General features: G+C 42.7%; 4 protein-coding genes across 6 annotated transcripts; 3 read left to right on the top strand and 1 right to left on the bottom strand.

The window, feature by feature from the left end:
• Positions 1-32,012: 32,012 nt before the first annotated feature.
• Positions 32,013-33,782, bottom strand: mzt1 (mitotic spindle organizing protein 1). Its single transcript, XM_018743612.2, has 3 exons — positions 33,551-33,782; positions 32,651-32,796; positions 32,013-32,445 (listed from the first exon to the last, which is right to left on the bottom strand). The coding sequence occupies exons 1-3, from the start codon at positions 33,594-33,596 to the stop codon at positions 32,422-32,424; spliced, it is 216 nt and encodes a 71-aa protein (XP_018599128.1). The 5' UTR covers positions 33,597-33,782; the 3' UTR covers positions 32,013-32,421.
• A 79-nt stretch (positions 33,783-33,861) lies between these two features.
• Positions 33,862-39,606, top strand: bora (bora aurora kinase A activator). 2 transcript variants are annotated; one of them, XM_018743547.2, is made up of 12 exons: positions 33,862-33,924; positions 34,171-34,412; positions 35,649-35,755; positions 36,021-36,066; positions 36,182-36,263; positions 36,410-36,463; positions 36,684-36,740; positions 37,056-37,282; positions 37,532-37,685; positions 37,965-38,539; positions 38,942-39,085; positions 39,196-39,606. In XM_018743547.2, exons 2-12 carry the CDS (start codon positions 34,248-34,250, stop codon positions 39,214-39,216), a joined length of 1,632 nt encoding a protein of 543 aa, XP_018599063.1. In that variant the 5' UTR covers positions 33,862-33,924; positions 34,171-34,247; the 3' UTR covers positions 39,217-39,606. The 2 variants fall into 2 exon arrangements, with proteins under 2 accessions (XP_018599063.1, XP_029112802.1); XM_029256969.1 differs by lacking the exon at positions 33,862-33,924 and having other exon boundaries at positions 34,037-34,412.
• A 730-nt stretch (positions 39,607-40,336) lies between these two features.
• pibf1 (progesterone immunomodulatory binding factor 1) lies at positions 40,337-56,213 on the top strand. 2 transcript variants are annotated; one of them, XM_029256985.1, is made up of 18 exons: positions 40,337-40,393; positions 41,058-41,362; positions 42,023-42,123; positions 42,365-42,563; positions 42,895-43,014; positions 43,122-43,255; positions 43,452-43,560; positions 44,032-44,213; positions 44,421-44,546; positions 44,669-44,767; positions 46,966-47,131; positions 47,452-47,602; positions 47,858-47,948; positions 48,042-48,144; positions 50,110-50,240; positions 50,475-50,559; positions 54,719-54,889; positions 55,489-56,213. In XM_029256985.1, exons 2-18 carry the CDS (start codon positions 41,114-41,116, stop codon positions 55,540-55,542), a joined length of 2,271 nt encoding a protein of 756 aa, XP_029112818.1. In that variant the 5' UTR covers positions 40,337-40,393; positions 41,058-41,113; the 3' UTR covers positions 55,543-56,213. The 2 variants fall into 2 exon arrangements, with proteins under 2 accessions (XP_029112818.1, XP_029112819.1); XM_029256986.1 differs by lacking the exon at positions 55,489-56,213 and adding an exon at positions 55,214-55,281.
• A 37-nt stretch (positions 56,214-56,250) lies between these two features.
• Positions 56,251-63,293, top strand: LOC108928943 (Krueppel-like factor 5). Its single transcript, XM_018743160.2, has 4 exons — positions 56,251-56,866; positions 58,539-59,376; positions 59,841-59,900; positions 62,711-63,293. Exons 1-4 carry the CDS (start codon positions 56,534-56,536, stop codon positions 62,887-62,889), a joined length of 1,410 nt encoding a protein of 469 aa, XP_018598676.2. The 5' UTR covers positions 56,251-56,533; the 3' UTR covers positions 62,890-63,293.
• The last annotated feature ends 7,386 nt before the right edge of the window (positions 63,294-70,679 follow it).

Below are 70,679 nucleotides of genomic sequence, written 5' to 3'. Positions count from 1 at the left end.
CATGACTCCATAGACTGCAAAGTGCCTACAGTTCACAGCCCATGTCAACGTCCTGCCCTGTCCCGTGTTTGTTTACTGTCTTCTACTCTGTTCTGAGCTGCACCATGATTTCAGGAGAAACCACATTTCATTCCATTGTATACAAGCTATATAGAAGAATGACAATAAAAACAACTTGAACTTGATATCGTGGAAAACCACAGTTAACGGCGCTGCCCGATCGCGATTCTTCCCTAATTTCTCTGCTCTTGTGTACAAAGTCGAAATAGGTACAATTTCGACTCACCTTTAGGCGTCATAGCGTACTAAGCGGCGGCGAAAGACTTCACGAGTCAACTGGCGGCGGTGATTTTCCGCTAGATTTGAATTCACAGGGTTTGCTTGGGTCCCTATGCTAATGATCAAAGTTTGAGGGCAAAAAAAAAAAAAAAAAAAAACTAAAAAATCTCCCGAGTGCCTGTTATGAAGATGAGATGTGGAGGGAAAAAAAAAGCTTTCCTCCTCTACTTTGAACACTTTTACACTTTCCAATAAGCTTTGTTTTTTAATTGGCTGAAATTAATCTTAGGGATGTAGATGCCTGATTTGCATTAATTAAAACTCAACCAAAGAAGTCATGCTTAATTCCAATCAAATTTGCTTAATTATGCATGGTAAGAGATTCCCAAAAGAGCGGAGGATTTTTGTTGCATTTTTTGTTTCCTATAGCAAATAAAATGTAATGAAGCTGTCTTTTTGTGTTTTACTGAATGTTGAAAGGAATAAGGAGAGCACCTTGAGCTTTTGTCGAGAAACAATGTTATTGCTAAAGTAATTACGGTAATCTGCATTTTTCATTGTTAATTGTGGATGTCAGCATCATTAATTTTAATTTTCGGCAGGCAATAAAATTAAGAATGCTTTGTGCTGATGTTTTAAATCATTCCTGTGAAGGATATGCATGGCGCAACTGAAATTTCAAGAAGATATTGATTGGAGTAGATAGAGCCTTCTGTGAATTTTAAACAGCTCAGCGCTGCAACGCTGCATGAGGCGTCCACCTACCCTCGCACATTCTCAACTTCTCTAACGATAACTGAGTGCTAATGCAAAATTAATCCGTTGTTTTGAAGATTTATTAAGTGGAAACTGATCCGAGAGCGATTACAAAGGAGTGCATTGAAAAGCGTGTGATAAATCGCACGAGGGCCATGGCCACCAAGTCCATCGCAAAGCCGGAGAGGGAGAGAGATGAAAGGTAGCGGTCGACAAGATCACAGCGGCATTGGCGAGAACCTCGGAGGAGTTAACGATGGACAGCTGTCCTGACTTTTTGAGCACTTTCTGAAATACAAAATTTGTGGGGCGGCACAGCGAGTAGCCCTGCTGTCTCGTGGTGCGAGCGGACATGGGTTCGATCCTCGCTCGGTCTGTGTGGAGTTTGCATGTTCTCTCCATGTCTGTGTGGGTTTCCTCTGGATGCTCTGGTTTCCTCCCACCCTCCAAAGATATGCTGTTCAAGTGGACTGATGACTCTAAGCCACCCCTAGTGTGTGTGAGTGACAGAGAGAGTGTCTGTGTTCCACTGATGTACGGATGAGTGACCTAATGTATCTAGCAGTGTAAGTCACCATGGTGAATGAGGTGTGTAGGCTGATAACACTCCACAGAGTTCATTGGAAGTTAGTTTGGTGAGACGTGTCCGCAAAATAAATAAATGTAAAATGGATCTTATGAAAGCAAAGGTCAGCCTTTTACCTCCCGTTACACATGTGCGCTCTCTTGCAGACGGAAGAACTTCTTATTTTTGTCCGCTAAGAGACATCCTGCTTCTGGCAAGCTAAGACGCATTGTAGTCTGAAACAAATGAGAGGCAAAATTGATCTACCACAGGAAGAGAGGGGGGAAAAAAAATCAATGAATAGTCATTTCCTGCTCCATGCATGTTAAATCAGCTACCTTGTTCGGGGCGCAAACTTTTCTTCTTTTGCTTTTAATTCACAATTAAACCATCTTGGGACTTTACTTCCAGCTTGACCTTCTGGAAAGCTGTTGTTTGCCACTCTTAATAGACACATGTGCTAAACAACACTCGCAGCAACACAAATCCATTTACTCTCAGGAGCAGAAATAATTGTGTGCAGTTCTGATTAAACTCAGGTGAAAAATAAAGGATGGAGAAGAGCCTCGGTTTCTGGTTGGAAGCCAAATAGGTAGCAGACGACCAAAATGTGGGAAACAGCCGCATTCACGATTAAATTAACCAAAGAGATTTATTAAGAGCTGATGCTTTTCACCAAAGCAGCAGACAAATACTTACCCCTTTATAGAACAGGGTAATTTTACTGCAGTCACTTTTAGGGTAAGACAACCACAGCTAGAAAGGGGATTCAAACATACAACCCTCAGAGCTGAAGGTGGAAGCACTAACCACTATACTCCCCCTTATTCTTGAGCTTCTCCTCTAAATAACTGTTTTATTAAGTAATATTCCACCATCTCTTATCCATCTAGTGGGTGCCTACTGGGTTATATTTTGAAACACCACGACTCGTTTCCAGAAAACCATTCTCAAGGCCCAGTTAAAAATAAACGCTGTGATGATAGTGTGAAAAAAAATTGAAAAATAATCTCGGAACCCCTCTAAATGGAATGGCGACTTTGACAGGAAATCATTAAGAAACGTACAGTCAGGAAATAAAGTGCCACCCAGGGTGTGAAAATGTAAAAATTCCAGAGGCATAAAGAAATGATTTCACACCATACATATGAGCGATAAAACCGCGATCCTTCCTCTAACCTATATTTGGAGAATAAAAATATGTACTTAAATAATTGCTAGGGAGATTGAATCTCGAAGCGGAAGCGGATCCGTCCGACGTGCTCTGCCAGATCTGCTTTGCTGGCTGAATACGTCGCCTCGACTTAATGCTCATCTGAACATTTCCATGGTTCCTCTGAAAAAAAAAAAAACACTCCATCCAAAGTTATGCTGAAACTGGTGCCGCAACCATGTCCAGTTCAAATGGGCACAAGCATGACGATCTGTTTCCTGCGTGTCAGAAATCCCTTGTGATTTTTACCCCCCAAATACACACATCATACGTTGAACTACACACACACTTTATTGTCTGTCTTTGATTTATTTGTAAGTCTTTTATTGTCTGTCCTACTGCCTTACTGGGCTACTGTATTAATCTGCGTAAATTGTTTAATTTTCTATTTTCATACCTAAGTGTTTGTGTTTTATATTGTTGTCTCCTCCTACTGTCTTACTGGTCTACTGTATTATCTGTTTAAACTCTTTAATTTTCTGTGTTTGTGTTATAGATTGTTGTCTAAAGAACTCAGGGAATACCAGTGATTTTGTTGTATCGCACAGCAGTACAATGACAATAAAGTCTTCAATTCAATTCAGTTCAATTCAGTTCAATTCAATTCAATTCAGTTCAATTCAGTTCAATTCAATTCAGTTCAATTCAAACGGGGCGCAAAATAAATTTCCTTTTTGTCCAAAACCGTGCGTTTTACACAAATCGAGAAGAATTAACATCCAAACATAAATTCTCCTCCCTCTAATAACTGCATGTTCTGCTCCACATCCGGCTGTAATTTCCCAGCCTGCAAATCTGGGACAGAAATTCATACCTCCATGCAGTAATTCTGCCCATAAAACGTAAAGGAGAAGTGATGACGAATGTTCTACAATAACCTTAAAATATACACCGTAAAATCTACGGAGGGGATCCAGTAACTCGGAGTAACAATGTTTTGCGGTTGTTTTACACGCATGAAGATCAAAGCGGCGAAGTTCATTTGTCTTTATTTATTATCAATCCTAGGTTAGCGGTAATGCAGGGACGCTACGGAAATGTGCAGCTCTCGCTCCCTCCAGAACTGAACATACTTGACATGTAATCAGAAGAACACGACTATTAAACCTGGCTTGTGCGCTGTGTTCAAGTGGACACTGAAGTACCTGCTGTTCTTCAGGGCAATTTTTAGCAGATGATTTCGTTACCATGACAATAGCTTCTCTTTCCCAATTGTTCATTTACGAGTTGGATCGGAGCCCCAAGGTTTTTCATTACACATACCTTGCTATCAGCGGCACTTTCCTCTTCCTGCCCGTTTCCCGTGGGTCTCCGAAACGGGTCGCCCAGAACAACAATAACACGAGCTATGATTTCATTGACCTTATCTCCGAGCCTGGCCTGAGCACTTGAGCAGCTGCTGTGGCTGCCGTCCCATTAATTTCCTGAAAATGTACTTCCAAATTCGCGGTAAACAGTCTTAAGTATGAGGCCATTAGTTGAGATAAGAGAAATATGTCAGCTGACTTAATTGTCGGTCATTCCCTGGACCTCAAGGCCCTGTGTGCCGGAGCTCGTGTGGTTAAGGCTTCCTCCTCTCCTCCCTCCTTGCGGCTCCCCAGTGTTGCGCTCTCCAAGAAGGAGAACTCACTCACACACTTTCCTGCTCAACCAAAAGCCTTTTTCATGCTATAAAACATTGTTAACATGGTAGTTTGTGGTAAGCAGCCCGAGATCAACTTTAAATCGTTGTTGATAAAGGTGATTTTTCCATTCGTTGCCTTACCTTACAGCAGGTATGGCTACTGCCGTATTATTATTATTATTATTATTATTATTATTAGTAGTATTATTATTATTATTTTTAAGCTGACATGTTGGTCCAAGATGATTCACAGTATTAGGTTTGTAGAACAACGTACTCACAACCTGGGTCCTTTGACTGGAAGAACGATTTTTCTTGTTGTGAAATGGGACAGTGGCGCAATAAACTACTGAGACTTTTAAGCTGAAGGTTGCTTGTTCAAGGCCTGCTCCCAACAGCTAATTTAGTGCTCTTGAACAAAGTACTAACCCTGAACTGATACACTAAAGATGTACAGCGGTATAACTGAGTCAGAAATTGTAAGTAATTCTGGATAAAAGCAGAAGTGTCTCACAGCACCTGGGTGGTGCGAAAGGACATGGGTTCAATCCCCACTCAGTCTGTGTGGAGTTGACATCTTCTCCCCGTGTCTGCGTGGGTTTCTTCCAGGTGCTCTGGTTTCCTCCCACAGTCCAAAGACATGCTGTTCAGGTTCCCCCATAGTGTGTGAGTGACAGAGAGTAACAGAGAGAGTGTGTTCCACTGATGTATGGACGAGTGACCCAGTAGTGTATCTAGCAGTGTAAGCCACCGTGGTGAATAAGGTGTGTGGGCTGATAACACTCCACAGAGTTCACTGGAAGTCGCTTTGGAGAAAAGTGTCTGCTAAATAAATAAATGTAAATGTAAGCTAACAGTAGTAGAGAGTAATAATGTCTCTCAGTAAAAGTTGGAATACAGATGTGAACTAAATACATGAATAAACAACCAAATTACACCCGTGTGTCACAGTCTGTGAACATCATCTGATCATCACTAATACTCTTGTGTGAAAATAGCAGCTCTTCATTATGCAGCATCGTGGAAAACATCTACACGTCCCTTACGCTTTCTCCAAAGCAACGTGCATGAAATCCATGTTGGAAACAGGAGTGCATCTTATTAACGGACGGAGAGATACAGACACAGACACGTGATTCTCAAATTCCAGTTAGTCTGATGCCATTGTTTAAACCAGCATACATTATACAGGTAGCAGCATATAGAATTTATCGGAAATACAAGAGTATTAGTGACAACTGATGTAAAATTATGGAGTAGATAGATCAAGTGAGAAATGATCTGAAAGAGATGTGTTTTGAGACCCTTTTTGAATGTTGAGAGGGATTCAGCAGCTCTGAGGGACAGAGGGAGCTTATTCCACCAGCCGAGAACCTTTTTGCTTTTGATGTTGGACTTCTGTTGTGTGGGACCATCAGGTGGCCAGAGGGAGTGCAGCAGTGTGGTTAGGAAGTAACGGGCAATCGGGTCTTCTAGGTACGGGGGAGCAGAGCCATCGATGGTCTCGTAGGCCGTTACCGGAGTTTTGAACTTGATACGAACAGCTACAGGAAGCCAAAGGAAGGAGACGCTTCGACAGGTCAAACACAACCGGTGCAGCGACATTGTGCATCAGACCAGCTCCCGGAGCCGGGGCTTCCAGCAGGACCCTGAAAGGAGACGTCTTCGGGAAAAGGAGAATAAAGACTCCCCGCTGTGCCCCCAAGAGGACGCGGCTCCTTGTCAGGGAGCGCAACCCAGCTGTTAGGAGTCACCAAGTGAAACACAAGCACAGAGCACGAAGCAGAGGACATTAAGTAAAATTAAGGAGTGCAGAGATTTCGAAATGAGCGGTACTGCTGGGGCCCTATTTGTCTCTCTGTTTATTTCGGCTCTAATGCAATACATCACTGATAGCAAAACCACTCCGATTGTTTTGTTTGTATTTCAAAGAACAAACGCATCTTCGTCCCTGGGGCACTTTTATCTTTTCGTGTATTAAATTATGCTTGTTTGTATGCTAATAACCGCCGATTTGCTTAATTGTACATATGCAAAAGGAAGAGAGAAGGGAAGCGGGAGTGTTTTTCACGGGCTTTTTGCGGGGCGCTCCGTGAGTGCTTTCTGTCGGCTGGAGAAGCGAGGGAATCGCGGATGATTCATTTGGGCGAACGCGGTCGTTGAATTTGATGGATCATTCCTAAAAGCGTGCCGCTAATCTCTGTGTCTTCCCTTTCAGGTTATTCATAGATCAGTGAGTTTTCCAGTCCTTCCCGGTCCTCGTGCTCCTCTCCTGTCTATGTACATGGTATTCATCATAGCTTGACAAGGAAAGTCCTTCAAGTGGACACGTAACCTTCACCCGGGGAAGGCGGAGCGGTCGGATTGCCGAGTGTTTCGGCCCGATTTCACGGCGGAAAGCGGCCCGCGGCGTGCGTCGTCCTTGCCGAGGGAGGGATCGAGGCCCGCCGGCTCAGCGTCTCCGCGTAATCACTCTGAACACCGGCCATGCCTTAAACAACTCAATCAGCCTGTTCTGTGCCTGTAAAGTGGCTAGGTTGATTTAATTGCCATTTTTATTGGATCACCGTCATATAAATCAAACCAATGGGGATGGCTTTACAGATGCGATCACTCATCATCGGCCCGTAGCCTTGGAAACATTGTTGCAGGAGCTTTGTGACTGTCAAAGGAGGTAAATCGGAGTATTGGATTTTTTTTTCCTCCTTTACCAGAGGGGCACATAGTTAAATCATCCAGAAAATTGATGTTACTAAACCTCGCATATCCCACCTATTCCGTGATACTGTACTATCATCTTGTGCCAAAGTCAGCACTTTGGGCTCCAGCTTTTGAGAGAAGCGAGAAAAGGTGTCTCACTACAAAAGATTTATGCGAAGCGGATTCTCTTAAGCCCTCCCTGGCTATCTTGCGCCTTGTCTTATCTTAACGGAATGAATTTAAACACTAGTTATCTTCATATATGCTAAATGCCAGATTAATTAGAGACAAGATCATTTCTGTGTCACTTTGTTCTTTTACGGTTAAGAGCTCGGAAGGATGAGCAGAAAGTAGTCATTTTTGAGGGAAACGGTGTAATTTGCTGTTGAAAATGTTCTTGATGTTAAAAATGAATTTTGTTGTGTTTGTTTCTTTGCTTGTCCGGCTGGTATCTCTGCCCAAGGTGATGAGTATAGGATTAGGGTTAATACAAGTGTTTACAATACAATACAATGTTGATACAATGTAACAGTGTTTATTACAATAAAATACAATACAATGTTTATACAATGTAACAGTGTTTATTACAATACAATACAAATATAATGTTTATATATATCACAAAAAAATTATTGCTTGTTAATCGTGGAAACTGCTGAAAAAATTTATTTTGGATAAAGTTTTATGTAGTTACTTGTGTGATGAACATTGGTTCATATGGTGGACAGTAACTAACTGTACTTAAGAATCATACATCTGCAGCTGTCTCTCTTCCTGCTAATGTAATGTACACATCGTATTTCTATGAGATGTACGTTGTTTTGGAGAAAAGTATCTGCTAAATGAATAAATGTAAATGTACAAGGCAAAAAAAATGCTTATAAGGTCACAAGATAACAATCAGATGATGGTGACACGAGATGAAATATTTTATTACAGCAAAGACATGGTGAACATTGGACGGGATTAGACTCAACCATATAACAAAGCAAAGCAGCAGGTGGTGCAGTGGTCAGAGCTACTGCATTGTGACTAAAGGACCTCGGTTCAAATTCTACCTCCTGCTGTCATACCCTTGATCAAGGCACTTATCCTGAATTGGTACAGTAAAAGTTACCATACTTGATTAATGGATAAACATTAAGAAGCTGAGAGCTGTATGTATTGCTTTGGAGAGAGGTGTGAATAAATACATGCAAAAGAAAATTATGCAGCGGAGTGGCAGTCAAACTGTAACAAACAAGGAAGAACTAAGAAGACAATAGAAAAATTATGATAAAAACAATGACTGAAAGAAGAGATGTTTGTTCCAAGATATCTGAAGAAACGGATCTTCAGAAATCCGGTAGCACAACGACACAGCCGGGGTTCAACATTTCAAAACATTTCAACATTTACATACCTCTGTAGTGCATTATGGGTAAGTCTACTGAGACAGCAGGTGCACCTCTCAGATACCAAACCTGCCCTCTTTATTTGCCAGCGCTCCTATGTTCAGACTTGAGCATCAACACAACATTCATGAATTTTGACTGAAACAAACTATAATGGGACAGCTGGTTACACAGGGCTTAGAACTGCTGCCTTTGGACCAAAAAGTTACAGGTTTGAATCTCACCTCTGGTTGCAGTACTCTTGAGCAAGGTACTTACGCACGCAATCATTGCAATGTTTCTCTTTCGCGCTGGAACCCTACAGTGACAGAGCCAAAGCCCTAAAAGTGCTGTAAACATCACTAAAAACCTGCGTGCATCTTTAGCCACGAGGCAGGTAGACGCAAGGTGCGCTTCGCACACATACAAGCCATGTTAATTTGCTGAACTACACGTTTTGGCCACGTTCCATTTTGCTGTGCTAAGCTGATCACGTTGCCTTTCTGCGTGAGGATGAAGGCAAGCTGACGGTTGGAATCAATACTGCCCGTGGTATGAATTTGCATACTGATACTGTACGCCGGCCATCTAAATATGTACACTGCTGCAGTTGTTCATCGATTCAGGTGAATTTAGAGAGCCATTCAGTGCATTTCACATGTATGCAGCCCTATATGTCCTGTTGTATCCTGTGATCGAATGGTACCCTCTCCAGGGGTATCCCTTGCAAGGGGTTTTGGAGACAAGAGGTTGGACCCAAGTGTGCTTTTTATTTCCAGGAGTGGGTTGGGGTTTGGTGCGGAACTCAGTTCGTGGTCCAAGAGTGTAGGTCCAAAATCGGGGAGCAGACATCATCTGCGGGGCAGATCCAGCGTCGGAGTTGGAGGGTCAGCTGGAGGTCAGACTGAAGGAGGTGAGCTTCTGGGACTGGGGCGGGAACGAGGGAGCAGGAAATCAGAGCGAAGGGAGCGGGATTCAGCAGCCAACAGTAGTAAGGCAGTTGCCTCTGTGAGATTCCACAGCTCGAGAGAGGTGGAGTTGTGTCCTATATACTTACTCCTTATTCCTGACAGGTGCGCCAACCTCGGGTGTGGTCTTGGGTGTGACGGTGGGAGGAGCACCTCATGGCCACACCTTCCTGGACTGGCTGTGAAATATTGTGTTACCTCATAGCGTGTGGATAGGTGGTTACCTGACAATGGATGGATGGATGTTTAAGTTGTAGTGTAAGTGAGTGATGAAAATGGACAGATGGATATTACCAGGGTGAAAGATGAGGGAAAAAAAAAACAAGCAAATGCTTACACCGTTTTCAGTTTCATGATTTTATTTATTAATTTATTAACTGTTATTTATCTGATACTTTTGTCCAGGGTGGCTTACAAAGTCAGGTCTGTGCCCTAAGATACTTGCCAAGACTGCTGGGGAATTTTTACTAGAGTAAATGAGGGGAGAGTGTATTCAAACCCAAGTCTTCGAACTGGAAGGCTATAGTCCTCACCACTACACCACCTGCTGCCCCCTTTAAGGCTTGTTCTCCACATTCTTGTTCTTTCCGCTAGGGGCATCTTCAGCCCACTCCCCTTCCTCAGGCCTTGCACTAGATGTATGTCAAACACCAAGAGAAAACTCACCTAAATCACTGAACGGAAGCACAACGGGTCAGATGAACCGGCCTCCGGATACCCATTTTTGATGCGGTTAAGGTCACTCTGCACTCTGACAGCACTGACAGAAGCGTTTAGAAAAAACAACACACACACACACACACACACACTGGAAGACTTCTCAGCCCTCAACCTGAGTCTTTTTGACAGATTGTTGAAATACACACATCACCGTTGTGTGTGTACGTGTCTAAATGATTAATGGCCTTAAAGACTTCATGCAAATGGCATTAAAATCGCCAGTTTTTTTTTGTGTTTAAAGCCTCTAATGCGTTCGCTCTGCAGAGCACCACGACTGAAAACACAAAATCATCCTGCCGCTCTTTGCGATTCCTATATACATCCACGTGGACAATAATTCGTGCTGAGGAGCAGCGAAATAAAAGCTTCGCGCGGTCAATCCGACAAGCCCGGAGCACACACTTAGGAAAAGCACGTTATTCTAGAACCGAGTCGGACATCTGACCGTTTTTTCATCGCTGATTTTAACTCGTGACACGATGACATCATCATCATGTTTGCCTGTTTATCCCGCAGGGATTTCAGGCTCAGTAACACCAAATTAGGCATAAATATCAGTATCTGTAAAGCAAATTGGAAATAATAAGAACCATCCAGTGAACGCGAGGCCTCCACCGAGATGTCCTTTAAAGCAACGTGTCAAGCCAAAGCTATTTATGGCACTCGGCAGAATGAAAATGATCGTTTCGGATACGTCCGGACCAGTAAACTGGTAAACAGGGCCTCTGTTAGAAGTGCGGATGATTTGAATCAACAAGGGTGAAAAGATGGGGATACTCTCTGCATTAGCGCTAATAGGAATAGATTATGGAGGGATATTTGTGATGTGACCTTCAGTGCACTAATTGAAATAGTATTCAGAGTCAGCAGTGGAGTAATCAAGTTAAACACAGAATCATAAATCATCATGAATAGCGCTGTCACGACGCAGCCATTAGCGTCCTGTTTTCCTCCGGACAGCCTCATGAAAATATCTGCCACGGCGATCCGTAGGTTAATAGGAACAGAAATGGCATTTAAAGTCTATTTGGATCAAATGTACTGTGAGGTTTAGAGTGTTACTTTGTTAATTTGCAGGTAATATGAATTGATGTAGTTAGCGTGAGATACTGCGGGCGAGCTAAACGCCCGCTACCGCGCGGCATATGGCTTTTATATCTCGCGGTGATATTTCCGACACCTCGCTCTTTTTTAAAGCACAGGTAGCCGCTGAGACGGTTCAAGTGGTTGAGGGGCTGAGCAATTATCCTGTCATGGAAATGATCCCAGGTGCCTGGAGTTAATTATGGTGTTAAGGGACCATGAAATGCGGGCGTATTGGAGAAGGAGGGGACGCTGGGAGACAAACACGGAGGCCTGCCTGCGATTCGCGCTCATCGCATCCGCGCTTTAGGACTCCATCGATGCTCGTTAACGAGCGCTAACGCGGTAAAACCCGAACGCGACGAGGTCACGTGCGCAATGGCGGCGTTGCTGCCCGGCATGGCATCCTTTCCAGCGGTTTGTCCGTCAGAGACTTTGTGATCTGCCGTCGATCGCAGAGCGACCACAGAAATGGCGAAGCTGGATGTTCCGGTTCTGTTGCCATGGATACTAGAAGACAACACTTGACGTTTTAAGTGTAAGCAATAAGAAGATGGCAGGTGTTGATTTTAACCGACGTCGCCCAATACACCTCGCGTTAGGAATATTTTAAAGGACTAAAATTTTTCCTTAAGTTGCTTCATTTCATTGCATTTTATTAATTTATGTACTTTCTAAGATTTCTGCTTGTAGTGGAGGGAACGCAAGCGGCGCTTCCGCATCCAGGCCGCAGATGGAGCACCCAGAATAAATACCATCATGAAAACGTGGCCTGGATTATTTCAACTCGCTTCCACAGCGCTTACAGCTTCAGCAACAAGATGATGAACGTTGCATATGTTCCTGGGATGAATCGACCAGCAATCGGCACTGAACAGGAGTTTGCGAGGGCGGCGCACTTTTATTTTCAGTGCGTTTTTATGTCCTTTAAAGATAAGAAAAATGTTTAAAAAGTCGTATAAAGTATTTTTTTGTTTTGTTTTCTTACATCCAAGGTTTCTACAGAACCTGACCTGTAAACAAACCGACGGCTGTTGTGTCTACATTGCAAACTCTAACTGATGGTGATTTAGGGTTAATAAAAGGGACTTTGGATTAATGAACACAACAAATGGCAAACTTTCAGTCCTGTTTATGTTTGTATGTTGAGGAACTAATGCACTCTGAGCTTAAAAGTAATAAGCAACCCTTCCCCATCTCTGTCGTCTAGTAATTACATCGTGGGTGAGTGTATTGTTTGCTCTCCATTCTACTCCGTCACCATCCTCCTGGATTCTCAAGCGCATTGTCTCCCTTTCCTGAGAGGTGATGAATTTCACCTTTTCGAGATGCGTCTCAGGAATTCCCAAAGCAAGAAGCACTTTAAAAAATGAAGTCGCCGAAACATGCCTTCTCACATGACTTACCATGATTACAGCAGCAGGCTTATAAGACTATATAGCATTTAAGGCTGAAATTCTGCAGGATCTACCCTGCGTTCATTTAGCTTCAGGATTTTACCACTGACTGTAATTAACTAATGAGTTTAACACACAGCATTTGCATATTGTAGGTGCAACAGTGAAGTACGAAATTAATTGTTACATCCATGGAAACGCAAAGTTATAATTTAACAACAAATATTTAATTATCATTTCATTATTATTGTCATATTACTTCCCAGCACTGGGGACTTAATGCAAATACAGTCATTGCATTCAGTGTCTGTAATTAGCTATATACAATAGTTCTAATTTGATCGAATTATTAATTCAACCAACTAATCGAATTGTTTAAAAGACATATAATAGCTGAATAACAAAGTATTTTACTCTTGATGCTCTCGCTAACCATAGAAAATGTAAGAAAATATATTTTTCATTTGTCATCTTAAGGTATGGCTTTAACATAGCCACAGCTGTGAGTGCTGTCCTGCGTTTGTTTTATTTCATTTTCTGCAGAGGATCCAACATATTATAATATTTTTCAGCAGTTGCAGTGAGCACCTGTTATATGCTTAATTCTACCTAAAGGTGTACAATTTCTTGCAGAGACCATTTTTAAATTCTCTCAATACGTGTTAGATATTCTAAAATCATTTTGGGACAAAAATCCCCTTCTTCCTTTCTTCATTACCGTGTAATGAAAATTAACTAATAAAACTCAGGCATCGGTGCAAATCAAGGGCTTTCGTTCGCTGCGAGGGCATTAAAACTTTCAACAGGAAAGGCATTTAACACCATAATACCATCGCACACCCAAATATGATGCTATTACATCAAACTGTTATACATTAAAGGGATTTTACATTGTGAAAATCACATGCAATTCATTACTGCCTGGGGTGTTATTTAAAATAGCAGGGAATACGACCTCACGGAATGACCGGTCTGCAGCGGCAGTAGGGACAGTGAACAGTTATGTGAATTATAAGCTTTCTGTGGGAAGCCGACAAAGAGGTCATTTGCGACTGGTTTGGTTTTATTGACCATTATTGAACTGACACCTTTGTCCAACACCTTATAGTGTTTAGTTTGTATATTAAGCTACTTGCAGTGATTTACCCATTTGTACAGCTGGGTAGTTTTTACCGTATAGGTTCAGGGTAAGTACCTGGAGCAAGGGTACTAGAGCAGGAGCAGGGATTTACACCCGGGTCCTTCAATAACAAGGCGATGGCTCTGACCGCTATGCCACCTGATGGTTCCTGTGTGCATGTGCCACCCGGATATGGGAACCAGCAGGTGTCGAGTGGTCAACATTTCATGGATATCGGAGTAAAGCGGAAAAATCGGGTACCGAAAGGCTCCTGGTCGACTGTCTTTCACACGACGACGTGTCGAAACGCCGTTGTGCGAGCGCTGATGAACGACCGTCCCCGAGCGGCCGCACAGCCATAATCAAATACCAGCCCTAATTAAAATACCTTTAAACAAAGCTCACTCCTAATGTTACTCAGGTATTGCAGTAATTTTTGATCACCCAAGCCTGGAAGACAAATAATTAGAAGTGCCACAGCATTCTGACGGGGGATCTCGCCATCGCCGGCTGACCTTCCCTCCAGTAATTAATTTTCATCCCAAGGAAAAAGACCTGTTGTTGCACATTATTAATTGGGTTCATGAAAAGATGCGGCTGATTAATTTTTGTTGATAATACTTGTCATTCTGGCGAGCGTGTGCAATCATTTTGTGGGCCACTGTTTTTAGTCTTTTTCAAAGTTGATCTTTTTCGAAGTCACCTCTGTTGTGATTAATTTGTTCACAGAGGAAGATCTAATCGTGGGGGAAACGGGTTCCCTCTTGACGGCCATCGTGCTCATTTCTTTATTAGATCTTTGGTGCTTTCCTTTAAAACCATGACGACGATGCGCTTGTGTGAGTCAATCCATTTATTATCAGTAACCTCTTGTTTTAATCCAGGGTCTTGATGGTCCAGAGTCTATCCTGGAAGCATAGGGTGTGATGTTGGATACAGCCTGGATGGGACACCACTCCACACACACACACACACGCGCGCACACACACATACACACACTAGGAGCAATTCGGAGTCACCAGTTCACCTGAAGAACATCTCTTTGGACTGTGGGAGGAAACCCACAAGAACATGGAGAGAACAGGTAAACTGCACACACATTCAACTGAAGCCACACCAAACCCCTCAGCCTAGGAGCTTTGAGGCACCAGCGCTACCTGCTGTGCCGCTGTGCCATCCTCTGTTAGTCTGACTTGGTATCTGAAGCCCTGTAGTCCACATTTTCTCGATGAGAAGGAAACATCCAGAATGTTTCCTTTGCATGTGGAGCACAGACAAAGTTACACAATATACAAGTCACAGGGAAATAATCGCTTGGTCAAGCCACAAAATTAATGCATAACAGGATGTCACCTCTCAAGCATTATATTTTTTAATAATTGTAATGGTGAAATGGCAGCACATTTGTGCGCCTGTGATTAACTAGGCTTCCCCCCCTTCAAACGTTGCCATTATTTTGACAAGAGAATTCTTTCCGCCGTATGTGTGTGTCTTCCGCCTTGAGCGTTAATGATACCAACAATGGTGTGTGAGTGAGGAAGCAGTAATTTCTCTGAAGAGATCCATAGTCATCTCCGAAATGCAAGATCTCATTTAACCAGTACAAATGCAGCACTTAATGAATACGCTGACAATCCCCAGCACAGCCCGTGACACTTTAAAATTATGTGAATAGAGCGGCTTGTCATTGTTGTGAGCCAATATTAATTTAACCATAATTATGTTGAACAAACTGTTGATTTTTTTTAATACATCACATGCTGATTTGACACGCTTGCCATAATAAAATGCTGCTTAAAATACTAATAAATAGGACTCAAGGCTCTGAATGCAATTGCAGATCATGAGATCTTTTCAGGGGGACAGGTCCCGCAGCGAAGCACTTTCTGAGGAGCGTCGGGGTTCGGGAAAGTTGTGTGCATTTGTTGAGTGTGTGCAGCGTGTGCAGCGTGTGCAGCGTGTGTGTGTTCTGAGGAGAAGCGGCCCAGGTGAAAGCTCACAGGTGCGCCGAGAACAGCTGCCTGCGCTGACAGGAAGCCGTAGGTGGTCTGCAGAAGGACACGTCTACAAGGTTGGCACAACACGTTTGATATTTTACAACACCTTTTTCCCCCGGAAAAAAAGCGACAATTACTGTCTTTTATTTCAGTGTTCATGTGCAATGGCGCACATGAATAATCTGTGGAAATAATTAATTAACTCTCAGTCTTGGCACTGGAACACGTTTCCTTAGTAGGAGGGAATTTTATGCAGTGTTTTCTTTGCACTCAGAAAATTGTTACTTGGTCGAGATGCTGAATTAAAGAATAAATCCCTATTTCCCTCAGAGCTGCTGAATCCTTCCCAGCATTCAGGAAGAGTCTCAAATCCATCGCTTTCAGAGCCTCTTCCCAACACTATCTGCTATGATTATCTAGGTATTTGCTATTTCAGTGCCATTTTTTATAGGCAACTACCTGAGGGATGTGAACTAGCAACATGGAGTGTTGCATCCAGCTGTGCATCCGGAATCCTGTGTCCGTTTCTTCAGCTCTTTGTCTGTGAAAAAGCACTTTTTGTACATCTATTTGGACCAACTTAGGAAAAAAAAATCAGAATATAAACAAACACACCGCCAGGTCTCGACAGGCTCAAGTGGCTTTTCTCGGTCCAACGGGGACTGGGACTTGAACCAACAGCCCTCAGGTTAGAAGTGCATGTGGTGCTACGTTTCCTGTTCCAAATGTTGTGGGTGCGGTGGCGCAGAGGGAAAACAACTTCTGACAGCCACGTATCTCACTAAAAGGAACTGTACTCTAGTTCTGCAGTTTTCTGCTCTCTCAGTTTACAGAGGAAATGTCCAGCCAAAAGGGGGAGGTGATGATGGCGGATGACGGCGGATGATGGTGGATGATGATGATGATCATCAGTTCGATCAGGAGGCAACATCCTCTGCACCTTTTTTCTTCTGTTAAATACCATATTACAGGTGCTCTGCCTTTTATGTGTGTTACCCAAAAAGGTATATGCTGTGTTTACTACAAAGATGGGAAAATGTGCAGTGAAATATCAATACGTGCACTTCCGAGCTGCGGATGGTGGTTAAGCAGCGCGGCGTGAAAAGCCGCAGCGTTCTCCGCAAAGTTCGTCACTCGGAGTCATTTCGGCTGTTATGGCAGGAAGGGAAATATGTGCTTACGCGGAGAATCCCTGTAAATCTCCTGGTAGCTTTTAAGGCGTTCAGCTGAGCTTAGGGGGCAGGAGCGCGGAGAATCCAGGCACTATGACTTTGGGCTTTTCTGAGTAAGGATATTTCATGTAAATGATGCATCAGAGGGGAGGAACATTCTGTACCTTGTCGCTCATTTTCCCCTTACACCTTCTGTAATTTTTATTTATTTATTTTCAGTGAGGTCCATGCAATTTTGACAGTATGTTAGGAAACCGTGATTTATTTTTTTCCACTACATTTGTGTTGTCATGTCAGATAATGAATGCCGGTATCGATAGGGTTAGAATAAAACACACCATATTCCACACTGGACACTCCCTTTTTTTTTTTTTACACTGACTCCTCATTTCACAAGCGGTTGAGTCATAATTTTCAAAAATACAGGTGGGTTTTATTTAGTTGACACTTTTCTCCAAAGCTACTTACAGTGCCGATTTATTCAGATGGGTAATTTTTACTGGAACAATTTAGGGTAAGTACCTTGCTTAAGAGTACTACAGCTGGAGGTAGGGATCAAACCTACAACCTCTAGACATAAAGACAGTCACACTAACCACCACTCTACCAGCTGTCCCTAGTTCCTTACTAGTTATATATAAACCCCAGTTATATTAAAAAAAAAAATCTATTTTTATTATCTTTTTCCCCCACTTATCTAGTTCCTAAAATTTATGCTTGTTTTGACCTTTTTTATATAGCACACTGACAGGTGTCAGCAAAATGCACCCAAAAAGAACAGGACTGTGAGATTTACTAGTTAAATTCACATATTTAACTGATGCTTTTCTTCAAAGCAACATACAATGTTAATCTACCTACAATTATTTACCCATTTGAGTAACTTTTACTGGAACAATTTATGCTAAGTATCTTGCTCAAGGGTGCTACAACCAGGAGTGAGATTCAAACCCGTAGCCTTTGGGTTCAATTGCAGCTGCTCTAACCACTAATGAAACTTGTTTCCATGGTGTTTACAGCTTCTTCGTGAAAAGATTAAAAAAGCTGCACATGTTAATGGGGCAAATCAAAGTCTGAGATTTTTATTTTCAGTCATTTTCAATTCGTTCATTTTTGTGCAGCTCGAAGTTTATAAAAATATTTTAATTTGAAGTTTTACAAAGTACACACACACATTTTCAGAACCGCTTGTCCCATGCGGGGTCGCGGAGCCTACCCGGCAACACAGGGCGTAAGGCCGGAGGGGGAGGGGACACACCCAGGACGGGACGCCGGTCCGTCGCAAGGCACCCCAAGCGGGACTCGAACCCCTGACCCACCGGAGAGCAGGACTGTGGTCCAACCCACTGCACCTCCCTTTTATGAAGTATATTTTGTTTTATATTTATAGCCCACATTCTCAGGGACATAACCAGCAAATGAATATATATTGTTAATGAATATGTATTGTAAACTGTAGTACCCATGAGTAAGTTACTGAATCTAAATTGCTCCAGTACAATTACCCAGCTATATAAATGGGTAAATAATGGTAAAATAGTTCAAGACTATAAGTTGCGTTGGAGAAAAGCATCAGGTACATGGAACATTAAGCTTTTTTTTAATGATGCTTTTTGGGGTAAATCGTCCTCCGGAGTTACAAACACAGCGAGTTATGAACAGACTCAGACTCCCAGTTGTGTTTGTAAGTTGAGGAGTCCGTGTACATCCCAGAGGGAAGTTCCTCGGCACGATCTGAACATCGCGAACTCGGGGAATGTGTGTTTGTGCTGTGGCATTAAAACAATACTGTCTGCTGCTACTGTATATGGTTTGTAAAGTGATAATTGAACGTGTGGCAAAACCCAATCGCATAAACGAACGCTGCATTTTCCACATCAAAGTAAAACTTATCTCATACCACATAATTGAAGATAATTGCATTGTCACATTACCATGCAATATCAGCGTCCAAGTTTGCGAAAGCAGCTCCTCGTGGAAAAAACAGTAAAACAAAAACAGTTATAATTATATTTGATCTTATCTCCGCACACTGATGCCAAAATGTGAAATGATAAATTTTGACGTGTCTTTCGGGGTTAAGCCATTGATATTCCAGATCAAAAAGATAAAAACCAAACTGTCCAAGTCAAACATTACCTCAGGTTAAAAGCATAATGTGCTGACATCAGAAACTTACCTTCATGAATCCGAGAGCGAGCATCTAATTAAGAGCCGCAGAACCTTAAGCATCCTTAGGGTGTTTAACATTTATTTGAGTTCAGCACTTTTTTCCCCTAAAAAAATTCAGAGAATTGACAAATTGTTATCGAAAGCTCTCATTGCCATTAATTCCTCGCTGTCAGAATCAAGGGCTGCAGTCCTGGCATCAAGGCACTGGCTGCTGTGCACGTGCTCCGCGAGCCCAGGGATGCTGATGCTGATACTGATGCTCGTTTCTACCATACTTTGCTGCAAAGAGCTTCACCAACAAGGACAAACGTAGACGCAAAAGCCCTGAGAGAATTGAGTAGCACACTTGGGTGCTGCTTTTTACCCCTTTCTTTCTCTCTCTCTCAATTGTCACACTACAATTTACTCTGCTCATTCGATTATTATTATTAATTAGTATTTATACTATCATTAATTAGTATTTATATATAACATTTATATTATTGTTTTATTATTCCACCCTGCCTTACCCTGCAGTGGACTGCGATCCCATCCAGGGTGTGACTCTCCCCCAAGCCTTGTGCCCAGCGATTCCGGGGGAGACTGGACTGCCGTGACCCTGACCAGCACAAATGCTTAGTAAACATGAATGAATGAGTGTATGACTTAGAAGTAGATCTAGAATTAATGAATATTGTACCTTATAGTTTTCTTTTTACATTGTAACACTTTGAGAAGATGCAGTAGAGGCAATACAGTATAGAGTGTGTGTGTGTGTGTGTGTTCCACTGATTTATGGATGAGTGACCCAGTGTAAGTAGTGTATCCAGCAGTGTAAGTCACCGCGGTAAATAAGGTGAGTGGGCTGGTAACACTACATAAGTTCATTGGAAGTCGCTGTGGAGAAAAGTGTCTGCTAAATAAATAAATGTCATATACAAAAATAGTTTATTATTGCTGTTACTATTCCACAATGGACTGGCGGACCCTCCAAGGTGTACAGCACCTGTCCAGCATCCTGTGTTTCTGGGATAGGCTCCAGACCGATATGACCCTGCGATGGACAAGCGGTTACTGTTGAGTTAGTGAGTGACAATGATTATTATTAACAACATTTATAGTTACGTTTACAGTATATATTTAGCTTAATCTTGTGTCCAAACATTCTAAGGTATTTAGAATGATTTACCCAGCTGTACAGCTGGAGAATTTTTACTGAAGTAACTATGATCATCATATAAGTAACCATTGACTGGTAAAGAACATTTCCATCAAGTTAAAAATGATTCCTCTTGTTGGTTGAAGCCACGTTAAGACCGTTGGCCTTGACAAGAGGGAAGGAGGGTGCAGCACGCCAGAGACTCGTGGAGGTTCTGCTTTTACCAATTAAGTCTGAGACGGAGTCAGAAGTAACAGTCTCAAAGTGAGTAAACTGGGGGTCAGATAAGGCCGCCCGTGTCTCCGAGTCCAACTCTGGCAGAGAGATGAATGCCCTGCAACTGATGATTAATGTTCTTCGAGCTGCTCTGAAGGTGCCTGAAGAGATAATTACTGCCGGTGAGGGATGCTGGCCAATGGGGGACCGCTGATGGGCTGTATCACTTTGTTAATGGCGTGAGAGACAGAGCACATGGCTGTGCAAATCACGTCTGACACAAACGCCGTTCGCTCCACACTGCTGCAGTCTTGCAAAAAGTCGGAGGTTCGGGAAACTTTGCATCGAGCGGCGTTTCTCCTCCAGGGGGTCGAACCACCAGCCTTTGGGTCCCATTCAATGCAGATGCCAGCAATAGCTGTGAGACACAAAAGGCACCATGCAAAGCAATAGGACCAAATTGTTTTGTTGGTTTCATTCATTCATTCATTCATTCATTCATTCATTCAGCACTTTTCTCAAAAGGCAATTCCTAATATGTTATAAGCTGCTCACGCTGTTTTACCCAGTTATGCAGCTGGGTAATTTTTACTGCATCGGTTTAGGGTAACTATCTTAATCAAGGGCACTACGGGAAAACAGAGCAGATGCGAATATACAAATTCACCATAGTAAAAATGATTGCATAGATGGCAGTTCATTCATGTTTAAGAACAGTCCAGTCCTGCAGAGTGTCTGAGGCAGGGTACACCATCACAGGTGAAACACACACTACAGGAAATGGAGTCACCAGTTCACCTGAAACACAGGTCTCTGGATTATGGGATGAAACTCACACAAACATTCACTTATTTATTTAGCAGATGCTTTTCTCCAAAGCGACTTCCAATGAACTTTATGTAGTGTTATCAGCCCACACACCTTATTTACCAGGGTAACATACACTGCTAGATACACTACTTACACTGGGTCACTCATCCATACATCAGTGGAACACACACACACTCTTTGTCACTCACACACTATGGGGGAACCTGAACAGCATGTCTTTGGACTGTGGGAGGAAACCAGAGCACCCGGAGGAAACCCACGCAGACACGGGGAGAACATGCAAACTCCACACACACACCCACACCCTAGCGGCGATCAAAACCCATGTCTTCTCGCAGCACGCAGGCACTGTGAGACAGCAGCGCTACTCGCTATGCCACCCAAACTCAGGGAGAGCATGCAAATTCCCCAAACAGGGAGTTGGACTAAAATCCACACCCAACCTACACAAGCATGAGGCACCAGTGCTACCTCCTGAGCCACTATGCTACCTGTAAACAGCAGGATTTAGCTCTAGATAAATTAATTTTTTGAAAACAAACAGCCATGTGCACTCTTTTCGCACACGAAGCATTTGTATGAGTCACACATATAGCGGTGTGTGTTGCCCACCACCTGTGCTCTTCCTCAGCGGGCTGTACGTATGAGTCGGCTTTGCCGCGTGGCTCGGCGGAGCGACTGAACACCGCAACGAGAACAAGGAAACGTCACCGTCACGGCGACGAAAGCACTCGTCGCTCTCCACGTGCGAGACCGCACAAAGAGAAAGATCAGAACCGCACCTTTAGTTGGATTTTCCTCTGCCAGAGCATCTGGTTGTGGCAAATGGGCCGTAATTGGCTGCAAACAACATTCTTGGGATCAGATCCAAAACCCTGCGAGATCTGTGCCTTCTCTGACAGCACATATACATGGAGCGACATGATGGTGCAGTGCCTGGGCTGTTTGGATGTGGGTTCGAACCCCAATCAGCTGCTAGGGAGTTCCCACGCATACATTGTGACCGGTTCTGAGGCAGGTGCAGGATTACGAACAAAAATCTCTTTATTTTAGACCCTTTTAAAGGCAAAAAAGCAGCCACAAAACAAACAAACCTAAAAGGCACCCTCCTTATTTTCAAAAAGCCCTTCCCAAACACCATCCTCAAGTCCTCAGGCCAACTGCCTTTACACTCCTTCTCCTGAGCTAACTGTCGACAGCTGGCCCTCATTACTCAGATAACGGGCAGCATGGTGGCACAGCGAGTAGCGCTGCTGTCTCACAGCGCTTGGGTGGTGTGAGAGGACATGGGTTCGATCCCCGTTCAGTCTGTGTGGAGTTTGCATGCTCTCCCCGTGTCTGTGTGGGTTTCCTCTGGGTGCTCTGGTTTCCTCCCACAGTCCAAAGACATGCTGTTCAGGTTCCCCCATAGTGTGTGAGTGACAGAGAGTAACAGAGAGAGTGTTCCACTGATGTATGGATGAGTGACCCAGTGAAAGTAGTGTATCTAGCAGTGTAAATCACTGTGGTGTGTGGGCTGATAACACTACATAGAGTTCATTGAAAGTCACTTTGGAGAAAAGTGTCTACCAAATAAATAAATGTAGGTTGGACATGGGTGGGTCCTGAAGAGCTATTCATGTTGCAGCTTCTGCCTCCTGCCCTTGGATGGACCACCCACCAGCTCACAGTGTCACACACATACATTCAAATATATGTATGAAACTGTTTGTTGATGCAGGTTCATATGCAAACAATGGTAACCCTTATGATAACGTCTGAACAGGCATACCAGGTTTACTGAACAACATGTACAGCTGTACTTCAGTCCTTACTCACCCCAAAGACAGAGTAACCCTCATGCCACAGAGGAGCTGGAGTTGATCAGGTGTTCTTCAGAGCTGAACCACGGATTCATACCCTTGCTGATCTTCCCGGGGTCCATCAGTCAGTCCAGGGCTCATTGCGCGAGGCTCGCGGCAGCTTGAGTCGAGCGAGAGGAGAACGTGCGAACGCGGTAGTCGAGACGGGCCTAATACGCTATGAGAAAAGTGCTCTCCTCATAATGTCAAGACCATTAATCACAGCAAAGAGCCGCTCACATCTGGTCAAGTCGACTCTGCCTTGGCGGAACGTGAGCTCTTCCTCTGCGCCCAACCCGCTCGTGATAAACGTGCCAAGACTAATACGCGTTTCATCGAGCGTAACGTCTTTGTCAACAGGCCCGTTAACTAGGTTTGCATTACGGTGGCTTTTGTGTCGCCCCCGTCCTGCTGCTTCCGACTTCCGGCGTATTCTTCATTCTTCTCACGAGACTCGACCTTGTCACGTCTTTGCTTCAAAGCAAACCATAGTTGTTATTATGACTATTATTACTATTATTATCATTGATTCATTTAGCTCATGATTTTCTCCAAAGCAATTTATATTAGACTTGCTGTTAATACATCTGGGTCATTTTTTAACTGCATCATTTCAAGGTAAGAAGCTCGCTCGTGGGGTCCGAACCCAAGTTCTTGGATCACAAAGTGACAACTCTCACCACTACGCCCCCTGCTGCCCCCGTGAAGAATGACCCTCATTCGAGACGCATCCCTCTCTTCTCCGCGCGCGAGAGCTCGGCGAACACTCAGACCGAGGGAGACGGCAAAGCGCGAAAACGGGCGACACGAAAACATAAATTCTGGGAACCCTTGAACGCGATAGAGAATCTGCAGCATTAGCCCTATCAGCAAACTCCATCCTGGCTTTCGAAATGAGCATTAAAAGAGTGGCGCTCCCAAAATAGCCTCTCGCAGGCCTTTTTTTTTTTTTTTCCTTAAACCAGCAACACAATCAAAGGCATCCCGCTTTCATCATTGTTTCATTTTCTTGTCCATATCGGAGGTATCTCTGTACACATTCTTATCGGTGACCTTCACGCGCAGCTTTGTTCCTTTCTTCCTCTCGGCTGCTGCCCGACCTTCAGGGAGACACCATTAAAACCCTGACCCATTTGACGATGCCCTCATGTGGAATGCGCTCGGCGAATTGCAGCAGTTTCGCGCAGTAGGGGTGAAGTGGAGTACTTAGAAAAATATGAGTTGACGTGCTTTATCAAATGGGGGAAAGATGAAGACAAAACAGCTGCTGTTGCTGTCGTAAGCAATCTGCCCGTGATTGAATAAAAGTGTCAGGAAGGGGGGGGGGGGATGCTCTTTTGTTCTCTCCCATCCGGCTTGATGTTAGCGTGAGCCGTCGGGGAGGGGTTGGGGGGGGGGGATTGGCATCGCAGCTGTGTGATTTATCAATATGCCGACTGACCTTGCGGCGCCGCCGAGGCCCCGCGTCAGCGCACAGCGCCCCCCGCGGTCAAAGTCGGGCGCGGCGGGTAGGGAACCGGCGAGCGCCCGTCGCTCGGAGGCCCGGGCTCCGCTCTCTCGCCTCCCTCTTTTTCCCGCAAAGGTAATCGAGGCAGGAGTATTTCCTAGTAGGTGGGCATTACGGCTGTCAGTTACCGGGGGGCAATTGAACATGAAGAAACACTCCGAAGACCCCGGGCCGCACTCAAGGGCGCCCGTACCGGACGCCCTGCCGCTCATTCTTTCCATGAGCGTTATCGCAAAGTTTAAGCGTTTACTCAGCATTTATTCTGTGTGCAACGTGTGAACGTGTTCCCCTAGCCTTACATTTAATTTGTAAAAAATACCGCACATAGACCGCGTGTAAACTAACATATTTAAAATTTTCAATAAATGTCTCATACTGAAGGCACCGCAGCTGTTGGGTTCTTTTCATGATGGTTAGTGAAAAGTTTGAGTTTCTGCTGCGCATTAATTCTGCATGGAAGGAAAAAAAATTACTCCAGTTGAAGGATATTTATTGTATGAAAACATTAGAATCAGAATCAGAACGAGCTTTATTGCCAAGTATGTTCACACATACAAGGAATTTGTCTTGGTGACAGAAGCTTCCACAGCACAGACAGAATGACAGTGACAAGACACAGATGAGAAGATAGAATATGTGAATAAAGGATAAAAAATATAAAGTACACAATATACAAAAAAATAGTCACTAGACATTATATGTATGTACAGGTATGTTATATACAAATGTAAGGGAATGTAAATAAGAGGTATGGTGTGTTAAATAAATACAAATATAAATAAATATTAAACACATACTTTACATAAATGAATATATATGTATAAAATTTTCAATAAATATCTCATCTGGCGCTTATACTGAAGACGCTGCAGCTGTTGGCTTCTTTTCATGGTGGTGAGTAAAAGGTTTGCGTCATTGTCTGTCTATTCCAGGTAAAATAAAAAAATCACATTCCCCAGCATTATATTTAATTTATAAAAATACGACATATAGGACCTAACATATAACAATATTCCAATTTAATCCAGGTGTGTTGGTAGCACGCATTGAATTTCCCAACAAGCACCAAATGCAAGAATATTAATATTAATATTTACAATACAGATTAAGATTATTATATTTTTTTTGCAGATTCCATACACAAATACATATATCCACAGACAAATGTTTTACCCTATTACACAATCAATCATTTGAAAGTAATTGTCAATATATTTTCTCTTTTCTGCAGTCAGGTGTCTTCACCCGAAACAATCAGCATGTTTTTATAGAGCAACCAAGTCTTGCAACAGAGCCATAAACCAGATGCTGCATTCCTCTGTGAAACATTCATTACTCTCATAAACCCATCTGTGGAATTGCTTTTTATGCAAATTCCTCAGGCATCTACATGCATAAAGTTCTAATTAATATATCTGAACAAGCTTCAAGCCCCTCGCTGCTATTGCTCCACATTATTAAAAGCAGGTTAAATGTATGAAAGGATGAAGAAAACAAAAATTCCACGTGGCTTTTTTTTTTTATGGCAAAGTTTTTGAGGTTCTTTATTTGAATTCCTGGGCTTCTTTGTAACAATAAATTACAGCGATTCGTGGCAGGAGGAAACCGTAAAGTTGGGAGAAAAACAACTTTATATGTCGTAAAGGTCTCGGATGCAGTGGCTCATCGGAACGGATGCGTGCAAAGTGGTCGAGGTGCCGCCTGGACCAACTCCCACTGCGTAACAGGCCGCACGCACACACACACACACACACACACACGCATGGGCAACACAGCTCCCGTTTGCCGGAACGTTCATCAGGAACAAGTTAACCACACCGCAGAGATGTTATAACGTTCAACCGCACCCGCTGCCTTTATTAACATTAATTATTATCCGCATTTGCAAGAAAAAAAAAACCTTGCAGCCGCCCTCAGGTTTCAGGCCTCTAAATCGGCTAATAGAGGGACGGCAAACGTAACGAAAATCAGAGTAAAACAGAGTAATCAGAACGGCGGGTGTCAAATGATCTAAACCGACAGCGTGAGGTTTCAGACTCATAGAGATTTACGGAAAGACTGGGAGCCGGGAATCAAGTATTCTGCTCTAATTGGAGCTACTGAGGAGTAAATCATCCCTGGAAAGATGCTCTTTGAACAGATACCTTTGTGGGAGCCGTGCCTATGAAACCTAATTAATTTCCCGAGTTTTTTCTTTTCCTTTTTTTTTAAGCAAATGACAGAGTACAGGCGCCAGTGGAATTTCCTTGGAGTACGCCGTTGACTGACAGCCTTTCTGTTCCAGGGACGATGATCTCTTTTATCGGGAAGGTGACCCTTTGTTTAGATGTCGGAACCGTGAACGTACACAAAGCTGATGAGAATATCTTCAGCTCAGGCCTCTCACTGAGTCGCATTTAAAAAATGTTAAATACGTTATGCATTCTTTTCCTTTATGAGCAGATAAAAAAAAAATATTTATCTAGATATATAGAAATATATTTAATGCATATGTATATCTATATATAGAAAACTAAAACCAGTTTATATATATGAAACTAAAGCTAGGCTATGTGAACACCTCGATGTGAAGCCGTGCTTTTGCATTTATTTATTTAATCTACAATATTTTCTCAATTTTTTTTAAGCTATTAAAATACCTCTTGCTGATGCTGTGGAAAAGTGGAATGTATTTAAAAGTGAAGAGCAATTAAAAAAGTAAACTCAGGTAGTAAGTGCTGTGTTTATGTGAGGAGCTCGAACCCTGAGACAAACGAAAGCGAAGAGGATGGGTTAGGAAAAGGGGGGGGGGGCAGGCGCAGATAAAGTGAGCTTTGTTCGAGCACCATTATGGATCACGGTCCAGGTATGTGCGGTATGAGCCCGGCCGATGGGAGGGGTAGGGCTGGGTTGTGGGTTCGAGACAGGAGGCGGGCGCCTTCTCTTCCTCCTCGCAGCGGCCGCCAGGACTCGTCGTCCTTATTGCAGGATTTAATTAATAAATCAAAGCGTTTAATTGGCGAATGAGAGAGCGAGGTCGACAGCACCAGGCCTGGACCATCCCGTGGGGGGGTGCCACTCTTAAACACACTTCCTCAGGACAAGTCAATTATTGACGTTTTTAAATAAAGAGCCCTTAAGCAAACAGACACCTCCGAGTTCAAGCTGTTATTACTGTTCCATTTATCGGACACTTTTCTCCAAGGAGACTTACACTGTCAGGTTTGTACACGGAGATACTTACACTGATTTACCCATTTACACAGCAGGGCTGTTTTTACTGTATCAGTTCAGGGTAAGTAGTCTGGTCAAGGGTGCTGCAGCAGGAGGTGGGACTGGAATTCAGGTCCACGGTGGCATTTCCAGCCACTACGCCACCTAGTGTTGTACGTGAGCACCATGGACTGTGCGCTAATTTTTGAGGGAATAAAGCAACGAAAGAAGAGAAGATTAAAGATGACGGCAATGAAGTGATAGGGCACGTTACAAATATGGCGAGGAAAAGTAATTTTTAATAATTAATAATAGACTCATTTTAGCTGATTGATCACAAAGCGGAAGCTCACATCAAGGAAGAGAACTTTCGATCTGGAATTAATTAATTTCACGAAGAAAAAAACGAACACGACGCCCCAAAAACGTCCGAATTTCTAACGTCTGCAAGGGAACTTCTCCATTTTGCCTCTTCTTGCGATATCATTATCTTTTTGTCATTTTGAGGAGATTATGAAAAATTCTTAACTTTGCTGCAGTATTATCTTCTTAAGTGGGATTAGATTTCCAAGAGCCGATTAGCATGAGACCCTTGAAGAAATTATAAGTACGGAACAACAATTAAAAACTCCTCTGCACCGCAAGTGAAGTCCTTCTGCAAAACTTCTGATGCCTTGTAATGATTGTAATGAATAATGATTCGTAAATCACTGGATGATTAAAACTTTCATATTTTAACCATAGCTATCTGACAGATCGCTTGGTCGCCAGATACATATTATTTCTTTTCCCATTACGCAGTGAAGCATCAAGGGCGGCACAGTGGTCCGGCAGGTAGCGATGGAGTGGCACGGCCTGCCGTGGGCTGTGGGTTCGAACTTGGCTCAGTCTGTGTGGAGCTTGCATGCGTTTCCTTCAGGTGCTCTGGTTTCCTCCCACAGCCCACAGACATGTGTTACAGGTGGGCTGGTTCTTTAAACTGTGTCGGTATGATTGTAAGGGGCACTGCTGGTAGCGTAGTGGTTAAAGGTGCTGTCTTTGGATCCAGTCCCACTTGCAGCTGTTGTACCCTTGATCAAGGTACTTACCCTAAATTGCTGTAGTATAATTACCCAGCTGCACAAACGGGTATATCATGGTAAGTAGCTTAACGCTGTAAGTTGCTTTGGAGGAAAGCATCAGATGAATAAATAAATGTAATACAATGGACTGCCATCCTGTCCAAGGTGTTCCCTGCCCCACAAGCTATGCTTCCAGGATAGTCACCGCACCACCATGACCCTGAACTGGATGATGGGAACTGAGAGTTTGGCATCAGGGTTCTGTGCGTATTTACATTTACTCATTTGGCAGACGCTTTCCTCCAAAGTGATGCTACACCTCACAGAAAACAACCCAAGACTGCATGAAATCATCATGCATGAAATTGGGGCGGTATGGTGGTTCAGCGAGTAGCGTTGCTGTCTCACAGCTCCTGGGTGGTATGAGAAAGGACATGGGTTCAATCCCCACTCAGTCTGTGTGGAGTTGGCATCTTCTCCCTGTGTCTGTGTGGGTTTCTTCCAGGTGCTCTGGTTTCCTCCCACAGTCCAAAGACATGCTGTTCAGGTTCCCCCATAGTGTGTGTGTGTTCCACTGATGTATGGATGAGTGACCTAGTGTAAGTAGTGTATCTAGCAGTGTAAGTCACTGCAGTGAACAAGGTGTGTGGGCTGATAACACTACATAGAGTTCAGTGGAAGTTGCTTTGGAGAAAAGTGTCTGCTAAATAAATAAATGTAAATTATTTGCCTGCTTACTGGCAAAAGTTTCATTTATGACGAAAAAATGCACTTTCAACGAAAACTGACAAAGGCATGAGGACCTGAGGACGCTCACAAGCACGCGCATTCCACTAAAAGTCGTGACAGTCAAGGTGAAGTTTCCGCTGTCCATTTTGTTTGTCCGCTCTTCTTCCCAGCCACCCACGCTTGAACAAGGACAGGATTGTGTGTGCGGAACACCTGTAAGGCGCATTCCACAGGCCCCTCGCTCACCCGCTCGCCCCACTCAATAGGCAATTATTCCCAGAGCAGATACAGGACTGTCAGCTTCAAACGACATTCTTCAGGCCGATTAGGCCAAATTATGTTTTATTATTTTGGCTTGCTTGGATGAATTGAACTATCTTGTCTGCTCAGTGGTGGAATCCAAGACAGGATAAATGTTTTGAGGAATGTCTGGAGTCCCAATAATATTGAGCTCCTTTCATGGGAGGGCGGCAGCCGGTATCAAATAAATAGCCGAATACTTTTTTGCTTTTAATCTTTCGGTGAAGATATCGACTTTTTCATCGGGTATGAGCCTGTGGTGATTAAACGAAATTGCCAGAACAAACCGTTTTTTGTGTAATATTACTGATTAGCGAGCACGCCGACATATCCAAGCGCAGAGGACGTGCGACGCATGAAGGAAGATGGCGGGAGCAGAGGGAGAGCCGGAAAAATACATTAGCAATAATATGTCACATTCACTGGAGCATCAATTATAACAGAGCCTCAAAATGGATGTATTCTTTCAGCTATTGTGCTGAAAACATTCTGTTTGCACGTTTCGCCGAGCCTCCGTCAGACCTGCACTCGCACGACCTGATCTTTCGAAGTTTGTTCCCACATGACAGACATAACAGCCACTTGATATCAGATTCCACCTGAAAAACAAAATCAGCCTTTTCTTTGAAATACAGCCAGTCGAGATGGAAGCCAAAGCCTAGAGTCCGGAGGGAGGAGGGCTAATAAGGACCTTAACTATTCTACTGCCGGTAATCAGAATTACATACAGAACTGCGACGAGTAAAATGTGATAAGTCCCGCATTTACCATTTGAACGGTGCCAAATAGGCATTTGCAAAATGCAGTTGTTACAAATATCAAGCACAGCTGTTTCCGCTTATTAAGGCACTCCAAAAACTGTAAATGTAAAGTCTGTCTGATTACAGAGATTATTTAAAGACTGCACAGAATATTAAAAAAAAGATCATTTGTTTTACTCTGGTTTCCTGCATCACATTAAGAAATTAAAGGGCAGCAATTTTCAGAAGCTTGAATGGATTTTAATTCCAGACACAACTGTTAAGATTTCAACTATGATCTCAATTAAGAATAAAGTGACATTTATTTAGACAAAGCTTTGTTTAACCTGCATTGTGCTTCATCTTTTTTAAGAACCCCGACCTCTGAGCACTGCGCTTGGGCGCCACCTAGTGTGTGATTTAAATACTACCCTGTATCAACAGTACCTGGTATACAGGCAGTCCCCGAATTACGAACGAGTTCCGGGTCCTCAGTCTGTCTTTAAGTCGGATTTTTACGTAAGTCGGAACAGTTAGATTTGGTACGTATCTAATATCAGTCTGTCAAATGTTTGACTTAGTATGTTGCATATCGTGTACCTTTCTATGCATAAAAAAACATTAAAGAAGCACTTCCGGATACACTAAAACAGCCTTAATATAACAATTCAGTAATAATAATAATAATAATACAATGTAATGGTAACATTTATAGAAAGAGATAATGATAAATGGTACTACTGCGATGATGAACAGAGGACATGGAGGAGGCTGGACCCAAGTGCAGGATCATTTATTCAGAATCAAAGAACTAGACGTGTTCTCATGGTCGAGGACGGGCGAATGGTCGGTTGATCGGCGAACAGAACAGAGGCGAGGATCCAAAATCATACTCGAGGGATAAGGCGGCCAGTCGTTAACAATAAGACGTGGAACGGCACTGGGGGACGACGCAGGACAGGACTTGGTAGAGCAGAACAAGTGAGGTTTGAGAACGCAGTGGGGGGTGTTGTCTGGAGTGAGATTCCGTAACTGGGAATAAGTGTCTTTTATAGCCGAGTGCTCATAGAGACAGAGAGAGCGTGTATGCGTGCGAGCAAAAGAAATAAAGAAACACAAAAAAAATTAAAGCCAAATACAGTAACACAAGACACTTAACAGCAATGTGGTCCGACTGAAAAGAACAAAGTCTGTCCTACCTCAGGTTCACGTGCCCCGCCCACAAGCCGATAAACCGCCGTAGATGCGCTATGTTTTGATGCGCGTCGCAAAGTACCGCCTGTTTATTATTACAAATCATTGTAACTCGAATTTTTTATATAATAGGCTTAATATGAAGTTTTCATTTGATTGTTACTTAAGGGTGACAAAAAAATTAACTTCTGGTCAGTAACGAGGGTGGTTCACAACTATGGGTTGTACATAAGTTGGACATTCGTAACTCGGGGACAGCCTGTATTGGCATAATCACATCTCTTGGTAACATTTAAATTAACTTTCACTGTCAAAGTCAGATTTTCAGTCTAACTATGGGACAACTGGTACACACACTTAGTAGTACGTATAAAAAAAAGGTAACAGAACTGTGGTAAGGAGACTAAAGATTTCATTGAATTTTACTTTTATAATTTAAAGTATAAACACATCCATCCTGTTTGCACTTGACACACATTACAGATCAGTCTTTTCACCGTTTGCAAATCACGACGGGGCTCACGCTTCCCACGTCAGCTTGCGCTGTTCTCTGAAGCCTGAGAGAGAGAGAAAACAACGTATTTTGTTTACAAAATATGACAATGAGTCAAAACCCCAGACTCAGATATAAGAATTAGCAAAGAGTGGACCCGCGACCAGGAGAATAAGAGGTAAAAGAGGACAAGGCTGAAATGAATCAAGAGGTGTGTCCAAATGGCAATCGGAGTCCCTCCACTGTATGATGACAACAGGCGGCTTCACCTTGAAGGTGTCGGACGCTTTGCGCAGCTCCTTTATGACGGAGGACAGGGCCTCCGGGTTGATGCCCTGTTCGCAGAGACGGACACAGATGGACAAGGACTCCATGTCTAGACCTGTGTTCAGCAGCTTCGAGATCTCCAGCAGAACTGGGAACAAAGAGGGATTTATGCAATTCCTGCACACGCTGAGCAAAAAGCAAAATCACCGCTAAAGAGGGAACATTCCCTTTTTCATTCATAAACATAGACTCATTTTAACAAATACACTTAAATCTATATATTTGGGTGGCGGTAACTGTGGCCACAAAACTCAATGCAACTACATTTTTTTCAATGCAAAGCAAATGTTAATGTATAAGAAAATATTTTTAACTACTGAAGTGTTAAATGACCATAGAGAACATTTGAAACCTTTTCAATATTTGTGAAATACACGATTATACATAATGCGACAGTCCTAACCCCATCCAAAACCTTAAGGAAAAACAGCAACAACAATAATAAAATATCTCTTATCATCATCACTAGTAAGAGAATAGCAATTTTACACTTACTAAATGTATTATTTGTTTTATTATTATTATTATGTAGTCATCTACATAAGATTAATCAATGTAATATTACTGTATTATTACAGTGTAATAATAACAAATAATATGCTAAATTCTAGAGTTTTTACAAGACAAAAAAACAAATTTCGTTTGCTAACATAACAGTAATATTTTATTATTAATAAAGCCGGGTCGTACAGTGCTGTGGATAAAATTAGCACTCAGCTACGCTCGGCGACGTGTTAGAGCTTTAACAGCCGTGTTTACATGCATCCAAGTCATATGAAAATAACGAAAATAAAAAGAAACAGCGGTAGTTTCAGTTGTGTCCAGTTCAGTTTTTGCCTCACCGTCCATCGTTTCCCGGACCGCGTTCATATTCTGAGCGGTTGCCATCGTCGTACAAAACCTCTTGGTCTGAAAGATTCCTCTACTTGCACAACTATGTTATACTTAAGTTCATCTCAGGCCAAACGTGCCGATTTGCCGCCTGTGTAAAAATAAAAAATAAAAAATAAAAAATAACTAACGTTGCAATGGACACAGTTCACTGCAAATAAAGCTATTTGGATTCAAAAAGGAAATTACAATTCGCTGCCGAGACTTTAACGGAAATGACATCTTTGTCGACCTCGCTCGCCAATTGGTCGCTACGCACTTCCTCCCAAGCACGATTGGCCAGTGCGCCCTGAGGGAAAATTAAAACTGACATTTGAAAGTACAGGTAAAAGTTTGCGTTGTGTGCCTCTTTGGGGGTGTAAGTGTCTCTTCTGTTTCTGTTTCTGTTTCGTAGTGCTTGTGTGGAGTGAAGTTAAGTTTGTGGGTACTGCGTAGTTAATAATTACAGCCCAAAGTCCTGTTTGAAGCCCGCTTGTGTTTGTTTTTGCGATACAACTTCTTAACTTCTTGTTCTTATAACGACGAAGCGCTTCTCTTCTTGCTTTTTTTCCGCCGGCACGCGGTCGGTCAGTCAGAGTCGAGCTCGAGCCGATGTCGCTGTAGCTGTAGCGCGGCTGCGGCTACTAGTAGTGCGCTGAAGCGGGGGACATGATGGGGGAGCCTCCTCCTGAAGCCGCCGGTCACATCGATCCTGAGACCCCTGGGCGACCCGCCGTCCTGAACCCGTTCGAGAGCCCCAATGACTACCACCGCCTGCACGAGTCTGTGGTGGTCAGTCCCTCGGTGTTCAACAGCTCCAGATGCTCGTCGGCCGTAAGTGAACGTTATTATATATTATAATATGTAGCGCAGAAGCTCCATTAGACAGTCCAGCAGTGGTGGGGGAAAAAAAAACGTGATCGTCTTGTAACCTGGGTGGGAGGTTGTTGGTTCGAATCCCAGTCAGTCAAGCAGCAGTGCCAAGCCAGGTGAGGTGCCTATGCTGAATTATCACAGTAAACACATCCTCTGTACATGTTGGTCAAATTCTGTCACACCTATTTTGAGTGAAGTCGCCAACTGAACAACCAGTATAATACTGGCTGTATTGCCTAGTCGTTACAAGTGTGGTTGCAAGTCTCACCGCACCTGGGTGATGCCGCCGGAGGACATGGATTCGATCCTGCCTCAGTCCGTCCATGTGGAGTTTGCATGTTCTCCCCATCATGGGGCCCATGTTTGCGTGGTTTCCTCCCACAGTCCACAGACATGCTGTTCAGGTTCACCCAGTGTGTGAGTAACAGAGAGAGAGAGAGAGAGACTGTGTGTGTTCCACTGATTTGTGGATGAGTGACCCAGTATAAGTAGTGTATCTAGCAGTGTAAGTCACCTTGGTGAATAAGGGGTGTGGGCTGATAAAACTACATAGAGTTCATTGGAAGTTGCTTTGGAGAAAAGTGTAAAGTTGCAATACAAATGTGAATAAAGAGTTGAAATACTGTATGGATGCAGGTTGCAGTCGTGAAAACGGCTGTGCAGTGTAAGGAAGCTTTTGAAAACCACTTACCTGTCCTGATTTTTTTTTAAACTTGTCCATTTAATTAACACTTTTCTTCAAGGTGACTTAGTGTTGAGACTGTACACAAAGATACCTAAAATTACACGCTTGCGGAGCTAGATAATTTTGGCTGTAGAACTACGAACAAGTATGATACAGCAGAAGTGGGATTTGAACCTGTGTCCTTCAGCTGCAAGACAGTGGCTGTAATCATTGAACCACCTGCTGACTGTTTACTTAACAGTCAAAACCAAGCTAAAAATCAATAATAAAAATTTCAAGCGTGTGGGGAAACTTCTCGGGGCACACCTGTTATTGTTACGATTCATAATTATCAGATGTAGTGGAGCACTAATAATGAGAGCTATGATGGATAATGATATAGAATAATGAAAGAGAAATGATGACCTTTTGTCTTGGTACTGGGGTGACCGGCAGTATTTCTGTGTTGCTGTTATTTCGAAGTGATGAGTGTAACAAAATAGACAAAATATTGCTGTGTTTATTTGCAGACACCAGCAAAGTTTAAGTGGACAATAGATGAAATGGCAAGTTTGCTCCCTGTCGAAATTGATCCTGAAGACATTCAGCGGCAGTCTCTCTATCTGAGCCAAACCAGGTATGTTAGCATTAGAAGCGGGAAGGATTACTGTGCTGCTGGTGAAATATTCTATGTGGGGAAAGTGAACGCTCAAAAAAAAAAAAAAACTCTGGTTCTACCTGTTGCTTTGATCAAAACAGACCTGTGATTGCGTAACACTTTTTGGTATCTGTGCTGTTCCATAAACTGCAGAGCTTTGTGGGTGTCAATTAATCTGAAAACGTTCCTCCACACTATTTCACGTTCTTCACACTAATTGTATTTTTTTCCTTTAAAATGTTAGGACTGATAAAGAGATTGAGGAAAAACGGCAGCATGCGATTGATCAGGTAACAAGTTTATTATTAAACGCTTTTTTCAGTATTGCTATTTTATGTTTATTTCGAAGTTCCATTTTGCATACTTCAAACCCGCATTCCGTTGTACTAACAAGTTTGGCCTTAGTTTTTCACAAAGGATGCAATCGTTCCTTCACCTTGGGCTGCCCCATTCAGCAAACAGTCGGCACAGATCCACGCTGGAGTCAGTAAGTTGGAATTTTAATTAATTGCATGCATTCGAATTTGTTAGTAAATCTCTGTGTCTTTTTGCTGTTTAGTAGCTGTGCTCACTTTATGGATTGAAATGCACCTTTTTGATTAACTACTTTCAAAATTAAATTTCCTGTTTTAGGTTTAATTTCCCCAGGAATTTCTGAAGAGAAACACGTACAGGGAAAAAGCAATGGTAACTATATTGTTTACACTGCATTAAAATATAGATTGTAGTATAGTTTGTGTTTAGGAAATGGTTTTGTAAAAGTACTATTCAGGATTTCTAGTAGCTTCATGTGTATATTTTTAAAGAATTCAAATAATTTGCTCTTTAGCAATATATGTACAGTATATGTACTATAATATATGTACAGTAATTGTGCAAATAACATTTTTGCTGTTCTCTGTTGCAGTTACCTGCCAAACATTACTCACCTTACCTGTAGATTTCAATCTGGAAAAGATATTGGGTAAATCCAATCAGATCAAAGAATGGTATACTGGCACAATGATTTTATTTATTTTAAAAAAAACTTGAACCCTTCAGCATTTCTGATTGTGTGTGTCCGGAGGAATGGTGGATATCTCTGGACATATGCCGTTACACTGAATAAATCAGTAACTTTAATACTCTTAAAATACACAAAACAAAATTTACTTTAGAATAAAGCGCAGGGGTCAGACCTTCATACTTGCATACGATCTGCTTTGTTACAAAGAGACACTGCAGAGATTAGATATAAATTGGAATTTGTTGTTCATGTCATGTATTTATGTGTCACCAGGAGATTACTACAAAACAGAGGAGGTTTCAGAGCAAGTGCAGGAGACCTTAAGCTCCTCCTCCTTGCGACGAAAGCTCTTCCTGGACGGGAATGGCAGTGGTTCAGAATCATCCACTCCATCGAGCCCAGAGCGAAGCCCCATTGAGGGTCTGCTTGAGAGAAGTGGTGCACCAGTCTCTGTAGTGTCGCCACTCCAGTGTGGAGCAGCGGTCCTAACACCTAGCTCTGTGGGTATCACCTGCCAAGTTACCATCGTGAGCTTAATAAGAGACGCCACCAAAGTAATGCCCATCTAAATGTACATTTTACATTTACTTAGCTTTCACACCACCCAGGCGCTGAGAGACAGCAGGGCTACTTGCTGTGCCACCGTGCTGCCCATCTCCCAAACAGAGGGGCACTGTCACTGATGGGAGGACTAATTAATGATGTTTTCATTAAATTTATGACACTCAGTTTTACTTCCACCCTTTTAGGGGCAGTTCTCCTCGAGTCCGATTCAAGGCAGAGGCCGAGCATACAGCTTGGGTAGCATGGCCAGCCCTATGTTCCCTGAAAAGTCCTCACCCAATTTCAAGTCGCCCATGTTGTCACCCATCATTGTCCAGTATGTGAAAACACCCATGTCTGGTACGTACAGCCAAGAGGAAACGGCTCACACTTTAATTGCAACATTTGTAATTTAAATCCAAAGGGTCACTACTGTTCCTCAGAACTGCTGAGTCCCTTGCAATTCTGTGGGCAGGTGTTAGACTAATGTGTGTTGGCAAAGATGGTAGTGTGAGACAGTTTACTCTGAATTGTACCTGGCTTTGGAAAATATGTGTGTAACTGAATATTTGGGGGGGGGTGGGAAGTCATACATTTGACACTTGTGATTTTGCTCAGTCCTTGAACCCTCTTTGGCAGGAGAAAGGAAAAAGCTGATCTTCCAGACTCCTGATGGAATGGCTCTGAGCAGCTCCAACATTGATGTCAGCTACTGCAAAGGGAGCCCTTTTGTGGAGGGCTGCTCCCCAATCAAGAGCTGTTCCCCAGTGCAGCGTAGAGCATGCGGATGGCTGCTCCCTCATTATAGAACGTCCCCCCTTCAGCTCTCACCTCCTATCTTTGAGGACAAAGAGAATGTTCACCCAAGTGACGGCCTATCCATAGTCGAGTCCAAAGGGTGTCCTACTCTGTTAGCCACTCCCTCAGGAAGGTGTGAAGATGCCCTGGGGAGCATGGGTGGCCTGTGTGAAAAGGAAATGCCTGCCCCCAGCCTGGTGCCAATGGAGGACATGGGCATCAATAATACAGTGAACATGGGAGAGGTCACTGAAAGTCGAGAAGACTACGGTACCTGGGCAGGCGACGGGGTGGAGAGTATCCCCTTACGTCTGACCAGTTCCCGAACTGGAAGCCTGCTGAATGCAGAGAACTCTCACATGTATGTGTCTATGCTAGCTGAAGGCAGCACCATACCCTATGACTGCAGCATGCAGGTATGTACCTCACCTTGTTTGTTTGTTGGTTGCAGTGTTGGGGTGAGGACAAAACTAGTTTATTTTTTGGCAAATTTAATGTTTTATAATTGAAAGACGTGGACTCATCCAGCCATCCATTCTAAATAACAATTTGTCAAATATTGTCATTGAGGTCCAGAGACTCACAATATAGGGAGTGAAGTGGGGTATACCCTACATGGGATCCTTGTTCCTCAAAGGACATTCTCTCTCTCTCTCTCTCTCTCAGAAACATTCACATACTATTGGCAATTTAGAGCCACTGTGTCCAGAATTTGGGTTCCAAAGTGTTCAAGTAAACTCTACTGTGAAACAGTCTCTGTTTGAGGTCATCTCTCTTTCCTAGACTTTCAGTTTTGTTTCAAAATTCTTGCACTGTAGGTGGACAGTGGTTACAACACATATTCAGTTCCCACAAACAGCACCATGGACGGGGTCAGCTCGGAAAGCCAGACGAAGGAGGTGCTTGGACACGCGTCTGAAGAAGCCTTTTCACACACTAAGAATAACCATATTAAGACAAAGGTACGGTATAGATTTGTCACTTAACGGAGACTGAAATGAGGTTTTAGCACATGCATTCCATCGTCTTTAGACAAACAGCTTCACTTTGGTTTTTTCTGTTGTTTTTACAGGTATTTAATGCACACCACTGATAATCATGGAGAAGATGGACATGTCATATCCTGGTTGATGCTTTAGATGAAATCACAGATGAGTTGGAAGTACTCTCACAAGCTAACAATGGGAACAGTAATACTAATTGCTTGCACAAACAGTTGAATACATTTTTCTAAAGTATTAACTAGGAAATCATTTAATTGTGGTCTGTTTTCCCCCCACCTTATTCTAGGACATTTTAATAAACTTGAGGTTTAATAGCATTACGGTTAAAGTGAATAAAGGGTCGCAGATTGCTAGGGAGAATTTTCTCTATATGTAATGTATTACTTGATCAGAACAGGATCCTCTCTTTATTGGACCACTATGAACATTTATTATTTTAAAATTATTCACAGTGATAAATCTTAAAATTTATATATATTTTTAACCCCTTTGTAAACTACTGTCACATTTTAATATTTATCTTTTTCAGACAGGTAGTAAAGCCTGTTTAACTTCAGTTTGCAGGTTTCAGAAAAATGCACGTTTGTTTTCATGTGTTCTACAAATGTTACCTCTTCATGCCTGGAGAAACCTGCGGAAAGCTCTTTATATGACAAACTATATTGATTCCTAAATGACCTCAATAAATGTTGTCCAAACTTGTGTTTGTACTTAAAGGTGGTTTGTTTTTTTTTTTTTTTTTTTTTGGTCCCTTTATGTAGTGTTTTAGTTCCCTCCTGGAACTGAACTCTACAGTTGAAAGGCCCATAGCACTTAAGAACAGTAACTGGTTATTGAAACAGTTATTTTAGTTGATGTTTTTCCCCAAAGCAACTTACAATTATTTACACATCCAGGTAGTTTTTTTTGCAGCAGGTGAGATTAAGTACCTTGCTCGGGGTACCACGGCCAGCAGCGGGATCAAACCTGCAACCAAAGGCAGGAGCTCTAACTACTAGGCTTCCCCAGTCCCTCCATTCCTGTTGGAAGGTTGCTGCTTTAAGCTCGAGCCGCAGTACTGCGCTGAGCGAAGGTACTTACCCTAATATTACCCCGTGGTATAAAGGGGCCTCAAGCTGACGCTCGGCTCCGCTTGCCTCCGACGGCGCGCTCCCCACTTCCGGAAGCCGACAGCTGGGGGCGCTGTGCATATTTCGCGACTTCCGGTCTCTCGGAGCGGGACTGTTGAAAACCAATCGTCGGCGCTCCGGCTCGTTATAACAGACGGTGAGTGGGGCTGAGTTCGCTTTGGGCTCTTTTCGCGTCAGTGTTGCAGTTAAAACGAGTAAAGGCATTGCCCGTTGCCTCTCCGCTGTTAGAAGTGCGCTTCACCGACTCTTTTAGCGCAAAAAGGCACGCAAGTCGCAGTCAAAACCGTTAGCAATCTGGCTACATTAGATAGTGTAACATACACACAACACATCCCTCTGCCAGATAATTTGCACAGTAAGTTCTGCTCCGAAGCGACCTACACATTTAGAGAGAGGTGGGTAACTTTAGTTTTTTATCGAACATTTTCCGGTGAAGTACCTCACACAAGCCGGCTGGAGCCTAGGCCAGGTAGGGGTGGGATTCGAACCTGTGACATGACATAACCAGGACAGGTGCGCTAACTTACTAACCGCTGTACTACCTCAGCTAGTACGTGTCCCTAAGTTTACCTCATTGACTCCCTTGGTGCCCCAGTCCTGTGAGACTTGCTTTTACCCAGAGATTGACTGATTGACAACTTGAACTTGTTTATGGAATTTGTATTTTTGAACCTCGATCAAGGCCTCACCTGGGACTCCAGTCTACAGGCTTCACGTGACAGGTCTATGTCCTTAAGCAGTCTACCGGCGTCAGGCTGTGGTTTTTTCATAACACGGTGGATGTTGGGTTTCCCCTCCAGCCGTCCCCCGGAGACTCGTCCTGGCAGCCGCCCTGTGACGAGAACGACGCGAGAACATGCCTCCCAAAAGGCACAAAGACACCAAGGTGAATGTCTCCAGCTCGCTGGAATCGGAGGACTTCAGCCTGGAGACGACTGTCCCCACCGAGGAAGTCTCGTCTTCGGAGGAGAGGGACGGGTCTCAGAAGGTCACCAGGCAGCTCATAGAGAGGAAGGAGCTGCTGCACAGCCTGCAGCTCCTCAAGATTGAGCTGTCGCAGAAGAACCTCATCATTGACAACCTCAAGGTGGACCACCTCACCAAGGTCAGCACTTTGGACTACGGGACATGACGTCTTCCTCCCACAAATAAACACTGGGTGGGGTTAGGGTTAAATGTGTCAAGCGTATGACACAGTAATATCCAGTACCAGTGAAAAGTGTGAATTGGACACAAGTGTGAGAGCAAAGCAGAGTCCTACATCTCTGGGAGCTTCTGCACAAGAGCAGGGAAGAAGTGTTCTTAAAATCATGCCATCTTCATTCTCCTGGCTTCAGTTGATTTTTGACACAGCACCTGATTTAAGCATTATGTGTAGTGGCAGCTGGTAGTGTAGTGGTTAGCGCTACTCCCTTTGTATCTGTAGGTTTGATTCCCAGCTCTAGTACCTTTGAGCAAGGTACTTACCCTGAATTGCTTTAATAAAACTACCCAGCTGTGTAAAGGGGAAGGTAACTGTAAATACTTCATTGTTGTAAATTGCTTTGGAGGAAGGCATCAGGTAAATATTAATCCTTATTAAATGTAACAAAATGGTATCAGGTATGGTTGCGTTTTTACCTGGATTCTGCAGGGACCCATAACTGGAACAATTTAAGATCAAGAATCAGACTGGTGATAATCAGTTCAGCTGTAACCCAAGTCATCCAGATTGTACATGTTGGACAAAACGAACAGTGCTTGTGTGTGTAAAATACCTCTGCAGATCGAGGAGCTGGAAGAACAACTGAATGACGCCCTTCATCAGAAGCAGCTCCTGTCACTGCGTCTAGACAGCCAGCTCAAACTGCAACAGGAAGAGAACAGGTTGCACAGAACAGTTCCACTGCGTGGTTCTGGTCCATGAGAGGGTTGGGTTAAAGCTTCAGTTTGTTGCTTCACAGACCCAGAGGACACTTTCTATTACTTATTCCATTAAAAGCACTATTTGTGGTTCAGCTTTGCAACATTTCATAGTATAAATAAATGCTTTGATTGTTGAAATATTTGAGATGTTCCGATACCACATCTCTTCAGCGCTAGTTTATAGAACCCTCTTTACAAACAGAAAACTGCAAGCTTTACGGAAGCAGGAAATGGACGCGATCCTACTGAGGCAGAGGCAGCTGGAGGAGACCAATCAGCGGCTGTCCGAAAAAGCCGGCGATATCAGACGCAGCCTGAGAGACCTGGAGCTGACGGAGGAAAAGTACGCTGAGCTCAAGGAGTTTCCGGAGGAAAAGCTTTCCATTCCAGAATACGTATCGGTGAGTGTTTCTAGAGCTCCTCTTGCGCCACAAGGTAAGAGATTTCAATATTATTCCTGGAAGGGTGATATCGGGGTGCGGTGGCGCAGTGGATTGGACCGGGTCCTGCTCTCTGGTGGGTCTGGGGTTCAAGTCTCGCTTGGGGTGCCTTGCGATGGACTGGCGTCCTGTCCTGGGTGTGTCCCCTCCCCCTCTGGCTTCACACCCTGTGTTGCTGGGTAGGCTCCGGTTCCCTGCGACCCCGTATGGGACGAGCGGTTCTGAAAATGTGTGTGTGTGTGTGATATCAAGGCTACCTGGACTGTTGTGCTGAAGCTGATGTGGTTTCCAGGTGCGTTTCCATGAGGTGGTCACTCCATTGAGAGTCCAGGTCAAGGAACTCCAGATACGAAATAGCAACCTGACAGAGGACCTGGACAGCCACCGGAGTCAGATTAAGGCACTCATGGAAGTATGGACTGAGATACTTTTCTTTTCCCCCAGACACATTTTCTAGCACATGTAACGTAATGAATTCGGACCTACAATTTTTGTTTTCTGCTCCAATGTACTTTGTAGAGCTACGAAGAAGAAAGGAGAGTACGTTCAGAGTTAGAAATTCGGTGCCAGCGCCTTACTTTGGAGCTGGCAGACACCAAACAGCTCATTCAGGAAGGGGATTTCAAGCGTGAAAACTACAGCAAGGTGAAACGGTGAGGGATGCTGTTTTATTGTGTGTCGAGTGTTCTGAGACTTAGGAGGCTGACAACACAGGTCCCTGGGACTTTACTTCTTCTGAGAACTTTGTTTGGGCCGTTAAGACCTATTGTGTTTTAAAATACAGTATTTGTGTTTGTAAGGCTGTCAGCAAAAACCTGTGAAGTAAATCCTTGTGTTCACCTTCTGCAGAGAAAGAGACGCCTATGAGGGTGAAGTCAGTGAGTTGAGGAAGCGCCTAGAAACACTGGAAGTTGTACACAATGCGCAGACTAAGGAAAGAGATCACTTGACCAAAGAGGTGAATTTACATCATCATTCAATCTATCCAGTATTAATATCCACTTGTCCAGTACAGGGTCGCAGCAGTCCAGAGCCTATCCCAGAACAATAGGGAATGAGGTAGGGTTGCACCCTAAAGGTGACATCAGTCTGTCACAGCAAACACACTCATTCACTCATACACACTAAGAGCAATTCAGAGTCAGTGGAACATGTCTTTGACTGCGAGATGAGACTCGCACGAAGGCGGGGAGAACAAGGAAACTCGCACAAGCTGAGTCATCTTCACACCCGCAGCCCAGGACCTGTGAGGTACCAGCGCTAACCGCTGTGTCGCCGTGCCATAAAATGACGCCAGATGGATGAATATTTAATCCTTGGTTGAGTAAGGAGTCATGTTTTCACATTAATTCACTGTCTTTATTGAAGGTTAATGTGACGTTCACCCCACAGCTGTGTTTGCTTTGCCACTTTCACACTGTACGATCAGGTGGCCACCTTGCAGCAGTCAGTCACCCTTCTGCAAAAGGACAAGGAGTATCTGAACCGGCAGAACATGGAGCTGAGTGTACGGCGTGCCCATGAGGAGGACCGTCTGGAGCGACTGCAGGTCCAGCTGGAGGACTCCAAGAAGGCCCGGGAGGAGGTCTATGAGAAATATGTGGCGTCGAGGTGAGCAGTACGGTACAGCAGAGCCAGAATCACTAGAGCCTGTGCAAAGTGAAGCACTTCTGAGTGTTTTGGTCAACTCTGTGGAACTCGCTCTTACTAAATTGTATACAAACTGTAGGAATAATTAATATTTTATTAAATGTTTGATTGTGGTGATGATGGTTTTTGTTCGTGTCTTGACATGCTTTTTAAAAATTTATTCCCAAGAGATCATTACAAGACTGAGTACGAAAACAAGCTTCGCGATGAACTCGAGCAAATCCGGCTAAGAACAACTCATGAAATCGAGAGTCTTCAGAGAGCCTCCAAAGAGATGTATGAGCGTGAAAACAGGTGAATGGTCTTTCTAAAAATGATGAAAGTCAGTACAGATTACATAGAGGTTTCACAATGTCATGGTTATCTTTATTACCATATTTATTTTATACACTTATTTTTAATGTTGTCAACCCCAGGAACTTGCGAGAAGCCAGAGACAATGTAGTAATGGAGAAAGACAGAGCTGTTGCTGCTGAGAAGGAAGCCACAGACAAATATAACCACATTCTAGAACAGTAAGTCATAGCCCATCAATTTTATATTGCTCATATGTTAAAAATTTTATTACCTCATATGGATGTTGATTCTGTCATTTCATATAATGCAGAGAAGCAGACTGTGCTTGTTTCGATGCTGTTGTCAAAAAAATCCTTTTTATTAGAAATCAGTAAAACAGAATGTGCTTTTTCGACTATTTTTGCACATATTATTTGAGGTCAGTTTTAAAGTAAAGGTTTTGTGTGTGGCTACCCTGCAATGGTCCCATCCAGGGGGTACCCCCCCTCCAGGCCTTGCACCCCATTCTCCTGGAGTAGGCTCTGGATCACTGCAACGCTGCTCTGGACAAGCGGTTATTTAAATTGCATGAATCGGTTTTCCTTATTGTTTATTCCCTTAGTTCCCTGGTAATATCAAGCTGTGAGGATAGTCACATCTTACAGCCCCGGTTTCTCAAAAAATGTATCATTTGTGAGTGCTTAAAAATGCTTCTGTTTCTTTATGCACTAGCTCCTTGTGATACGAGCACTGAAGTTGCTCTTGCTTTTTTAAATGTATTCACTCCTTTATGATTTTGTATTGTATTATCTAGTTCCCAAAATTTCAGAACTGCATTTCCTCATCCAGCCCATAGATGTCAGTGAAGCACACAGCAGGAACCTGGGGGGGGTGACTGATTAAGCCCACTTCCACAGTGCTCGCAGCTAAGGTCTGCTGTCTTAGATTTTTGATAATCAATAACAGGATTAGTATTATTGCCCACACTTATGGGGGGAGTGTTTCAACAGTTGCCATTTAATAGGAGTTTTTAGAGACAACATTTTTCCTTTCATTTGAAATTTATTTTTAATATAGCTCAAAGTTAATACATGTGTTAAAAAGTGTTGTGGAGTATTTTTTTTCCTATTTATTGTGCCTTTACCTTAGACTTTTAGAGAACCTAACCCATGAATAAATAAATGGAACAAATACACCTGTGTTTATAAAGGGGGGCCAGCTGGTAGCGTAGTGGTTAGAGCTGCCACCTTTTGGTTACAGGTTCGATCCCCACCTCCGGTTGTAGTACCTTTGAGCAAGGTACTTACCCTAAAAATTGCTCTAGTGAAAAAAAAATTACCCGGCTGTATAAATGGGTAAATAATTGTAAGCTTGTGATAATTGTAACCTTAACACTGTAAATTGCTTCGGAGGAAAGCGTCAGCTAAATGTAAAGATTTTACTGATTGTTACAAACTAAGTTCTGATCAGACTTCCGGTCCCCATTCTGTTTGTAAGACAAGGACCTAGTGTACGTTTGAGAGAATTTGATGAAATGGGTCAGTAGTACGGTGCAGTGGATTTTACACTCCCTGGGGTGTGTGATTTCCATCATCTCTGCAAACTCCACATGTGTAGTGTGCTCATCACTGAGCAGTGTGGATGTGTGCCACTGTGCGCACATACTTGTCATTCTTACAGTTCCTCAGAGCAGTTGTCCAGCATGCCCAGGGTTGCTCTGCAGGGGGTGGGGGAGATTGTTTGTAGTCACATAAGGCCTGGATTACGAGCCTGGAATGACAGATGCCCTGCTGTTGCTGAGATGTTTGAAGAGTTAAGGAATAGCGTGCACAATTCTATTTTAGGAAAACTAAAGGAAATGCATATTCGATGGTGTCATGTCTAAAATGGACCGAGTTCCATCGGAGGTTTTAATCAGAGTAATTTTAGAGGTGCAACTGGATACATGAATTAGTATGTTCGTTGAATCCCGTACACACGCTGTGTCATTTACTGAGCCTAGTTGGATCATTACAAATTAGACAGACAGGACAGAAAGGAAATACAGAGTACAGAAATTCAGAATAGTCTTCAGAATTTGTGTGTGTCATCGATTTTCTAACAGTAAGCATTTAGTGCTAGGCAAGGTGTAATTTTTACCATATCTGTATTGTTTCAAAAGTTTTAAAATCCAAATTGTCTACGATAATTTACCATTCCACTAATGACAAGTTTTTCTTCTTATTATTATTATTATTATTATGATTATTATTATTTGTTTATGGAGAAAACAAAATAGCTTTCATTCTCATAGTAAGGAGACCTGAAAAGTGAGAAGCGCATGAGTGGCTAAGGGGAGACGGCACACACACTATATTTGGTGGGCTCCGTACACTCCCTTGCCCTGCGACCCCATCGGTTGTTGCTAGCCCGGCTGCCAGCTGTCCTGCTCTCCCAGGTTCAGGCAGCTTCAGCTTGGCACCGACAGCAGGGTGGCCGAGTTGCTCAACCAAGTGAAACTGAAGTCCTTTGAAGTGGAGCGTGCTCAGATGGTGCAGGAGGAAACAGCCAGGAACCTCAGCCAGTGCCAGATAGAATGCGAGAAGCAGCAGAAAAAGCTGGAGGCAAGTGGCCTGCTTTTGGATTCAGATCTTCACAAAAATGTTAATTAAAAGTGCTTGGATAAAAGTACAGTTGTGCTTTTGTTGCGGCACACTACATCATTTATATGCAATAACATAAAATCCTAAAGTGCAGTTTTCCACTTGTAAAGCTCTTATCACCACATGTATACAGTCAACTAATCCCTCTTCTTATTTTTAATAAAACCCTGGACATCAAGGCAGCTGCTCATATATAATACGCTATAAACCTTTGCTGTTATCATCAGATCAGTGTGTGCAGTGACGTTTTCTTCTAACACTAACCTGTTGTTCTTCTCCAGGTCTTGACTAAGGAATTTTACCACCTTCAGACTTCATCAGAGAAGCGAATTACAGAGCTGCAGGCTCTGAACTCGGAGCACCAAGCACGGCTGGAGACGTACGAAAAGCTGGAGAAGGAGCTCGATGATGTGACCGTGCAAGCTGCTGAAAGTAAACTAGGCGATGCATTTTACTCAGAGTGGTTTCGTTCTTCCCCTCATGACTGCCCTGACCAGAATTTCACTAATTCATGTTTATTGCACCTGTGGGGGAAAGAGCTCTTTAGGGCTCCGGTATTCTGAGACATCATAACCAATGACTGGGAAGAAAAAACAACAGCGCCTGCTATTTCCAGCCATACCGTTGCCGTGTTTTAGGCTTTTAACGATGCGAATGCCTTCTGAAAAGAAATTCTTATTTTTACAGTGGGAAGTGAAGATGATGCAGAAAGAGTTCTCTTTTCATATGGCTATGGTGCAAATGTACCAACAACAGCCAAAAGGCGATTAAAGCAAAGGTACGGTGTGGCGTACGGTATGCTCAAAACCTGTGAAAATGCGTCTGATTTTCTTTGTGTGGAAGAATGCACCATGCTTTGTTTTGATTGCAGCGTTCATCTGGCAAGGAGGTTGCTGGCAGTAGAGAAACAGAACACCTTGCTGAGAAGGGATCTGGAGAAACAGACTGCTCACGTTGAGCAGATGGCAGAAGAGGTATCTCACCCGAGCATCCTGTGATAATCACTGTTATTGGATTTAGCAGCCCACTAGTGTCAAGCTTTTTTAGGTTAAAAAAAAAAAAAAAAAAACACAAGGAAAGCTCTGCCCGATGGTTGTCAGTATTCCAGTCTTGACAAATGGTGTTATTTGTGGTGAAAGATGCTCTAAGTTTTATTAACAATCCACTTCACACAATGCTATGTTCAGGAAAATTTATGTGAAAAATTGCCAAACATGACTTTGGTGGTGCTGCTTCATAGGACAGGCACACAAATACAAATGAGATTAGAAGCCTGTTCCTAAATCAGTCTCTTGAGAAATCCAGAATCACTTTTACCACTAAGTCAAAATGGATAAAATGCTTAATTCAGCTCTTAATAAAGCTTAATACACAAGTCCCTAATTTATTCCCATCTTGATTCTGTCAAAACCTCAGACAAAGTAATATAACTAATGAAAACCTTTTGTAAGTTTATGTAAAACTTTCATGAATTTTTTAAGTTCAAACAACATTTAGACTTGCATAAATGAAAACTAATTTAAAATTTCTGAAAGTAAAAATAAAGGGGGGAGCGGTGGCGCAGTGGGTTGGACTGCAGTCCTACTCTCCGGTGGGTCTGGGGTTCGAGTCCCGCTTGGGGTGCCTTGTGACGGACTGGCGTCCCGTCCTGGGTGTGTCCCCTTCCCCCTCCGGCCTTACGCCCTGTGTTACCGGGTAGGCTCCGGTTCCCCCGTGACCCCGTATGGGACAAGCGGTTCTGAAAATGTGTGTGTGTGTGTGTGAAAGTAAAAATACCTTTACACTGCTGCTGTAAACACTGTGGAAATGAGTTGAGCCCCCCCAATGCGTTGTGTGCCTTTTACTGACACCTATTGGCTGGGTGTGCAAATACAGGTCTCTCCCTCCACAACATAGACAATTTGGAAAAGAGATGAGCAAAGGAAATGTGAAGAAAAATAAACAAATGGCAAAATGTTTTTGTCCATTCACAGTTTGTAACTGGAACATTTGTAATATACAGAAACAAGTGTAATTATAAAATATATGGGAACAAATTTATGTGATTAATAACAACAACTGGAGTGTGTGCTCTTTCTGGCGTTGTGTCAATCGTGATGGGGAGGAAGGTATATAATGGGTACATTTGGTACCTTTATTTTTTAGAATGACTATTAACGGGGTAAAGCTCTATCTTGACTGAAGTGTCAACAAGAAAAGTTTTGCATACAACTGACTGTCATTTCAGATGAAACTTTGTCATTGGGCAAAGTTGGAACAGCTACACGTTATAACAGTCATGCTTGCTGCTTTTGAAAAATTGTAGTGGAACCGGGTGGCATTATTCTTTTGTTTGTGCGCTTCACGTGCCGGCACATGTGCGTGAAAGAGATGGCTTCTCAACCGGTGAAATGTCTACACAAACACTGCTAATGATCCCAGAGGTGGCTCACACCAAGAACAAACGGCTTATTTAGCAGTTCCCTTTGATTGATAGTGTGTCTCCTCACGACACGCAGACCGAGCGTTTGTTTTCTTTTAGAAGGTTCCAGCTGAACTTCAGCAGTTCTTCTCCCACGCGATGAGTTTCTTCACATGACGCTCTGAGTCCTGTAGAGCCCCACCTAGGAGCTGAAGTTGATACCTCCCAGCGTGTCACAGTGTTTTCATGTGTTTTCGGCTAAGTACCTGTGGATAACACACATAAAGGGCATACTCCCATGGCTACTTCAGACGAATGATTTATTAGTTCACAGGTCATATTTCGTTTTTACAGTAATTAACTTACCACGGCCATTCATCTTCTGCCAACAGTGTTTGTATTTTGTGAATCAAAACATAATGGTATGTTCTAGAAGGTCATCTTGAATCAGTTAAGTGCTGAAGCAAGTTTAAAATTTTTAATGTCTGGTAACAGGTCTGTCATCAGTTTTAACTTTTAACATTTTTATAATTTTCAGCTCAAGGTAGCCAATGAGCTTCTTCAGCAAGCGCAGCAACCTTACAGCTACCTCATTGATACTGTTCGGCTGAGGGACGCGCAGATCGGAGCACAGAAGGAGCGCATCTCAGAGCTGGAGGACACAGTCAGGTGCTGCCCAGCATAGGCGACTTCACCACATTATTTACCACACAAAAATGCGGCAGGACATAGTTGAACATGTGAATCCACCACTCTCATCCTGCCCTTGATTATGTCTTTGTTTACACCATAGTTTAGAAGTTTGAGAGTATTGAAGTAGCATCAAGAATTTTTCTTTCTTGTTTTGGTAAAGCATTGTTCTACATAATTTGATGAACAGAATATTATTTCTATTTTCTCCAGAACTCTGAAAAAAGAGATGGCAACCCTCCACCAGGTGAAAAACAACATGGCTGCTGATCTTGAAAAACTTCTCAGTCATCGGGAGGTAATTTCTTTTTAATTTGGAAAATTAACACCAGGTGGCACGGTGGAAGAGTGAGTAGCGCTGCTGTCTCGCAGTGCCTGGGTGGTGCAAGAGGATGTAGGTTCGATCCCTGCTCAGTTTGTGTGGAGTTTGCACGTTGTCTGTGTGGGTTTCCTCCCACAATCTAAAGACATGCTGTTCAGGTTCACCCATGGTGTGTGAGTGACAGAGGGAGTGTGTTCCACTGATGTATGGATGAGTGACCCATTTTAGGTGGCGTATCTAGCAGTGCAAGTCACCTTGGGTGAATAAGGTGTGGGCTGATAAAACTACATAACGTTCATTGGAGGTCGCGTTGCAGAAAGCGTCTGCTAAATAAAGTAACAAACATAATTTCTCACGTAAGCTTTTGCCAATACCACTATTGCATAATTATACTTTATCTAAACACAATTTATGGACACAGTCAAATCAGTAACTTTTATTGTGAAATGAGTCACAGACAATAACTAAGGAATTGATGAAATTCATCTAGACAAACATGCAGTGACATATTTTGTAATTTTACAAAACAGTTACAAAAGCAGAGCAAATTGCTTTATTTTAGCCAAAGAGAAGCAAAGCTTTGCAGATTGATGTTTGTAAACTAAAGTCAGTGGTCAGTGAGCAGTGAGCAGTGCAATGTGCATTTGGAGCTGTAGATGGCAGCAATGTACATTTTTCGTTGAAAGTCACTCACTTCAGGTGTAGATAAAAAATAACCCTTTAAACTTCTAATGTTTGTAAGAACAACTTTCGTATTTTTAATTCAATAAATAAGGGTCCTTACCAAGAAAACATCATTCAGGCAAGTATTTTCTTCTTGGGAGTGAGATGAATTTGACATACTAAATAACAGACAATAGTATGCCGTTTGTGAGCCAACATAAAGCTGGTGTGAGAAAACAGTTCCTATTGCTAGTGGCAGTAACAGCAGCAACAATGATCTCTCAGATTTTTGCACTTTCTTAAATATTTATAAATTAGGAGAAAAATAGAGCTATGGAGTGAAGCCACCACATTTTAGCTTGCAAATTGCATGAAAATCTTTAATGATAAAGGGTGCAATAATAGTAATATGAAAATAAATATTTAACAGAACCGTACAGAGATTAAGCCAACATACACAACTAGGAATTATCAGTCAGTATTTTTTGGTGTTTTTAGTGTTTTGGTATGTAAACTGACTGCGTAAATGACAAAATCCAAAAACACGCTGAGAAAATGTTACGGTCCGGTGTGCAACAACATCTATATTTGAACGCCCTTTTGCTTTTCTTTGAAGAAGTGAAGGTTTCATTGAAAGGGAGGTTTCTCGACCTGAGAGCGAGTGTAACGGCGGGTGCCTTTGTTCCCCCGGCTTTGTCACATCATTACATTTCAGCCGCTGTGCAAACACAAAGATACGTAACCGAGCGCTTCCTTGTTTGAACAAGCTGCACTTCACAGAATATGACAGGTTATTGTGTGTTTCTCACATAAAACCTATACCGAACATTTATTTCTAGTGCTTTAAAATACATAATGTGACTCTACTGTAAGGATATACTGAGTTGCTGTTGCTTAACAGATTTGTAGTAACTTAGCACGTAAAGGAGAATGTTGTCCAACCACCATTGCATACTGAAATACTGTACTTTAATCCCGTAAGGATTTCAGTACTATGACTACTATGTCTGTAGCATAGTGGGTAGTATATAGTAAAGTTACTATATAGCAAAGTTATTGTTCTAAGTATAATGTGAAATATCTTAAATTATGAATAAATTTTAATCTCAAACATTAGAATTTCAGACTTTGATATCACTTTAATATTTGATATTAAGGCTTGATGAAACAACTTAGTTCCAGCTGTTTCTTCTCATTAAATTATAACACACAGTATTTGGCTTGTAGCTGTTGCAAAAGACACCACATGAATGAAGTGTACATGATAACGCATTTATAGTATATCTATTTTCATCAAAACATCCCCTCAATGTTTACCCCTGGCATCTTTTTTGCCGACTTCACAACTTCCAGCGGCATGTTGGCATAAAGTATGAAATCCACACAGACAGCTGCACTGCAGTTGAGCTTTTTTACATGCCAGCACATATGGTCAGGGAGTGATAAATAGAAATATTAAATGACTGAGCCTAGTGTTGGCCTAGGAGAGACATGGCAACAACAGGAAAGGTGATTGGAAATTCAGGGCTATTATTCTAATGTGCATTTAGCAGAAAATGTATTTATGTGTTTATTTCACAGACAGAATTCCCTTAAGTCACTGGGAATCAAATTTATAGTGTCATAAATATCACTATTATAAATACACCATTACTTTTGTCAAGAACAGTTTTACAGTTCCCCCCCCCCCCCCCCCCCTTACGTTTTATTATTGGGCATGTTAAGATATGTACTGAGTAATTATTTTTTATACTGTACATGGTGTTGAGCTTTGTTTTGAAGCTATCGATCAGGTTCTACAGGTTACCATACAAAGCATTTTGTGTTTATCTTGCTTAAAAGCTTTGGATCACTACACTTTTGTGGTGAGCATCAGGGGAGCATATGTCCACACCCAAACACAATTGTTTCCTGGCATTCAAAAATATGTAGAATGCTTTTCACTGAATGACACCTGCACCAGCAGCCCATACGTGAGAGGGACTCTGGGCATTATGACTTTGAAAGACTTGCTTATGCATGTGGATGCATATAAATAACACATAATAAATAAACCCACAACTTCCAAAACAGTAAAATTGTCATAGCGGAAGGGGTGTGAACATAGCTGTAAGAAAAACAGAAGTAAAATTTGTTGTTTTATAATTTGTATGCTCGGAACAGTTGTTACATTGTATCCGAGACTAAGGTCTTATGACAGTAAATATACAACAGTATTTCTCTTTCCTTTTGTTTTAATGTTGTTTGTGTCCATTAATTAAATTGTAGGGGGTGCGGTGGCGCAGTGGGTTGGACCGCAGTCCTGCTCTCCGGTGGGTCTGGGGTTCGAGTCCCGCTTGGGGTGCCTTGCGATGGACTGGCGTCCCGTCCTGGGTGTGTCCCCTTCCCCCTCCGGCCTTACGCCCTGTGTTGCCGGGTAGGCTCCGGTTCCCCGTGACCCCGTAAGGGACAAGCGGTTCTGAAAATGTGTGTGTGTGTGTATTCATTAGGACATCTAGGGGGGTGTGGTGGCGCAGTGGGTTGGATCAGGCCCTGCTCTCCAGTAGGTCTGGAGCTCGAGTCCCGCTTGGGGTGCCTTGTGACGGACTGGCGTCCCGTCTTGGGTGTGTCCCCTCCAGCCTTACGCCCTGTGTTGCCGGGTTAGGCTCCGGCTCCCCGCGACCCCGTATGGGACAAGCGGTTCAGACAATGTGCGTGTGATTAGGACATCTATATTCACCTCTTAATTTAGTGTTTTTTAATTTATTAAAATGGGTGTGTAATCACAAGGTCAACTTTTTTTTTTTTTTTTTTTTTTTGCATTCAGGTCACAATTATTTAACCATTTACACAGCTGGGTAACTTTTACTGGAGCAATTTTAGGGTAAGTACCTTGCTCAAGGGTACTACAGCCAGAGGTGGTGATCAAACCTGCGACCTTTCAATCCAAGGTAGCAGCTCTAACCACTACACTACCAGCTGTCCCACAGCGTTTTCCTTTTTTAATAAGGAAAAAATAAGGTGGGTTTAAAAACCGTGGATTGTGTTCTTGTGACAAAAGGCGCGTATGCTGTCAGTGCAAAACTGACCCCAAGGCGTTTGGGCCACTTGAAAGTGTGTGGCTGCCGTGGCGTTGAAGTCAGTAATCTCTTGGATTGGACTTGGAGCCTTACTTTGCTGGGAAGAGTGAACTAAGGAAGGCCACAGAACCTCCATGTGAGACGTGTTCCAACTTGCTGGTCTGAGCGCGTCTCTTAATGCTGCTTCTCAGCTACACCTCATTTTTGGTCCTGCGGTGTCTTTACCTGCACATATAGGCAACTGTGATGATTCATGCAGTAGATATCAACCACCTGTGTTATTAAACAGAAAAGGCTTTGTATTTTGCTTGTAATGCGGTTCCGTGGAGCAACATTAGCAACACACGTCATCGGAGGTGAACTTTCCTACTCTGTACCACTCCCACTGACTTCCTGCTGTCACTCCTTTCTAGGAACTGTCTGTGATGAAGCAGGTCCTTATTAGCATGCAGTCACGGCAGTCCAGGCCTACTTTGCCTTCTCAACCAGACACTACAACCGGAACTACAGTTCACAGGTCCAAGGGATTACCCATGAGTCCCCAGGGAGAGGTGTACGAGCCCAAGCCAAAGCCCACATTGTTTGTGAGTAAATATTTTCCCTGGTCCAAGGTTTTTTTGTGTCCTTTAAAAGTATGGGCTGTCACAGCTGAGTGTAGACTCGCACTTCCATGTCCACACTGAAATGAAGGACTGGACAGCAGAGCATATGTCCAGGTATCCTAAACCAATAGGCCCGGGGCAAATAGTTCTAACTTCTGCTCCGTGTGCAAGCTTGCTTAAGCAGACCGTGCAAATCACTTTTACTGTACATGTACACCAGACTGTAGAGGAATTTACAGATTAGTTAGATAACGGGAGCATGCGTACAAATCATGATTTTTATAACAAATATTTTCCTGATTATAGAATGTCCAGGTGTGAACATGTTAGAAGGGCAACGCTGAATGGGTGTACGAAACAAGCTAACCAAGGCATGTGAATATGCAAGTGATTTGAAATTTTCTTACTGCAACACTGACAGAGAGAAGTATAGTATGAGGCACAAACAAATAATTTAATATTGTATTACATCATATTAGATGCGCCACATTAGATTTGTGAAATAAACAGGATATTACTGCTTCTATTTACTATTATTCACATTTGTTTGGTTTCATTAGTGTCTCTCTCTTTCTTTTCAGACAAAAAATGAACCTCCCGAATGGTACAGAAAACTGAAGCAGCACTCCAAATGAAATTTTCTTCATCTCACTGGACTAAATTATCACTGTTTTGTATAAAGGGCAAAATGTCATTTTTATGAGGACTTGTTGCAGTTTTTTAAAGGCATTTAAGTATTTTCATTGGGAGCAAAGTGATTTTAATTTTTATTTTGCACATCTGTAGCACTTAAAGTCAATATGAAGAATGGTCTCTGGAAAAAAAAAATGAGATGTTACTTTTGTTTTAAGTGCAAAGGTGGAGATTTACAGCATTCTTTCAGGAACAAACTTTAGTAAATAGCTGCACCGGATCCATGTGTGGTTGCTGCAAATAGTTTTTAATCACACTGCTTTATTAGCTGAAATAACTGCTGTCCTGCCCGAGCCGTTGTTGAACATGTACCAGTGTAACAGTGAGGGTAAACTGTGGTTTTCACTGAAACGCTTGGTGCTCTCTAACTTGAACTGCACACACACAGTGGATCCAAACACCATCCAAACTGCAACTCATCCCTGTCCGCTGTACTCATTTAGGACTGAAGGTTTTACCCACATTTACAGTTATGAATTGATTTTTTCCATCTTCATCACCTCTACTGAAGGTTTATGGGCAGTGAACCTAAGGCCGGGTTTGTTGAAACTAAAATCTACTTGACCAGACTGTTTAGTGGCTCTTTTCCCCGCAGTGAAAGTCGCACAGTGTTTCTTTGACAGCCACTTTCTTGGTGACACGGAGCCGGAGCGGTGAGTGAACGGGGTAGAATGATGTAAAACAGTGTGTAGCCGCTCGTTCCCACTGATGCCGTTTGCGTGAGAGTGGGAGTGAAACCCGTTTTTCGTGTTTCCTCCTGTCCTGAAGCGCACATGACTGCCTTGTTTGGCCGCCTCTTGGGAATGCCGAGGGTTCAAAGGCACGCAGTGAAAGCAAGGCGTTTCATCATTTTTTTTTTCTTTTTTTTTTAACCGTTGAAGAAGGCCGGGCCCCGCCCCCCGCCTCCCCCCTCCACGCGGGCACACACAGCTAATGGTACGTAATTTGACATGTAAGGCGGAGGGCGAGCCGCAGGACGGACAGAGGAGCTCGTGCAGTCGCGCAGCCGCTTCGCTGCTCGTCTCCCCTTGGAAACCCGCGTGCGGAGACAGTCCCCTCTCTGTGTCGCTGTGTCCCACGGACGCTCCACCCGCCCACGCCCCCCTCCCGTCAGGAGCCCGTCTGGTCACCCGTGTCGCCGTCCGCCCGGTCCCCAGCCGTTCTGCACATCGCCGAGCGAGTCAGTCGGTCAGTGTGACTGTGAACCGTCCGCCGCGAACCCGGAGCGGGATGAGCGGCGTCGCGCTGTCGCACGACCTCGTCCAGGTGAGAGAGAGAGGGCTTTCTTTTATTTTTTTAGTTTTACGTTAAATGTGCCTCTCCCGACCGACGCCACTCTGTGGAAGCCGGAGCTGTAAAAATAGAGGCGCCGCGCGGGACTGTCGGGGAGCATCGGCGTCTCGTGAGGGGTGGGGTGGGGGGGGTCTGCGGCTCGTGCGGGGCCAGCGTTCGCGAATATTATTATTATACGTGCGCGACCGCACGCACACCTCATCACGTCGTGTCGTATCGCCTCGGCCACCGCGCATGATGCTCTCGCCGCGAGGCGTGGAACTGCGGCACGCGGACTAGAGCCCGAGGGAGGATGGCTCGCTCGGCGCTGCCGTCCACTTGTCCTGTGCTGTCGGCAGCTGACCCCCCACCCCCTCCCACCCGCACGACACACACACACACGGGGTGCTCGGTGGGGAGAAACTTCCCTGCAACGCGGACCTTAATGAGAAAACGCGTGTGAAAGAGATCCGTGTCGAGGGAACAGCTGGAGGGTCTAAATCGAGACGTGGATTTCCACAGCTCGCTCGAGCGCACGAGCTCGGTGGACTCCAGCAGCTCAGTTGCTGTGTGTGTGTGTGTGTGTGTGTGTCTGTGTGTCTCCGGCGCTACGCACACGGTACTGTTCCATGCGTGCTGTGTTCCACCGCATGACACATGCACAATCCATTTCTTCCAGTGTGTGTTATTGCCCAGTGAAGGGTGGGGTGGGGCGGAGGGGGGTCCCACGCGTGCAATGCGGGTTCCGCCGTGGTGGGCAGTGTTTGCACGAGAAGCTGGAATGTTGCACGGCCGCTTGGAGGGCACTCGATAGATGTGTCACCTCGTGCGAGATGCTTTTGTTTTGTCCACGGATCCACGTGTCCCACCGCGATGCCTCATCTCTGCGTGGATCACCCACCCCCCCCCGCCGTGACACCTCTCCCCCCAGGTCGGACAGCTCGTGCGGGTCCCCTCTCTCGGAAGGCTCCCGTGTCTTTGTGCAAAATAAAACAGAAACGCGCCCGACTGGAGCCCGACGCTATTAACGGTGTTACGGAGATGACGCGAAATGATGATGCGTGTGTATCCATTTAAAGTAGGCTTGTTAAAACGAGATACTATTTGTACGATCAAAGTGATTAATAAAACACAAGTCTGGAGTGAAGCAGTTCGGGAGGCCCTTTGTGAGCAGGAGCCGTAACAGATGAGTGTGTGTTGTGGTTAGAAGCCCCTGGGTCATTAGCTCTTTGTAAATATTGCATTAAGCGTGACTGTGTTGTCCCAGCATACCTCCAAATATAGAATATTCATGAAGAGAGGCTGCTAGATAAATGGCAGAACCTTTTATGATGCCCTGACGTTCCATAATCGCAGAGTACTTTGACTAACGATTCCGCCTCATGATCTTCCCTTAATGGTGCTTCTGTTCTAATATTTATGAATCCTTTTGTATATCTGGGACTTATTTCCAAAGTTATTCAGCGAATTGTTCATAATTTTCTACCAGTGCATATAATTGCGCTTCTCTTCTAATATGATTAATGCATTGTGTTTAATGTGCTTCGCTTTCGTTGTGAATTCATTCGTAGCCCGGTAAACAGTCGTGTAGCTGCTGCATAGCAATTAAAAATGATGCGGCTCTATATGCATCTTGTATCGCGTTACATTTCCTTGTACTTCTAAGGCCAAGCTGGAGATGGACAGATACTTGACACCTCAACCTCTGGTCATGCCAGAAGACAGGAAGTTGTACAGGGGCGACGCCCCCGTGATGGACCAGTCCTTTGGCGAAGAGCAGGGCTCCCCGTACAGCATCAACATGAACGTGTTCCTCCCCGACATCACTTACCTGCGGACTGGTTTGTGCAGGCCGCCGGGGGCCGCCGTAAAGACCGAGCCCACGCCGCCCTTCATGCGTCCCAGTTGCTCCCACGGCAACGCGGCCTCGGCCCTCCCAGACTTTACCAGCATCTTCAGTCCGTCGACCGCAGGGGACTTTGACAGCGTCTTCGTGAAGCAGGAGATGCCCTCCCTCGACATGGGCCAGGACGGCCCTTTGTTTCAGCTCTTGAACTCCGACATGGACATGGCTGTTCCTGGAAGCCATGCCGGTGCGGATGCTCACGGCGGTAACGCCATGGCTTCTCCGATTTCCACACTAAGTGACCTGCACTTGCCTGATGAGCAGGCCGCCGTCAAGTCCTATTGCAGCATGTCTAACGGGGGCTACTCGCTGCCGGGTCCCTTCATCCAACAGCAGCAGAAGCCCCCTTATTTTCCACCCTCACCTCCCAACTCTGAACCCGGGAGCCCGGACAGGCATAAAGAACTCATGCAGAACCTCTCACCTCCTCCCTCGTACGCCGCCAGCATCGCCTCCAAACTGGCCGTCCGCAACCCAAGCCTTTCGTCGAGTGTGCCGGCACCGCCGGGACCGTCGGCACCACCCGTACCAGTGAAGTACAATCGCAGGACGAACCCCGACCTGGAGAAAAGGAGAATACACCACTGTGACTTTCCAGGTAAAGAGCAAACGTGTCGAATGTGGGGGTCCGATTCCCACGTTTGTGGGTCACGAGGGTTTTTTTTTTTTTTTTTTTTTTTTGTTCAGTTCTTGCTGCGGAGATTGGTGTTTTTAACCTGCCTACCAAGGCAGTCAGCGCTGAATTATTTAGATGCAGCCAAAGCCTTTTACCAGCTCTAAGCAAATGAGAGGAAATGGCTTTCAAATTGGCATCGAATGGCCCTACGTCCAGAAGATCCGACCAGAGAAATGTGGAGCGCGGACTTTAATTGTCCATTTGCACAGAAGTTGCTGCAGCGTGCTCAATATTGGTGGGATCCGATTGCATTATGAAATGCTTTCAGTTGCCTGTATTTTATTGTTTAAATGATAACGTTGTGTTCTTGTTGTGGGTTTATTTTTGCCATTTGTGATTTTACCGACGCATAAATGACAGTGATTTTATTTATTTATTTGCACCAGGATGTAAGAAAGTCTACACCAAGTCTTCTCACTTGAAAGCCCATCTAAGGACCCACACCGGTAAGGATTTCATTCATGCTTTTTTGTTTTTTTTTTTTTTTTTTTTTTTTTAAATATCGATGGCCGGTCTCTTAACGTGGTTCATTTATAGCACGTTGCTGGGCAGGAGTTTGTTCTTGGCATTCATTAATATAAAACTAAGTAAAAAAGATTTATTCAGTTTTTTTTAATGCCTAGTTTTGTTCTCCAAATATGTCTTTTTAATTTACAACAATAAGATTTTTTTGTTGTTGGTTAACCGTATTAATGTCATAAAGTTGCAGTCCTGTTAATGGTTACAATATGCCATAGACCTCAGATATTAGAGCAATGTCAATTGCAATGTCAGTCACGTGTGTTGTGAATACCATAGCCAACACAGGTTCTTAATTCATAATAATTTCTATGTATCCTGCACAATTTACTTTTATAAATACCAAAAAATTTTTCTCCCCTTTCCCATACTGTTGTTAATGAAAGCAGCAGATGTGCATTGAAAATGAAATTAGGCAATTAAAATATTAAGAGTGACTGCACATTTAAAAATCTGTTATCAACACCCATCTGGCATAACTATATCCTCCAGAGATCCAACAAGAACAGTTTTTGGATCTGTTTCTAGGACACTGTCCAAGCACCATCACATGTGGTATCCTTTAAAGCATAGAATGTCCTCTATAAGGGGCATTAAGGACACAGCATCGCACCTCTAGAGTGGACAAAATTTTATGCCTCGGCCTCGGGAGGACATAAGGTAGCTTCCCTTCATGAGCAGTCATCAATAATGACTTATAAAAACATGGGAGTATAAGTCACCAAAAAATCCCTTTTACTCTTCTAAAGAGCAGGTAGATATGAGATAAATTTGCAGTGTTTTAATTCCAGCTCAGAATTGCTGTAATGTAGTAAGAAACCACAGAAATGTAGGAGGGGGGGCATTTCAACCACTTACTAGAGGAGTGCACAAAGCTCTTTTGACCACAAAAATCCACTTTTCTATATAGCCGGTGCGGCATCTCGACAAAGTCACATTTTGCATCGGTAGTAGACAGCGTCACGTGGCTTTAATCTTGTCCCGTGTGTTAAACACACCAGGAGCTCCTCTATCAACAGCCATTATCTGAAATATTTGGAGAGGTTGCTTTCACCAACCTGAAAGGGTCTTCACAATAGCCTGATAATCACCTGCGATGAAGACCGTCGTGTCTGTCTTCCGTGGTGGAAAACGCTCCGGGCAAAGTTTGCCTTCCATTTATAGTTCAAACAAGTTCACGCATGCTTCCTTTAAACGTTCTGTATTTAGCTTACCTGTATTTCTGCCCTTGAGATGTCACTAAGATAACTAGTTTCTAACTGCCGCACTGAAATTAATTTACGCAGCGCGTGGAGAACGCTCGAGAATTAATCCGAACTGCCCGAAAGCGTTCCGCTGTACTGCATGTGTACGGTAGATACATGCAAGGCAAAGAAAAGCCTGAGGGCATTCTTAGGAGCTCGTTGGTATGGTTGGATAATACTCTTGAATAATTTTGGTCAGTGTCTTTAACTAAAATATAAAAGCTCCATTCAAGATTAGCAGTGCTTTGGTGTCTGCTTGCAGTCCCATGATTTCAATGTGGACAATTTGTTGCTCATTTGAGAACTAAGACGTGTTTTTCTCAGTTTTATGTGCCGAGACCTCAGCGGCATTATGAAACCATTCCTGCTGCACCCTGGCAATCTTGGTTCGGTACTATTTTTTCCATTTTTGTTCTGTTCTTTATTATTTTTCCCCGCTTTAGTTAAGTCAAAGGGACTTATCTATGTTATGCATCAAAAAGGCGAGCTTGTGTTGGCCTACAATGCTTGTGTTTGGGTTCTATTTTTAAGACTGGATTACTCCTGACTCAACTCGTTGAAGAAGGAAAACAGCAGCAGGTTTAGTGTGGTTATGACATAAGCAGGCATGCTTCCAGGAGCACCTTCACAGTTTTGTCTCTTCACGCTCAGAAGGCTTTAAGGTGTTTTGGCTGCACCTTGGGAAAGCCAAACACTATTCGCTTCCACCATGCCACTCCCTGCTTAACTTCTCATTAAACTCTATTATGACTAGCATAAACATGTGCCATGTTGCTTGAGGTTTGGCTCAAAGGGAGGTAAATATTTTTAAGGAATGTAAAAGTTGCGTGAGATTGCAGTATTTTATCTCCAGTGTTACGTGTTTACTGTGAAACCATAGCTACGGCTTCTCAGAAAGGCAAATGTCAAATGGGAAAATAACCTGGCAACAGGGTCTCATTTTGAGCTTGAATATGAGGTTGCATTTAAATACAGCCTCCTTTAAATATCGTTAGGTTTTATATGCGCGCATCTATGTTTTAAATAACTATTTTCATAATTTGCACTTATGCACTTACTTAGCTAGGAATTTGCTTAATTCAGTAGCGATCCTAACTGCTCCTAACTCCTGTCGGTGGAGATGGCGAAGGAAACAAACTGACTGTACTTAAGGATCACGTCTGCAACTATGTCTCTGTCTCCTAATGTAATGCACAAATTGTATTTTCTACGAGATGCACGTCGCTTTGGAGAAAAGCGTCTGCTAAATGAATAAATGTGAACATAAATGAGAACTCCTTTCTAAATCTGGGTGTTTACGTAAGCTACGCTAAGTGCGCTCCTTCAAGGTACATCACTTCGTGGTATTTGAATCTACAACACTGAGGTCACCGATCCAAGTCTGTAACCACTTTACCTTCTGCTGACCATTTGGTGCACTTGCATAGATAAGATTGTTTATGTACCTAATATGGTGCAGCGATGAACTAACGTTGGCTGGACTTGTGTTCTAGGGGAGAAGCCGTACAGGTGCACGTGGGCAGGTTGCGACTGGCGCTTTGCCCGCTCCGATGAGCTAACGCGCCACTTCCGGAAGCACACGGGAGCCAAGCCCTTTCAGTGCACCGTCTGCAGCCGCAGCTTCTCGCGTTCCGACCACCTGGCTCTCCACATGAAGAGGCACCAGAGTTAGAGTCCGCCAACCGCACGCTTCTTCCCCAGAGTGGCCCATGTTATCATCTTCAGGGGACTGGACTACATACTTTGTTTATACTGGTTTTTCGTAACATGGTACTATGGCTTTTTCTGTTTTGGAAATGGGAAGTTGATCTCTTCCAGAGTTGTAGACCAGAGTGTTCTTCAAACAGCTGTGTAAACTAATTTTCTCTTGTTGTATTTCATATGGTAGTAATGGGGGTTTGACATTTTTCTGTGAGAGATTTTCATGGCAGACCCAATTCAGCATACAAAGTTTTTTTTTTTTTTTTTTTTTTTTGTTCTTTTGTTTTATACCTCAAAGCTTTTAACTAAGTCCTTTCCCAGGTTGAATTAAAAGGTTTAGTAAATAAGTTTTTTAAATGCATACAGTGATTTTATATATTTATTGGTTTTTTCATGTTACATGTGTTTCCAAGTTTTTATGTTTTAAGCTTGGTGTATGTAATATGTAAACTTGGATATTACATGTTGTGTCAAACTATTGTGTCTAAACAGCACTTGAAAAAGGGTAACATCTTTTGAAATAGTGTAAAGATTTTTTTTTTTTTTTTTTTAAAGGGAGTTGCCATATTTCTGTATTTTATACAGAAAAGGGTGCATTCTGAATATTTTTTTCCTTTCCCTTTAGACTGCATTGATGAAAATGTTATTCCATTATACTGTTCATTTTTGTGAACTTCTGAAGACTTGCGGTATACTTAGAAGGAAACTCATACCGTTTAAAACCAAAGAACAAAACCTATGTCACATGTGACTTCCAAAGACAACATTTTTAATATAGTAAAATTGGACAGCAGAACACAACAACATGTTTAAATCAAGTTGGGTGCAGAAATGAACAGTATTATGAGAATATTGTTAATGCAACTACCAGTGGACATTTTACACACTGTATAATTTTGACACATTTGTAAACTGGAAAATGTGAAATTCATCACACTGGAATAACTTAATTGGTACTGGATCTATCAACAGGAAAACAATTGTTTCAAACTGGACATAGGATAACATTGTATTTATATTGTTCAATATAATACTGCAATATATTGAAAACAATATTCAGAAGGGATTGTGATGCTGATCACAAACAAATGTACAGGTTGTACAGTCATTACATATGCATGTTATTTCTTTAGAATCGCAAAGCCAGCTGAATGTAGAGTACCACATTAACTGTGCATTCTGAACACACGTTTCTTCCTAAGTGCCTTCTTAGGTGATAAGAAGTTCAAACAAGCTACTTTAGGGCAAGAGCTTACTGGGTTTAGCAAAGACACACCATTAAATGGGTCTGAGATTTTGCTTTAAGCTTTAAAACATTAACAACTTAATTTTTTACTGTAAAAATATCATTTTAATTATTTATTATGTAGCTCTTTGGCACCAGTTAGTTGCATTTCTTTGTATGACTAGAATGCCTTAATGTAAAAGAGCAAACATCCAATGTAAATAATTATTTTCCAAAAGTTTTGGTTGCTTTACACTAATCATTGAAACAAATGGGCAAGTTTTTGTGCTGCCCTGCTTCCAATTTTTTTTTTCTTTTTTTTTTAAATGAATCCTTCTGTTTTGATAATTATTTTTGAAATTCTGGTGTAAAACAGTGAGGTTTGCAGAAATGGCTGTCCTCTACATCCATTACTGTTTGGAACTGAACAAAAAAGCCTAATAAAATTTACTTATCACTTTTCAGATAGACAATCTTCTGTGAACTCCAGTGTTCTGCTCAACAAATGAAAAATGTCAGCACACTGTTTATGGTTTTATTACTTTATCATCATTGTAGTAACTGAATAACCCTCTTCTGAAAATATTAGAAGGTGCAAAAGCATTACTGAATAAAATCACTTTATTCATTATAGTAATTTTAAAATATTTAATATCTATATGTTTTGATATATGTCAAAATATGTTTAAATATATAGGGTAATACTGATTTTTAGTATCTACTGCTAGTTTTTACTTGCAAATTGTTGACAATGGATGGAGGGATGGGTACCTAGTGATTTTGTTACACCTTTGGGGGAAACGCTACTTATCAACATGGCTACAGATTGCAGCAGAAGCGGTTTTGAAGTTCAGCTTTTCAAGGATAACTTCGACATTGCCATCACCCTGTCACCAGTGCTGAGTAAGTGATGAAGTATTGAGCACAAGACCATGTTTGTGCTTGGAGCTGACTGATTTAGAACAAACTATCTGTGTTATCAAGTACGAGTGATTAATGAATACTCACAATAAGAGGCAGTCAAAGGCTTCAGAGTTGGAAGGAATACCCAACACTTTAGTTTTACTGGTATACACTGAACAATAAAAGAAAATTTTAAAGATAAAGCTGTCCAAGATGATGTATTTGGACTTTAGATTACCTGAATAAACAGTATAATATTTGAGTTACAAAATGCAGAGTTGTTCTTGCCATTCACCACCCCTTCCATTCGTAGTTTGCTCTAACCAAGCAAATACTTCCGTTCAAAGTGGCAACAAATTCATTTTCTATCATTCATCTACAGACCATTCTCATTTTTGGATTTTTTTTTCCATCATTTGTCTATGATTTTGTCTGCAGCTGGAGTTTTAATAGAGTAAAATATAAGCAATTGGCATGTGCTTCCATTGCTCTGCCCATAATCCTCTGGTGTTTCTAAAATAATGAAAAATCACTGCTGAATCACTTAGTGGGATAAAAGATGTCATTAAGATGGTGGTTTATTTAATCTGGTTGGTGAAAGACGCAAATGGTATCTTAATGAGCCCTTACTGCAAAAATAAAAAGTAATATATCAGAGGAAATCCAAACTTACTGAGTGTATGACGCATTTTCTTATGATTTAAATCTTTATTTTATTAATAATTTTATTGAAAATTAAATCTTAATTATCCGTCATAGGGTTAAACGTGGACATTTCAATAAGTAAGTCTGTTCTGCGTGCTGTTTTTTTTTTTACTTTATGAACCACCATGCCAAACAATTACAAAATCATTGCGCATCGTGTTCAAGAAAAAAAAAGAAATAGTAACACACATGCTGCCAGTGGGAATTATAGCAAATAAAGAAACGAGACAATGAATGAACAAACATGCTCCTGACCTGTATAGAAAGCCATGATGTTTCACGTTACTACTGGGGCCTCGCTATACTTACTGCCATTCACAGATATCGCGCTAATATATACAGCGCTCTAGTCTATGATATATGCTGTTATATCCAGCTATGTCGCACTGTGTACGCCGCTATATCACATATATATAGCGGTAACTGAGCGACGGGGACCCATACGACTCAGCGGTCCTGTATATTATTGAATTATCCCAAAACAAACAAATAAAAAACACGGTCGTAAGGTAAGACAACGGTCGGCAATACCTGTGTCAGATAATGCTACTTTGTTGAAATCCTGTAACTTGCGGCTGTACTTTTGCTTGTTTTAAGGACATTTCTTCACACAGGCACAACGAAATCATGTTTGTTTGTGAGCTACCAGCTTTTCTAGCCCTGCCAAATTTACACGTTAATCGATAAATTGTTTCGTGCAAAACAAATATGCAGTTTCTTTTTTTAAATGTACATTGCACTTTTCTTCAGGTGACGCGTTAACTGCAGTCCTGGAACTCGGAAGAAATTACCTTTGCTGACGAGAATCATTCTCCCCCCAATATGAATCACTTTAACTTAAAGTATGTGGCCATACCAACTGTTGGCGCATGAGTTTATTACTCTAATTGTTCACATTCAGCGTTAGTTCGTTGGAATATTTCAACACTTGGCTGACCGTTGATTTTTTAAAAAAAAAAAAAAGAATAAATAACGTTTCAGGGTTCACGTGCCAATCAACTCAAAAATGCGCGCCAACCCAGGTGAAACCGGATTGGCCAGCCGCCCCGCTCCTCGAGCTCTTATACAGTGCGCTCTGTCAGACTGCTTTTTTTTTTCTTCGCCATGCGTTGTTTTACAGGGTTTTTTTTAAGTATTTGTGTGAATAGTACGTCATTGTAGAAGGCCTTTAAAGTGCTAAACATTTTAGGAACTGAAGTTCTGTCTGAAAGACCTTTCTGGGTACTATAATGTTGGAATTAGCAAGCGCTGTTAACTGAGGAGGCCCAAAGTCATTGAGAGGGCAAAGGCCATGTTGAGCTTATAGTCTCATCCAAGACCATGTGTCAAGATCAGCCTCCATACCACGGTCAACGGTCTAAGGGTGAAGTCCCAGACTTTAAAGATAAAAAAAAGTTCTTGAGAGTCAAGAGGTACTTCAAGACAGGTTTAGTCTCTGCCCAACATATCAACAAAGTTCAGAAATAAACCGAGTTCAGCTCATTCGCAGTTCAATTTACTTTCGAGGGCTCTTCTCACCAGTGTGACAGAGTGGGGAACATAGCTCCAAGGAGTGGTACAATAGAGAAGGGAATGGTACGATGAAGATTATCATTTTCTACGCTGACAGACATAGGTAGCTATTTGGATGAGCCAGCTGGCAACTGTAGGGAAGAAAACAAAAATCTCCCAGCTGTAAAGAAAGAGAGGAAAAATAAACCTTGGTCGGTCTGTTGTGGTGACAGGGGACCTGTCTGGATATGTCTGGTATAAAGATGAAAATGTCTGTCAATTTAGAGCTATAGTCCGAGGATGTTGAAGTCATTGTCCAAGCACACAGCTGATGATCCTTTAGTTAGTGGTAGGCAGGCATGGACTGCCAACCCCAGGACAGAGTAAAATCATGTTGCTGTAGAAATATATATGATAAGATCATGGAATTCGAGATTTAAGGTGATTGTCATATCTCCGCACACGCACACACACTTTCAAAATTCAGCTCCCTGTAATTTGGTTATGTTCTGCTTGAGTAAATCGATTCAAACAATACTCTTGTTCGTACGAACTCAGAAAATGCTCAAAGTTTTCTCAACATTTTTATGATTCAAACTGGGATTTTTGATCTCTGCATATGTTCTTGGTTGAGTCACAGAAATAACCTCAGACCTGAAGATAATGCACATCAGATGTTAAAGATAAACAAACTACTGCCCATGGATTCAATCAAACGGCATAGATGTTTGCTCCTGAGGTTTCCTCCTACAGGCCTTTCTTCTCCTTCCTCCTGCTCTCCCTGCATCAGGTCTTCTCAGCATGAACGTTATTCTTCTTGTACACTGCCCTCCCCCTTTTTTTTGGGTTAGGGTGGAAGGATTCACATAACCTATTTCGGAGCATGGTGGCCCCTGAGATCAAGTCAAACAGGAGAGTAGGACATCTGTAAGGTAACACTAGGAAGGAAGTCTGTTTTTTTTATTAAGCATAACATGTTATGTAATTAATATTAATACAGCCAGTCGAGTGACAATGTACAACACATGCTGATGTTGTGAAGTTCTAATGCTCTGATCTCCAAAGTGGTTCTTTCTACAGCATAGTTTAATTCAAGACAAGCATGACTACACTTAAGGAGATGACTTACAGCTGTTTAAGCACTCCAGTCTGACAATACACTTTTGCAACTGACTTGCAATGGACATGGTTTATTTTAACTTGATCCTTTTTGTATTTTTTCTTTTATAAATAAATATATCATAGTGCTTAGTTACAGATCATCTGAGAATTATATTCCTCTGTAATAATGCCAGTAATAACTGAAAATAAAATTCTAAAAATAAATACTGGGTATATAATTGCCCACAGCTCAGTTATTGATCCCATAATACCATCTGATTCCCTGAGGTTTTGTAAGATGTAAAGTGCTCTTTGTGCAATGGGGGGAGTCCCCCCACAAAGCATGGAATTTTACAAAAAAAAAAAAAAAACAATGGTATCCTGGTAACGAAAAAAATATAATAGTTAAACCCCAGGACTTTATGTCTAACTACATCTCAACGTACTACTTGTTACCTCAGATTTATCAGAGTATCTGAAAACATTTTGAAACAATACTGGCTTTGCAACCTTCCACTTTACCTTGCGGCATACATTGATCTTCAGATGTCAGCTCGAGGATTTGAGCAAAGAGATTTGAATTGGAAATGCGTTGTGGCTATTATGTGGCTCAAAGCCCTCAGCAAACTTTTTTAGCACAACCTGCCTAAGTCAGGAGACCACCCAGGCTCTGAAAAAGCAGGTAAGGTAACAGGATAAGAGGGCTTAACATAAAAGACTGGTCATGTTTTTGGCATTAAAATTCAATGAGCATAATAGGATCAGGTTATACAGTAACTTGACAACTTGTGTACATTACTCAGCAAAGAGAGGTCACCAAACTTATTCTCAAAGCTTAAGTGTAGCTCACAGGCATAACAAGTGATGGGAGATGTGTCCCTCTCAGTGTTTAAGCAAGCCTATTTTGTCTACCCAGTATTTGTGTATAACTCTATTAGTCAATTTTTGGTCCACCCAGTGCCTGACAAGTTGTGACACCCCTGTTGAAACTTACGATGCGAGTGATGAATGCTATCTGTGACTGTTGGTGAATCTTTTTTTTCATGCCATAATGAAAATATTGGTGTGTAGGCCTATCTAAGATCCATCCAGGGAGCGTTCCATGTTGATGTCTCTACTGTTGTCCAGTCCCATTAACAAATATGCCCCTCTAAATGGTTACAAATCGGTGTGAAAGCTTCACACCAGGTAGAGAGGGTTGGTTGAAGGAAAGAAGCATGAGGGCAGCACCATGAGCTCCTGCTACTGATCTCCCTAATGTTCTACCTCGTTGAGGTATGTAGCCCTGCATGACCAGAAAACTACTACTTCTATGCAAGCTGTAGCACAATGGCAGCATGTATAGCATTTCAAGTAGTACGACCTGATAGTATAGAATAGCGTGTGTTTCAACGTACAGAGCTGATTTTTCAGATGCAGTGTAAGACCTGTTTTAGTTTACGTTACATTGCCATTATGGACTGTTCTTTCAAACTCATTTTTTACAACAAGACTCAGATTAATTTGTCTGTAAAATTGTCCCATCAGCTGTCAGACTCTGAGGTCTGTATGAGCTTGAGTCAAAGAGTGCAATTGAATGCATTCATCCAACGTATGATAGATAATAAATAGATGATGACTAGTTGTGAGTGTATGGTTTGTGTACAGTGGCCTGTTCCGTTCCTACATCGATTACCGCTATCTGCTGTTTGCAAATCACTCTTGGCTCTTTAGATGAATTTGTTTCTCCAACCTATTCATACTGTCACAGATCATGAATTCTGCATTAGTATAAGCATACAGCCAATTAAAGACTTGTGCTCCATGTCATGGAATGACAACAAAGTCCTCCACGTGAACCATAAGGTTTTCGGCATTTTGCCAACCAAAAATATTTTATCTTTTCATAACCCAACACCAGTGTGTTGTATGGTTATTGATTACACTGAAGGAAAGCTAATAAGTCACTCTGGTATCAGATAATGTTTCTGTAAACATCCATTAACCATCCAAGTGGCCATTGTGTATGTGTGTGTGTGTGTGTGTGTGCGTGTGTGTGTGTTTGTACAGTTTTTAGGCACCAGCAATTTCTTGTACGGTTCTTAGGTGAAGCCTGATTTGTAAAAGGGCTTTATCGCAGCCTGTCGGTCTGTTGTGCTCGACCATGAAGCACGTTCACTGCAACCATTCAGTCCATCCCTTGTGCCTTGCATTGGGATCATCAACCAGCCCCATTGATAAACAATGGTTAAACACTAAAGACCTTTCAAGAAACAGATTTATGGCCATGATTTAGATATTCCATACCAAACTCATCAGCTTAAGGTGACAGGGCTTCTTCTTTTTCTGTTTAAGTT

Source organism: Scleropages formosus, chromosome 12, assembly GCF_900964775.1.
Source record: "Scleropages formosus chromosome 12, fSclFor1.1, whole genome shotgun sequence".
NCBI classification, from domain to species: Eukaryota; Metazoa; Chordata; class Actinopteri; order Osteoglossiformes; family Osteoglossidae; genus Scleropages; species Scleropages formosus.
The sequence above is the reverse complement of the archived record's forward strand: the minus strand, read 5'-3'. Positions and strand labels throughout refer to the sequence as shown.

What these genes read in the sequence shown, in the direction of transcription:
- LOC108928943 (XM_018743160.2), top strand. Translation starts at nt 56,534, where the DNA reads ATGGTACGTAATTTGACATGTAAGGCGGAGGGCGAGCCGCAGGACGGA. An exon ending in TGTCGCACGACCTCGTCCAG is followed by an intron (nt 56,867 to 58,538) that starts GTGAGAGAGAGA and finishes TGTACTTCTAAG; the next exon opens with GCCAAGCTGGAGATGGACAG. An exon ending in ACACCACTGTGACTTTCCAG is followed by an intron (nt 59,377 to 59,840) that starts GTAAAGAGCAAA and finishes TATTTGCACCAG; the next exon opens with GATGTAAGAAAGTCTACACC.
- pibf1 (XM_029256985.1), top strand. Translation starts at nt 41,114, where the DNA reads ATGCCTCCCAAAAGGCACAAAGACACCAAGGTGAATGTCTCCAGCTCG. An exon ending in CCATTCCAGAATACGTATCG is followed by an intron (nt 42,564 to 42,894) that starts GTGAGTGTTTCT and finishes TGTGGTTTCCAG; the next exon opens with GTGCGTTTCCATGAGGTGGT. An exon ending in AACTTCTCAGTCATCGGGAG is followed by an intron (nt 50,560 to 54,718) that starts GTAATTTCTTTT and finishes ACTCCTTTCTAG; the next exon opens with GAACTGTCTGTGATGAAGCA.
- bora (XM_018743547.2), top strand. Translation starts at nt 34,248, where the DNA reads ATGATGGGGGAGCCTCCTCCTGAAGCCGCCGGTCACATCGATCCTGAG. An exon ending in GGCAGCATGCGATTGATCAG is followed by an intron (nt 36,067 to 36,181) that starts GTAACAAGTTTA and finishes GTTTGGCCTTAG; the next exon opens with TTTTTCACAAAGGATGCAAT. An exon ending in CAATCTGGAAAAGATATTGG is followed by an intron (nt 36,741 to 37,055) that starts GTAAATCCAATC and finishes ATGTGTCACCAG; the next exon opens with GAGATTACTACAAAACAGAG.
- mzt1 (XM_018743612.2), bottom strand. Translation starts at nt 33,596, where the DNA reads ATGGCAACCGCTCAGAATATGAACGCGGTCCGGGAAACGATGGACG. An exon ending in GGTCCGGGAAACGATGGACG is followed by an intron (nt 32,797 to 33,550) that starts GTGAGGCAAAAA and finishes CTTTGTTCCCAG; the next exon opens with TTCTGCTGGAGATCTCGAAG. An exon ending in AAGCGTCCGACACCTTCAAG is followed by an intron (nt 32,446 to 32,650) that starts GTGAAGCCGCCT and finishes TCTCTCTCTCAG; the next exon opens with GCTTCAGAGAACAGCGCAAG.